The 72089-nt window shown below is 34.8% G+C and overlaps 5 protein-coding genes across 14 annotated transcripts in view; 3 read left to right on the top strand and 2 right to left on the bottom strand.

Moving 5' to 3' along the window:
• The window catches only part of LOC128854722 (RNA-binding protein squid), a 26385-nt gene extending 8852 nt beyond the window's left edge, over window positions 1–17533 (bottom strand). Inside the window, exons 1-5 of one of the 2 annotated variants that reach the window (XM_054089032.1) lie at window positions 17219–17533; window positions 9460–9500; window positions 9120–9394; window positions 8773–9007; window positions 5120–5242 (exon numbers count right to left, since the gene is read on the bottom strand). In XM_054089032.1, the coding sequence (XP_053945007.1) occupies window positions 5120–5242; window positions 8773–9007; window positions 9120–9394; window positions 9460–9500; window positions 17219–17364 (820 nt within the window). In that variant the 5' untranslated portion in view covers window positions 17365–17533. The remainder of the gene's footprint in view (window positions 1–5119; window positions 5243–8772; window positions 9008–9119; window positions 9395–9459; window positions 9501–17218) is intronic. The other variant, XM_054089033.1, reaches the window with a different exon arrangement.
• Window positions 17534–22029: 4496 nt separating this feature from the next.
• On the top strand, window positions 22030–32869 carry LOC128854721 (ras GTPase-activating protein-binding protein 1). The gene is made up of 4 exons (XM_054089031.1): window positions 22030–22576; window positions 29497–31388; window positions 31456–31703; window positions 31806–32869. Exons 2-4 carry the CDS (start codon window positions 29741–29743, stop codon window positions 32232–32234), a joined length of 2325 nt encoding a protein of 774 aa, XP_053945006.1. The 5' UTR covers window positions 22030–22576; window positions 29497–29740; the 3' UTR covers window positions 32235–32869.
• Window positions 32870–42410: 9541 nt separating this feature from the next.
• LOC128854720 (ribonucleoprotein RB97D-like) lies at window positions 42411–54253 on the bottom strand. 9 transcript variants are annotated; one of them, XR_008453635.1, is made up of 7 exons: window positions 54072–54253; window positions 53664–53908; window positions 53334–53578; window positions 52651–53262; window positions 51833–52075; window positions 48189–48432; window positions 42411–42785 (listed from the first exon to the last, which is right to left on the bottom strand). XR_008453635.1 is itself a non-coding variant. In XM_054089029.1 (5 exons), the coding sequence occupies exons 1-5, from the start codon at window positions 54117–54119 to the stop codon at window positions 42748–42750; spliced, it is 1188 nt and encodes a 395-aa protein (XP_053945004.1). In that variant the 5' UTR covers window positions 54120–54253; the 3' UTR covers window positions 42411–42747. The 9 variants fall into 9 exon arrangements, 3 of the variants coding, with proteins under 3 accessions (XP_053945004.1, XP_053945002.1, XP_053945005.1); XR_008453636.1 differs by lacking the exon at window positions 48189–48432; XR_008453638.1 differs by lacking the exons at window positions 42411–42785; window positions 48189–48432; window positions 51833–52075 and adding exons at window positions 46880–47168; window positions 47851–48034.
• Window positions 54254–55541: 1288 nt separating this feature from the next.
• LOC128854719 (heterogeneous nuclear ribonucleoprotein A1-like) lies at window positions 55542–60230 on the top strand. The gene is made up of 5 exons (XM_054089026.1): window positions 55542–55719; window positions 55873–56350; window positions 57801–58295; window positions 58602–58688; window positions 59093–60230. Exons 1-4 carry the CDS (start codon window positions 55663–55665, stop codon window positions 58685–58687), a joined length of 1116 nt encoding a protein of 371 aa, XP_053945001.1. The 5' UTR covers window positions 55542–55662; the 3' UTR covers window position 58688; window positions 59093–60230.
• Window positions 60231–66970: 6740 nt separating this feature from the next.
• Window positions 66971–70583, top strand: LOC128854717 (protein C12orf4 homolog). The gene is made up of 7 exons (XM_054089025.1): window positions 66971–67285; window positions 67346–67559; window positions 67617–67788; window positions 67840–68159; window positions 68228–68369; window positions 68427–68941; window positions 69008–70583. The coding sequence occupies exons 1-7, from the start codon at window positions 67108–67110 to the stop codon at window positions 69126–69128; spliced, it is 1662 nt and encodes a 553-aa protein (XP_053945000.1). The 5' UTR covers window positions 66971–67107; the 3' UTR covers window positions 69129–70583.
• The last annotated feature ends 1506 nt before the right edge of the window (window positions 70584–72089 follow it).

Raw genomic sequence — 72089 nt, 5'->3', positions numbered from 1 at the left:
TGCCATCAACACCGAAACGATTTTCGTATTTAAAATATAACTGCTTTGTTTTGTGGATTTCTGTGTTTTTAATGTCTCACCTCACCAAAAACGCATTTTCATTTACTTTAATAATTCACTTCATCTCTCGCTTTCTTCTTCTTTATCGTCGTCGTCGGCGTTCAAAAAATTATTCTTGTAGGAATGAATGTAAAAACTTCATACAGAACTCATGGGACTTTCAAAAATCGTATAAAATATTTTAAATCGTTATTATTTTGATAGTTTAGTTTTTAAGATAATTATGATTTAAAATTATTATTACTAGTGTAAAATTTTACGAGAAAAACAAAAACGCAAACGCAAATATTTTTTTATATATGTAATTACTTCTTTTCTACAAGTGTTGAAAATTTGTTTGTTTTAAGAATATATGAATAACTATTAAGTTAAAAACTAATTTCATACTCGCACGTTAATGTAATGCAAAAAATTGTAAGATTTCAATTCAAGGGACATTTTTCCACTACTAAATTAATACTAATTTAAGTTTAAAAATTATTATTAAAGAAATATGTATGTATGCCGTTGTAATTGTTTCATTGTTTTCAATTATTACTATGTGAATTAAGAAACCAAAATCAATAAAAAAAAACTGAGTGCTTGATTGAAGTGACTTATTAGGATGAAAAATAAGTAACTCTACATAAAGTTGAATTTCGATTCAGTTCAAGTATTTAGGCAAATTAATTAGACTTGATAGAAAATTAAAACTGGTTTGAATCCAAAAATTATAGCTCCACAGGAAAATACTTCGGGGTAAACTGTAAAACTCCTTAAATTTTAAGAGGATAATAATGCAGAGATGGAAGAGTACACTTTTATTAAAAAATATACAAAGGAATTGTGACAGTGGATCATTTTGTAAAACATAAATTTTGAAAACATCTGGTTCATAAATTCTTATGGAGGAAATAGTCTACACTAAATTCAATCTTTCCTTGTTGAACTTAAATTACTCAAAACAACATTACATTTAATTTCAATGCCAGTAAAATGTAAAAAATTTAAATTGCTTAAAAAAATATATTACGGCGAGTTTTTTCCAATACACAAATAAATAATCGTTTCTCTTTTGCCAGTAATGTTTTAGTTGTTTTATTTTTTATTGTTTTCGTCCTGTCATTGGTTAAACAGTTTGTCGCCGTTATTAAACGCTCACTGTTCAACGCAAAAGCCGAAAGTATATGTGTGCAATGTTAACGGGAGGAGCGAGCAGGAAACTGTATCTATTTAGTCGAGTCGTTGGTTTTTTGTTGTTTCAGTTATAGTATTCGGTATTTTTGTATCTGGTATTTTTTGGTAGGTTTGTGGTGTGAGGCGAAACATCAGAAAATTCGGTATTACAAAGTTATTTCATATACTAGAGTTTCTTTTCTCTTGATTGCTTCACAAAAATACATTTATATATAAATTATATATAAAGATTTCAATCAACACATTTAGTAAATGCTACAACAAAATTTAAGGTAATTTGTAAGTTAAGAAAATATCAATCAAATAATAATAAATACAAATAATTAAGAACTTAAAAACCAAAGCAGACACAAAAAGTTGAAGGCAAAAAAGCTATTTTGTTTTTCTTTTGGTTTGCTTCCGCTTTACGGCTAACCGACTGACTGACTAGCAGCAAAAAAACAAAAAAGAGAAATTCTCAACTTTTTGCGCAGCTGATTTTCTGCTTTCACAATTTAATTACAATTAGGCAAATATATATTATTTTTTAATAAAGGTAAAGGGGATATATAAATAACATAAGTCATAAGATATTTTTTTATATGTATGTATATATATGGTATTTGCAAAAGTTTTTTAACACTGAGAAACATGCAAATGTGTACGTTTTCTCTCGGTATTTTTACGTTACGAGTATAATAAATACAAGCTAAATTTTGGATAAAATTTATTTTAAAATATATATTAAAAAACGGTTATTAATATTAAAGTACTACACGGCTCCGAAACAAAACAAATTACGTCAAATACAATTTGTGAGTACTTTACGTGGAAAACGTAGACATTTTAATGGAAAAAAATACAAGTAAATATTCGCAAAAAAAATAACAAATTGTACATAACGCGAAATGAGAGCTGATGCAGGCAGGCAGACATTTAATGTATGTAGATGAAATTAGTTAAATTTCATTGTTTATTTTTTTCCATAGAGTGCATTTAATTGAATCCAGTTAAGCTTTGTGGAAAATAAGTTAAGGTACACACCGCCCCGACACCATCAACTCACATGCCTTTGTTTTGTTTCGATTTATGGCGCCATGACGCACCGTTTTGCAAATCAAAGGTATTAGATGTTTTGCAATCAAATGAAATAGTGTTTACCGAGCTAACGGTTTGTATAATAATTAGTTGCAGTAACTTAGTATAATTAATTTTTTTTTTGTCAAATATTGAAAAAGAAAAAATGTTTCAACGTTTTTGTTTGGGTTTGGTCGATTTATCATCTTTACATAAGCATTATAAATTCAAATGAATGTTACGTTAAGAGTTGTAGTTACGCTACGCTTAATGTCGTTGCTTTCCTATTCTGGGTTTGCACAAACAAAATTGACTTATAAAATTACATTTACATTAAAATTGACGAAGTGAGTGTATCTTTAAATTTTTTATTCTTTAAGTTTCAAGTAAAAATTTGTATTTGTTTCTTGTTCCAAAATGTGCTTTCATTAAAACACAATAAATTGTAACAACTTTTAGTTAGGTTTTATCGTCGCCATTGCGCGTTCAAATAAAATAAAACATGCAGCTATTCGATAATCAAATTAACAAAGAAATTGATTTTGTTTAGCAACAGTCGTTGTTTAATTTTAACAGAATTAGGTAATTTTAAAATTTCTTGTCGGTCTAAAACTAGGGCGGTATTTGTATTGAATTGCATTTCATAGGAAACTATTTGTCAAGACCGCAACAGCTCTGGCATATTTGTGTTTGAAAGTTCTGAAAAATTAGTCAACTACTTATTGTTGTCTGAAATCTAAATTTGGATGTGAAATATCTTGCATTAAAAACTCTGTTGGTATAGCAAATAAAAGAAATTATACTAATGGTTAGTATCATTTCGAATTGTGTACGCGATTGTTGTTCCGCTTCTGCAGGCTTTATGTTACTAACCTCGCAGTGAGATCACGAAAATGCATTTTTAATTAAAGAATAATAAACATATTCATTTTACAAAAAATGTAATCACATGCGTGAAGAAAAAGCGCCACGCGACACATACGCAGTCATCTATGCGTAGGGAAAGGCAGTTATTGCACAGCAACAAATCCTTGAGAGATTTATCGGATCTTTACGGCTCGAAATGCATTTCACTATAAGTTTTTCATTTATTTATTTCCGTTTCTACACGCTGTCCATATAAAAGCATATAGAACAGTGTGCAAATAAATGTATGCATATATATAACAATTATATATAGCATATACATATATATTCAATAAAAATATATTTACTTACATGTATGTGTATAGTTGCATACGAAAATATATGCGTCTCAAAAATATATATTCATCACTATCATCTAGGATATATGTAGTAGGCGGACAGGAACACAACATTACCGCACATTGTATCCGTTGTCGCGCACCCACCCGCAACTATACGCACCAGATGATAATAATTCGTTAAAATAATAACATATGTATATGTAACTACAATACAAAGAGAAGGCGTTTCGTTTTTTGTTTTTTCTTTGCCTTTACGTCTCTTTAGCTTGGTTTGACTTAAAGTCGAAAGAAAAGAGTAAGTTTATAACTATTTATACAATCTTTCACGTCTGTATGTCGTTGGGTAAAAGGTAAGCAGCTGCGAATAGCGCTACAGTATTATTAATCTTAACGCCGGCGGTACAAAATACCATACTATGGTTTGCATTGGCTAAGGCACATATGCATAATAGCGGCGCGCGCTTTACCGAGGGGCTATAAACAACAGCATTCAAGCTTATACATAGTATGTATGAGAACAGAGTTTGAAGCCTGCTCTCAAACACAATTTCAGTTGATATCATCTGAGGTTGCTACAGTCCCTCCCCTATTCTGCTTCTCTGGCATTTTTGGCACGTTTAGGTGACAGCTATCAATATGTTTTCTTATCTCTTCTTAGCTATTAAGGCAAAATAGGTGTTTATTTGCTTGCTGTTGGTATTTCCATTGATTTATTTGTGTTTCATGTGCTCGTAAATTATGACAGTAATTGCTTTCGGCTGAGCCAACAAACAATACTGCTTAAGGTTGTATACGGTTTCGCTCTGTATACATACTAACTCGTTTCTGTATATTTTTATATACACACACTTGGAGCACTTGATTTATTAAATACACTCTTCGTCAGTTTTATTTCTTCCCTTCACTTATTTAGGTGCAACTAGTCAAAAAAAAAATTGTGTGCTGATGTTGAACGCACAGTCAACAATTTTCTGTAAACGTTTTTTCTTCTTCGAATTCACTATTTTTTTCTTTTTTCAAATTTATAAACTAACAGTTTTAATGTAACAATAAAAAAAAAGTTCTTGTATCATAATATCTATCGATTCACAAATATACTTCGTAAAATAAAGGTGAATGTCAAACTCAGTGTATATAGTACATATATGTATATATTTGCAAATAACTATATTTATATATGTACTAAAATAATTATTAAAATTTCATCTTATTTCAATGGTTTTAAGACCATTACGAATAATTACTACAATTTTACGTTTTTGTTTTTGTTTTTCATCTTCGCAATTGAAAGTAAAATTTTACGTCACTAGTTACAGGGTGTTTGGAAAAGTAATGTGGTTGTAAATCACTTGCTGAATAATAATCTGATATATGCAAACTTGAAAATTAAGAGTTTTCAAAGCGAAATATCACATTCATAATTGATAATGCAATATCATACTTTATGTTGCATATATTCACCATTTTATTAATCAAGCAGCGATGAAATAGTTTTCTTATTGTTGGTTTTTCTTACTTATGTTGTTGATAGTTATTGGTATTTTTATGATGATAACCCGTTGGGTTATTATAACTATAATTTGAATTTGATTGTAAATTGCTATGTGTTTGGTATTTACCGTATCCATAGTCATAGCCATTGTAATAGCCGCCGCTGTAGTAGTCTCCATAACCAGCATCATAACCGCCGGCGTATCCGCCATATGGTGCATAACCGCCCTGACCAGGCCATTGTGGATAACCTAACAAATAAAATACATTTTATAATAAATTATATTTTTTAACAAATTTTTAAATACAACTCAATGCAATGAATACGAGGCAAATTCTTTCAAGCATAACTGCAACTAAGCAGCTTATTTAAGGCTACAACATAAGATTAATAAAACTTGGTGTGAAATAAGATTTTCGAATAGCGGTTATCAATCGGCAGACAATTTCAAACTTCTTATTGGATTATTTTGCCGTTTGAAGACGGCGTGTAATTAAAAAAGATATGCGTGGAATTTCATATGTATCTCACGGCAGTAGTGCCCAGCAACAATTTTCCTTTGCGAGTGAAGTGTTTGGGTTCGAATACTCCAAAGATTATGGCATTTTTAGGCGAAACGTCTTCGCAAAGAGTGTAAATAAATCTCCTTTATATTTTTTTGTATCAATATACATATATGTTGAAATTACTCTGATATGGGTTTCCCAATGAGATAGCGGATGAGCTAGCAAGAAGAGGTTCGACACTAGACATAGCAGAGGCGGTGGCAGTATCCACCCCAATGAATACATTAAAAGCATCCATTGCTTCACACTATCATGCTTTAGCCGAAAGAAGATGGAAGCAAATACCTACATGAATTACAACAAAAAACACATGGCCGTCATATAAAATACAAAGGACGAATGACCTGCTAGGATGTTCTCGGCCAAACATTTCACGCATCACTGCAACCCTTACAGGTCATTGGAAAGTAGGGGATCATGCAGCTAGACTCAATCTACCCTTCAATCCTGTCTGTAGAAGCTGTCAAGCGGAACGATCGAAGGAAAGTCTTTTCCACTAATTATGTGAATGTCCGGGACTAGCCAGGGCACGACTCCAATCCTTCGGTAAGCCTTTCCTACAGCAAATTAAGGAGATCTCAGAAATCGAGATGAAGGATTTGCTGCTATACTTGGACCTCACTAAATGGATCTGACTTGAGAAGAAAAAAAAAAAAAAAAAAAAATACAATACAAAAATACATCATCACACGAGATAGTGGTAGTAAAACGGTGCTGGTCACTAATTAGGAGCATTTCAGTGGAAATGTTCAACCACCTCAACAACAACAACAACATATACATATGTGTATTATTTTGTTTGAAAACACTTTTCTTACCAAAATTTCCCCAATTGCTTCTAAAGCGACGCTCATGAATTTGTTTTCTTCAATTTTCATACTGGCGTTTCTTCTCATTTAACAATCAATTTTGCTAGCCACATTTCACGTGAAATAAAACGCATGTAGCTGGCGAAATTTCACGGCTGTAAAGTTAGTACTAGTCTTTATGGGTGAAGTAAGTTTTGATACTTATTTGGCACCCGAAATTGATTTTGGCATTCTAAGACAATGGTCACAATATTTTACATATAAGTGGTAGCACCACATAATTTGACAATTCAATAAGGTGAGTGGGGAATGCTGCTGAAGTGACAGTCCTCGGCCGTATATAAATCCGGGTCGTTCCGGTTACGTTTAACCGACTGTCGTGGGACAGCATTCCCCGTATATGTATGGAGAAATTTATGCTGCTACAACAATTCAATAAGGTGTCAAATTTGCCTTTGACATTGCAAAAAGCAAAACAAAAGAGAACGAAATGGCTGAGGCAGCGGAAAATAAGTAAATTTTGTTTATTATAAATTTGAACTATTTTCTTTCCTGAAAATATTTGTGAATTACCGGAACGAAATTAAAATGGTACGTGCAATTTGTGAAATATAATCCATAAATTGTAAATGTAAAGAACATCACATCTGACGCACAAGCTCTGAAAAGGCCAAAACCCCCAGCAGAGTGGATAGAAGTGAATATTATATTTATTTGGTTACACTTTTTAAATAGATAAATAATAGAGAATGATTTTATCTAGGAGTAATCTTGGATAAGAAGCTGACTTGGGAGACACACGTTTCACTGAAGGTGAATCGCGCATCGAGGATTTTTTAGCAATGCCGCAGAGCCTTTGGTAAAACCTGGGATCTGAAACCTGATGTGGTCCTATGGGTATACACAGCACTTATCAGACCAATCATCACTTACGCTTCTGTGGTCCGGTGGCAACGGAGCATGTATCCACTGTTTTTGGCACCTTAAGACGATACCCACCGTTTCCTTTGGAAGGCAATTTAATGTCAGAGCAATCCAGAATGCACGCAGGGAGGTTTGACGGATATTTTCTTTACCGATGGGTCCAAAAATGAATTAGGGTCTGGAGCCGGATGGTACTTAAACGATAGTAATAAGTATCACTATGCTATGGCGGAAATGGCAACTGTTTTCCAAACGGAAGTTTTTGCCATCCTGAAAGTATCCGAATGGATAATCGAGAGGAGATGGAGCGGAAGACAGATTGGAGTTTTCAGTGAGTCAGGCTGCACTAAATGCCCTGGAGAACGCGAAGCAAACTTCAAAGATAGTTCAAGAATGTAAGAAGAAGCTTAATTCTCTCGCAAGACAAAACAGGCTTGTACTTATATGGGTTCAGAGACACTCCGGTGTTCAAGCAAACGAAATTGCTGATGAATTGGCCGACCGTGGATCAGCGGTTACCCCTCAAGGCCCAGAGCCAATAATCGGAATCAGTTCCACAGGAATCATGAATTGGATCAGCGATTATGTAGGGAATCTACATAAGAGCGATGGTCCGGTCTAGAACGCTGCAGAACTGCAAAGTGTTTTGCGACAAGTCCGAACAGAAAACTGTCAAACTTTCTACTAATACTTAGAAGGAAAGACGTTCGGTTGATGGTCGGTATCATTACAGGACTTAACCCATGGGGTCAGCATATGACCACCATTGGAATCATTGAGGACCCAGTGTGCCTGTCATGCTTGGAGGAGGCGGATAGCACTAAGCACTTTCTCTGTGAGTGTCCTGCCTTTGCTAAAGCACGGCTACGAGTTGTGGGTTCCAATGTCATGCGTATGAGTAATATTCGCTCTTTAAAACTGGAGGATATTTACAGATTTTCCAAAGAATCTGGAAAATTCTCACAGGCCTAACTATCTCTGTCTCTATTCTTTCCTATCTATTTCTCTGACACTTTTCTCCTTCCCTCCTTGACTATCTAACCCATTTCCAGAGCTTTGAATACAATGGGCTTTTTAGCCTGAGTGTTTTAGGAGCCACCAAATCTCCTGGTGCTCCTTGGCTCGACCTTTTCAAATTTCAATTTCATTATCAATGATTTTATTCTCTGAGCTACTGCATAAGAACATTGCCTTGCAAACTACTAAAAGGTCGTTTTCCCTCGGAAGTTTCTCAGCATGCACCTCCTTTCATTTTTTTCCTGTTTTATCTCGTACCAGGGTAAATTTTATTGCCACTTTAGAACAAACCTGATGAAAACAGAAGCTCTTAACTACATTATTCATACATAATATAACGTTTTAGCCTAGCTTCGATGAAAAATTAAACTACTCCAGACATCAAATGAAAATGTTTACTCTTTGCACAAAAAAAACATCTATTTCTAGCCATTATTTTATTGCTTAACTTTTCTTTAACTTACCTCCACGACCAAATCCACCACGTCCACCACGCATACCACCGCGACCGCCACGCATAGCAATCATTTGGTTATCTGGTTTTGGTGTTGCACGCTTTACATCCACTTCCTTGCCGGAAATTTTCTGTTTAGGTGTCTTTAACAATTCATTAACGACCTGCTCGGAGTCGAACGTGATGAAGCAAAAACCCTTACGTTGCGACTTTTGCTTATCGAATGGCAATTCAACATCTACAATCTAGTTTTTGAAATAGCAAAACAAGGAAAACCAAAAATATATTATTTTTTCTTAAACAAGTGAGTAGCCCCCAAAACAGTAATCTGGAACACATAATTTTTTGTCTACTTACATTGCCAAATTGACTGAAATATGTTTTGATCTCATCATCGCTGATTTCATTCGTAAGACCGCCAACAAAAATTTTGCCATGACGCGCCTTGGCCTTCTTGGGATCGACTTTCTTATTGTTGATAATGTGTTCACCGGCAGCGTGCACCTTGTCGATGGCTTCAGTATTGGTAAATACAATAAATGCAAATCCACGAGAACGTCCAGTTTGGGGATCTGTCTTAACATTTATGCTGTCAATTTCACCGTATGCTTCAAAATGTTCGCGCAGTTCCCCTATGAAAACAAGATGCATAAATAAGATATAAAATAACTTTAGATGGACAATAATTTGTACTTACTCTCCGACGTCTCCCAGCTGAGACCACCAACAAAAAGTTTTCTGTAACGACGAAAGAGAAATAATTAGTTTGTGTAGCAATTTGAGCTAAATAAATTTAACTAATATGTGTTGCGATAAAAAAAGTTTACTTTCAAAAAAAATTTTGAAAATTTAATTTTAATTTTATTTTTATTTTTAATGAAAATGGGTACTTAAATTTACTCTTTTAGATGCATAAACACTTCAAAAATACAACAAACTCACCAAATCTCTGCGAGTGAAGAGCAGAGAGCCATTAAATCTCTTTAGATGTGAATACAAGTTAAATTCTTTATTACAAATAAATGAATGGAGTCGAAAGATGCGATAGTCAATAAGTGAAACAATATTAAAGCTAAAATTCATAAAGCAAAAGTTTAAGATCTTTATGATGTATAATTCATTTAAACTACTTCTCATTTTAGGATCCAAAGAGCACGAAATCAATTTACAATGTAAAAGACCAAAACTGCAAAGACTGAATATTGTGCCCGGATCTACCCTTTGAAACCAACGACAAACGATAATTGAATACTACTTGTGTCAAGATTATGGTATGTTAAAAATATGGGAGAAAATTTTATAGTTTCACGTATTTGATAGTTCAAGTTAAATTCAATTCTTATTCCAGAAAAATTAATTTCTTTACTCTCGAGACTGGTGTAATATAAAATCAAGTTACGAATATACGAAATTTCGATATAAAACTTCAACCAGATGGTGTAGAAACTCGTTTAAATAAGCACTTCAAAAATATTAATAGTTCATGGTAATCCAATTTTTCAAGTTAAAGTTAATTTTGTCTATCTTGTATAGTTTTCTTCTGGTTTTAATTGATTTTTATTGATAAATACCATCGACAAGTGTCTCGTAAATGGTGACTCAATGCCAAGTTTGATGGTGCGATGTATCCATAGACCAGTATTATGCAGTAACCAGGTGCCACGGATGAGTTATACTATGAAGATGGTGTCTGAGTAAATTTCCACATCAAGCGCTCTAGAGTAACTCAATTTCCTGTTACTTAAATAGTGAGTGTCAACGAAATCTTACACAAATTGTCTCTTCAGTGTTGTATATAACCGCAGCGTCTTAATGTGGCGCTCTGCATTTATAGACCATATGGTATTTTCTCTGTGCTCACATTTTGGTTCTTCCACTGTTGATAGACTGCCAGTTGTAGGTGATGTGCCGATATTCCCATAAGCGTAGCTACAATTTGCTTGCTTTAGGATCATCACTCAATACCTGCCGGAGAGGAACAAGATTAGTTCACTCAAACACAACAGGAAAGCAATGATGTAAATAGGGTATTTTTATCCTATCGCAACAACCTTGCTACATTTTCTTTACGTTTACGTTACATCTACATTACGTGTACAGCATCGATGCCGCTTAAAAATCAGTATAAAGCAGTTAATTTTTAGTCCATTAGCGTAATCGTCTTTTTTTGAATTTTACGTACTTTATTTTGAGAATAATCCGATGGTTTTTTTATGGTTCACATTTAATTTTACGTTGAAGCTATAGATTTACATTGTGTTTTAAATTACAGTTAATCTTCCGGTATATTTAAAATCTTAAATTTACAAATTAGCTTAAAACAGTTAAACTTTACGATTAATTTCGCCCAAAAACTCGAATCAGTTTTGGCGACTGTTGATTGGATTCTGGCAAATACTATTCCTTAAAATAATGGTTTGAATTCAGAAATTGCAAGAGGTGTACTATGTAATTCGAATAAGTGAAGAAAACAAATTTTTTTGCTAAATTTTAAAAATCAATTTTATTTATCATTTTACACAATCTAACTAAATTTATTTGTTTAGAATATAAAAGGCATTATAAACTAATATTAACAAACCTGGTTTCATAAATTTTGTATTACAAAAAATTCATATTTGGAATATAATACATAAAAATCATTTAAAGCTTATACAATAGTTTGACACAATTAGGAAGAAGAAATCTTACAATATGAAGGATTTTAAACAATACTTTTAATAATTAACACCTATGATATTTTGCCAGAAATCCAACCTCTTTAATTCAAGTAGCAGGAAAAATACGTTTATTATTTATAAAATTAAGAACAATTTACAATTGAAGCGCATGAGAAAATCGATTAATCAAAACGAATCCAATTACTTCTCTCTGAGCGCATAATATTGTAGATGATTAAATCAAATGCGTAATAAGTAAATACCTGCCATGGTTCATTCATACAAATGCATCTAAAACAACCCATAAGAACAACCGCTTACATAGTTGTAATTTCTTTATAGAAAATTTGACGAAAGTGAAATTGAGAATATAGTACTAAATTCGACGAGGTCAGGGCAAACAAACCCACACCACAGATTTTAACCACTTTAAATAGTATAAACTAATATAAAATTTCTAATAATGTTCGTTCCCATGACAATCAGGTCTACGTTAACGGAACGACCTGCATTTATTTATGACCACTACAGCAGCATTGCCCAAACATTTATGGGTACCAAATATACACATAATTTTCAACAATGCCAAGGACAGCAACGTTCGAAATTTGTGTCAGTAGTCTCAAAGTTCCAAATTTAAATCATTAAATTTAGTAGAAAAATCAATGACAAAGAGGAAGCAATACAAACAAAAAAAAACTTTCCGCGGTCAACATTTGCTTGAAATAATCTTCAAACATTAAATTATATGGACTGTACTATCGATTTAAATAAAAAGTTCATGCATTTTTCTGAATTTTACGTGTTTTTTTGAAAAACTTTCCTATAGCTCTTATAGCTCACCCTTTATATATATATAATATCCGCGCATACCCTTTTTGGGTGTTTGGCCGAGCTCCTCCTCCTATTTGTGGTGGACGTCTTGATGTTGTTCCACAAATGGAGGGGCCTACAGTTTCAAGCCGACTCCAAACGGCAGATATTTTTATGAGCAGCTTTTTCTTGGCAGAAGTACACTCGAAGGTTTGCCATTGCCTGCCGAGGGGCGACCGCTATTAGAAAAATGTTTTTCTTATTTTAGTGTTTCACCGAGATTCGATTACCATTGATTGGTATCCAGCTTCCTCAATGAGTTGGAGCTAGATTCAGAAGATGCCAATCAACACGCCCCATATACAGCTGTGGACATGAAAATAGCCGTACCCTTAGAAAATTACTTTTATGGATTCGCCCTAATAAAATTGGAATGGAGTCCCTCTAGAAAATCAAATCGCAAAATTGCAATAACAATTAACAACTTTGAGAAATTGTTAAAGATTCCTTTCTTATTGGTGTTGTGAGCAATTATGGACTTAATGACCCGTCTTTGTGCTGCCGTAATAAAAAATGTGGGTATTAGTTACAAATTTGTATCTGAAAACTTTGACAATGCAATTTTTCTTCAATTTTTTTATAAACTTTGTCAGAAAGCGCTAGTTTTATAACCACTACCACTTAAATGTTAACCCTGAATTTCTATCTATTGTTATAAAGTTTTGATTTTCATTATAGAATTGATTCAGATATGTGTTCAGTTAAAAATAATAGAATAACATTTCTAAATAATAATAAAAACATTGTAAACACATCTTAGATTAATATAGTTTATTTTAATTTAAAATTGCGATTTTTTTTCGATTTTAGTCGTTATTCCAAAAGTATATGTATGTAGAGTAAAATTTTCAAGTCTTAAATCCATTTAAGCCACCTTAACTTAAGATAGGATTGCATAACATAATCCTTCCAGGCAATTTTCGCAACAACTCAAACATCCTACACGAGATAAAATAACCGGTTTGAGTTGAAAGCGCGTAACTAGACGCGACCTAGAAAAAAAGGCTTTTACTATTGTGTATGGACCGCTGAATGGTGCCTGGCAAATTACAGATAAGTATCAATCTGCTGGATACAGACATAAAACGGAGGCGCATCCCGTACAAAGGAATGTGATTTTTTGTTGTTGTTTCGATTATTTTAAATTTTAATATTCAAACCAATTGCAAATACGTGCAAAATAGACATGCAAATGTGGATTTTGTACTACTGTTATCACCTTTCATGATTCGCCTTGAATAAAACAAAACATTAAACTGCTGGATACACAAAACAAAACAAAATTGACCCAAACTGTCAGTAGATATAAAATAAAAAGTAGAAATATAATTTATTTTGGGTTGTAACACCAATTATTGTTTGAAATGGCCCATAACTTTTTTAAGAAGTCTCGAGTTACGTATGTTATAACAGGTTTATCCCCTGAGCATATCGTCATATAAGAGATATCCACTGGGCACTAGGGTCTTTCCAGTTGATTCTCTAGATATTGAAACAAAAATTTACTGAGGTCATCAAAGAAAAGATTAGCCCGAAAAGTATACGCCCGAAACCTTTGCACCTGCTTTTAGAGCGTGTAACAATACCAAATCGCTGAGCATACTTCGTCGGGCGAAAGTTGTATCAAGATTAAAACACTGCCAAGGCGAATCCATCAAAGGCGGTGGCTAATGTATCGACTAGACCACTTTTGAGGTCGGTCGATCTACAACTTTTTTTGCTAAACTGTATTCCTACCACATCTAAGCCACAACATTACCAATATTTTCAATAATTAATACCTGAAATTAATATTTTTAATGTGTTTTATTTGTTCCTGTAAACATGTACAACATGTATTTTTAATGTGTATGTAATAATCGATTCTCTTGTACGTCTAAATCACAAGAAATGATACAGTTCATTATGCGCTACTACTAAAATATTATTATTGCAGAAATGCGTTGCACCTTATCAATATATTTGAAATTTTGGTGTCATCTTTTCGCTTTTGATGTGAATTGTGTTTTGGTTGTTTAACTTCTACTAGATTCAATTGTCGTAGTCTATAGAATCTAACGGTAGACTCAGAAAACAGACTGTTTTGACCGGTGGTACCATAGGGAAAAAGGTTGTTAAAGTCACCAAGTGATGGGATGGTTAGTTTCATCTGGGGAGACCTTTACATGCCAAACATATGCTGTACATGTCTGGGTCAATTCTGGATAAGTAAGAGTTCAACCAGCTACAATATTCGGGAGGAAAAATCGCAAAGTTAAACCTCTGTTGCGACATGCAAACATCTCATGCGATATAATGCAAATGGATAATGCTTGTTACGTACCTCAAGCAATAATTCGCAGAGCTTATGATATGAGGTTTATGGCATGCAATGAGCTGCCATTTTGGTGTTTTGACAGCTATATATTTAATTTATACGAAATCTTTGTAGTGGCAGAGCTACATATATCAAAAGAGAAATTTAAAGTAGATAACATAGTTGGAGGTTTTTACGGAATTTTTCTTCGAATGAAAAGTAATGCGATAAAATGTCCAAGTAAAATATGCATATATTGTAATTTTTTCGCACGCCATTGAAATTGACAGTTCGCTTGTAATAACTGGGAAATTGTGAAAATTTATTTGAAATCCGCTGAAAAATGTTTAGCCAATTACTGCGACGAGCTAGCAGTTTTCATAAATTCTGAGTAGTCCGAACATGTTTGCCGAGTATATATGCACCTACACATGGTAGAAAAAGTCTGCGTTCACCCAGTGTTATAAAGTATTAAAATAATTTAACGTGTTTATCTTAAAACTCTCAGTTATTTCTTTTCACTTATTTCAAAGAAAATTATTCGTAGAGGGTATGTACAAACTTTTTTGGAGTTTGAGCTGCGTCGTGTTCAGATAACGGGATTGTAGTAGTTACTTAAATAGGCTGAGCAGAAAAAGTGTGCGTTCATTTCGAATAGTGACGATTATTTGCATGGCAATTACGTTAAATTTAATTTTAAATCATTCATGTAGTTGACGCGGTTAAGAACAAATCTAAAGAGGGGAAAATTGATATTAGAAATACATTTTTTGTTACTATGGACCAAAGGCGAAAAGAAATAGATATTGGTGAAAGGAAAATCATTGTAAGTTTGTGGCGAAATAGTAAGAGCTATCGTGAAATCGCGAAAATTGTTGGGAGGCAATACTCCTCGGTCCAAAGAGTGATAAACAACTTCAAGCAAACGAATTGTTTGGAATCTAAGCGTCGTTCTGGGCGTCCAAAAAAAACTGACGGAAAGAGAAGAACGCAACATAACTAGTCTTGTGAAGTCTAATTCACGAGTAACAGCAAGCCAAATTTCAAAAGACATAGAAGTAAAATACTAAAAGAAAGTACATCCAGATACAGTAAGAAGAATTCTAAAAAGAATCGGATTTCACGGCAGAGTGGCCCGAAAAAAATCCTTCATATCGCGAGTAAATCGACTTAAGCGGATGGCTTTCGCCAAGGAATACGTAAACCAGCCACCTGTGTTTTGGAATAGTGTGATTTTTTCAGATGAGAGCAAGTTTTCCATTTTTGGGATATCCAACTAGCTATTAATTTTAAAACATTTCTATGATCTAAGCCTTTTATTTTATTATTATTGAAGTGAACGCAAACTTTTTCCGTTTAGTTTGAATGGCCTTTTTAATTTTGTGATCTCATTTTAAATTTGATTTTGTTATTGGTAGCGAAATATGTGTGATAGTTACGTTTAAGTGAACTAAATAAAACTCATTAAAAAAAGTTTCTGAAATATTTATTGTTTTGAACTTTTTCTAATGCAAAGAATATTTGCATAGGTGAACGCAAACTTTTTCTACTATGTGTATGTACATATAAAAACGAATGAACAATAAAAAAAAATTCCAACTTAAGCTTTTTTTGAGTTCCGACACGGGTAACAAATAAATATATATAACTATTTTTTTTTTTACTCTTCAATGCGCTGCTTACCAGCATTTTATCAACCACTTGCTGCAATATTCTTGCTCAGTCATCGTTCGCCGGGACGTCTACAACAGTGACAGCTAAAAGTTCGCGATGCAACAAAGCGCGCCAACGCCGGTAATCGACGAAAATGGAGAATGGAAGAGAACCTTTGCCTTTGTTTTGGGCGGCCATTTTTAAATAACACGTTTGGAATAAATGAATTCAAGAAATATGCGCAAGTGGGATAAATAAGAGTAGAAAGCTGAAATAAAAAAAAAAAAAAAAAAAAAAGTGCGGGCGATAAGCGTGTTTCTACTGCTCATATGCGCAAAAAGAGCGCTACATAACCTCACTTATTTGGGAAATGAAATGTTAATGAAAAATGTGACTACGTAAAGAAGGGATGTACTCCATTGGGATACATACATTTACACATATATACAAAGATAGTTGTTTTTTGAGTATACTGGCGACGAGTATTAGTTGTTTTCGTAAAGTTAAATTAAAATTTCTATTCATTTAGAGTGCAGTATGGGAAAATTACACACCTCTGTTTAAAATACAGTTAGCACATTTATTGCAAATATATTAGGTTGGCACACATTGCGCTACCAGAAAATTTTTTTATGGAAAAGTACCCATAGAAATGCTGAAGCCTCAGCAAAGTACAGTCACACAAACGCGCAAAACAGGCAACAAGAAACATACACACGCACCCTCAAATAAACCAGACGATTCCATAAAATGTGGAGCGGCATAGAAATACTACCGGATTTCTGTCGTACCCTTTTCTGCTTTCTAATATCTATTTAAATGGCTAGACTAACGAATTTACGTAACACTATACATATATTTTTGAATATTCTGCCCACTACGTTAAACACGCTCCAAACATGAGATATGTATTTATATTTTTGAAAATTTCTGAAAATATATATATGTTTAAAGAAGCTCGACTGAAGACTTACCTGTCGTCATCCCGTGCATTTGATTGACCCTCAGCGTTTCCATTTGTACCATTGGTGCCGGTACTTTTCTCATTTTCGTTTGTGGTGACGTCTTTAGAGAAATCCTCACCATTCATCTCAACATCATTGTTCTTGGAGTCAGCCATTCTATATTTATAATAGCTATGTGGCGGGCGTATACAAAAATACTTTTAATGTAATATTTAAAATATTGCAACTTTTAAAGTTTATTTTTGAGAAATTAACACAAATTTGCAGACTCGTGGCGAGCCGTTCTGATTGCTGTAATGGCCGGAAGAGACAAATGCGAAAATTTGTTGTTCGTAGGACTTCGTGCTTGTGCTGAATATGGGAAATCACGTGCTGAATTACAACATCTAGTTGTCTCTGGTTTTGTCTCTTTCCAATACCCAATATTTCCATAATTCCTCCATCAGAATATAACATAAAAAATGACATACTCTTATGATGGAATTAGTCAACACATTATCGTTCAAGTTAGACAGTTTTGCTCAAATTACTCTATTTCGTAAGTCAATGGCTGATTTTCCGTCAGTGCACAATATTAACACACAGCTAAAAATGCAATTACCTTTCATACGACCGTCGTTAGTGTCATTTGTAACAAACTACTTGCTGTGACTTCGATTTGTTTGGATTTATATTTGAGTTAAGCGTAGATTTTACTAAATTTCCTAAATCCGTAAATTAAATAGATTTCTCTTTTGTGATTATATTTTACTTTCTTTCGCGATTTACACCGAATCATCGCAAAATTGGCCATTTACGTCAAGTCATTTGTCAATTTTGCTGTCCTCGGAAAATCAAATTAAGTGGCAAAGACAATGAGAAAATAGCGAATATATAATATTAATAATAAAGTATGAATATGTGTATATCTGTATTTTATAAATGACACTATGGATGCATTTCAATATCCGAACATTCTTAAAGCTAATGTTGGGCAAATATTACAACGGTTGGGCATATTGCGAATTATATCTCTATGGTTGCCAAAATATGGCGCAAACCCATTCTAACACCCCTCTACCTCTGGACCCAACCCGTCGAGACAGCTAATTTCCTGGGCCTACCGTTAGATGAGCTAGACGAAGACGACCGGTGATTATACTACACTGACAGGGCATAGTTATTGCTACAACAACAACAACAACGACAACTGCAAACACTTTCTAAATCATCTAATCTCAGTAAAATCGAACATGTTTGGAAGAAATTGTCCAGAAAACTAAAAACAAAGCCTTTCAGAACGCAAATTAGCTGAAGGAAGCTCTGTTACCGAGTGTTACAATATTTCTCTATTCTCGCTCATATAACATAAACTTTGAAAAATAAATCTAAATATTCAGATCACCCCCTAAAACTTACAAAACCACCCTTCCCCAACATTAACAAACTAAATAACATAACAAAATACTTAAATAGACATTATTAAGACATTAAAACACTGTTAAACTATCATGTTGCCCATTCTGCAATGGAATATAAACGGGTGTACTAACAACTATCACAAACTGAGATTTTCGAATACGCCGATCCCATCGAGATGCTAAAAAATTCTACCGTTAAAAATGTATAACTTTCGCTTAAATTTCTTCGCATAATTGGAGGTCTTCATCGCTAGCACTGTGAGTCGTAATGTATTTATAGAACATTTATTTTATTGTAAAAATAAATTAGAAATAAATAAATATATAATAAAAAATGTGATGTCTTTGTTATAGGTGGGAAATTACTCAAATTCGATACAATTTTTTAAAGATACTACATTTTGTTCTATCTCAAGCAAAACTCAGATTGTAATTGAATGAATTTTGAACCATTTTCAACTTTTCATGTAGCTATCAAAGTAGATATATTCAAATAATTCGAAGAGAAATTTACTTCGGGCGAAAGTCATAATAAGCAAGTCGAATTGAGGTGGCGCCTTCCGAAAACCGTTATTTTATTTTTCTCGAATTTGGCAAGGCATACGGCATTGTCCATAATAATACAAAACAAATAAGCAAAACAAACAAAGATAAGAGAAATTAGATGGTTTTAAAAATTTAGCTACATGTGACTTTTAAACTAAACAAACTAATGAAAGTGAAGTGCCGCGTATTAAATTGTGAAAGCACGAATTTTAAAAATACCTTCAAATTTAGTTATTCGCGTTCTTATGTTATGGCGCCATGGCAAGAACGTGTATGTTTATAATTTATTGCGTTTGGTAGCAAAAAAACTGCATTTGAAGGTTTTATACTCATTTATGCTTTCACAATGCAACACGCCACTTTGAGTATTCAATTCGCATTGACTTTCATCCACTATTCCTCTTCATAAATATATTAAGTAGTTTCGTTATCAAAAAAACCAAAATGTGGAGGAATGCGGCTTAAAATAATAAAAAAAAATAAATGAAAAATTTGGTAAGTGTTTGCACACATTGATATATGAAAGCCCTTTGTATAACCCATTCTGTCTTTGATTAAATTTACCCATATTGCCGCTTAAACTTATAGAATTGTAATGTATAAACTACTACTCATAAAAACTTTGACAGCTGTCTTACGAATATTTTAATGAATATTTAGATGAATATCCTTACTTTGCTTTCCTAACCCCATATCTATATCTCAAAAATTTCTATTTTGACTTTTTCCCGCTTTCTCAAGCTGCAACTTGCTGTCTTAAAATTGCATTTTCAAAATGACATCAAGCAAATCAATCGCCCGTTTATGTAACAATTCTCTATCAAGTTCTCGATTCAAATATTTGATGTCACAAAGACGTTAATCTCACTTGTTGTGTTTCTGTGACAGCTAATGTTAAGATAGTCCCGATTTACACGAGGAGACATCTGGAAGGGAGACACTGGAAATTCTCTTTTGATGTTTCATTCGCGTACACAAGGGCAAAAATGTTTCCGCGACATTTTGTCATTTAATACCTTAGCATCGTCTGGTTCGGATGTATTCTAGCAGGCGCTTACATGTAAAGCAGAGAGCGTTCGACAACAGTTTCTTAAATTACCCGATTTACACGAGGAGACATCTGGAAGGGAAACATTGTGTTCGGCGGCGAAGAACGGTCGGGGAAGAGAGAAGGGATTTTGTCTCCCGTACTTGGCGACTCCCGTACTCGGCGACACGCTTTGCTCTTCTTATTCGTATTTCTTATCTTAAAGCAATTTTTGACAGTTGCTTCATTCGTTTTCTTCTTTTGTGGAAGAAAGTTCTAAGTTATGTGTTGGTTTTCATACAAACGGAAGATAACAACGATGACAAACATCCGAACGCTGCTTGGGAAATACACGATTATTTTTGCTAGTAAATTAGGTATAATTTAAAATAGTTATGGGACATGTTTATGTTGATTTCTAATTTTTCCCTGCATTTCTAGATACTCAAGTTAATTTTAAGTTAATTATTTACATATGAAGTATTTTTAATTTAATTTTTTTTATTCAAGTATAAGAATTTATAAATATATTTCAATAAAAAAAACAACAAATTATTTATTATTTAACCAGTTTGCATTTTTCATTCATATATTTAAAAAACTGTTGTCGAACGCTCTCTGCTTTACATGTAAGCGCGTGCTAGAATACATCCGAACCAGACGATGCTAAAGTATTAAATGTCAAAATGTCGCGGAAACATTTTTGCCCTTGTGTACGCGAATGAAACACCAAAAGAGAATTTCCAGTGTCTCCCTTCCAGATGTCTCCTCGTGTAAATCGGGTCAATATATGAATGAAAAATGCAAACTGGTTAAATAATAAATAATTTGTTGTTTTTTTTATTGAAATATATTTATAAATTCTTATACTTGAATAAAAAAAATTAAATTAAAAATACTTCATATGTAAATAATTAACTTAAAATTAACTTGAGTATCTAGAAATGCAGGGAAAAATTAGAAATCAACATAAACATGTCCCATAACTATTTTAAGTTATACCTACTTTACTAGCAAAAATAATCGTGCATTTCCCAAGCAGCGTTCGGATGTTTGTCATCGTTGTTATCTTCCGTTTGATTGAAAACCAACACATAACTTAGAACTTTCTTCCACGAAAGAAGAAAACGAATGAAGCAACTGTCAAAAATTGCTTTAAGATAAGAAATACGAATAAGAAGAGCAAAGCGTGTCGCCGAGTACGGGAGACAAAATCGCTTCGCTCTTCCCCGACCGTCCTTCGCCCTTGAACAAAATGTTTCCCTTCCAGATGTCTCCTCGTGTAAATCGGGTCATAGCGATAACATGGAATTCAGCAAGACACATATATTTTAACAGTGAAATTCGCGATATCCACAACTAACATTTCTATTTTAACACAGGTTTTTTAATATAAGCTATAGAGGGTAGAAATGTGGCGTTAGTTTAATTGGAAATCAAAGATTAGTTAGTCCTGAAAAGCTGTCCCCAAGTAAAAGTAAATATTTTTATGTCTTCATCTGAAATTAACCATGGTGGTGATAATTTCAGCGTACATAGGTATTTGTTTTTGTTTTTTTTTTTGTTTCTTTTTATATGACAATCTCATAGAAAAAGAGCAATATAATCAATAAATTCAACAAATTTTTCATACTATTTCTTATGTCATGTTGTCGCTTCTTTTTTATTTTTACTACTAAAAGTTCTGTAAAAAGATGTGGCAGCTCTCTTTCATAGCTTCCAAGATGAGAGAAATGAAGATATGTATTTATAAATGTGCTGAATTATGTGTCAACCGGTTTTGCCTTTGTCTAAGAGAGATGACCATATATAATAGAAGGAACGCATTTTTCTCGAACTGAAGCAATAGAATGTAGAATGAGTACAACTTTATAACTCATTTCAATTCAACTCAACACTTGTTCAATTTCGAGCTGCATTAACAAATTAAAATAAATTTAAATATTAGTACTGTACAATTAAACAAATTGCAACTGTGATCAATCCAAAAGGAAATTGTAAGAAAGTACACTGAAGAGCGAATAGCCAAAATATTACAGGAAATTTTCGCAAGAGGTAGGCAGAAAACTTGAAGCCGAAACGACAGCATTGTAGCCAAAAGACGACGACGACGGTGTAGAAGAAGACGTTAACGAAGAAACGAGGGAACCGGAGAAACACCAAGAAAACGTTGGTGGAAATAATTTGATCAACAAAAGATATCGCAAATTTGTATCCATTTTCTGTTGACCCAACAGAAAGAGTGACTTAGACCTAATGTAAATTCGAGTAGATATCAACAGTATAATCCAACAACACCACGCGCTAAACTATAAAATATAAAAGCTGAAGCAATATTCCTGTGCATTACAAAACCAATAAACTAATCACGCCAGCTCGCTCATCTAAAAGAGGGTAAGTAATTTTGGGATCTAAATTTACATATGGCACTAGAAATACTACACGAAGACGGTTGTGGAAGTTAATAAGGTTACGCTAAATGTAAGCACCGACATGCTGATTTCATTGATGCTCCGGTTTTTTGTGCCCACTTGCTGCAAAATGTCCGGCGTATTTGCCTTACAAGGTAGACAGGACATCTTTAACCTCAAAATTGTAAAATGTACAAGTTAATTTTTAAATTTTTAATCAGCAGCGGTTTTATTATTTGCAATCATAAATAATTTTTCTGTAAATACTGCATTCAGGATTTTACTATGTGAATTAAGATGCAGTATCATCTTTTGTCTACGCATGACACCGCACGCTACCATGTGCCGAACGGTGTCGTCGGCACCGGTGATCAACGAGTGAAAAGCGAATTTTAACCATCCCTTTGTGAATAGTGCGAGAGACGCTTATCTTGTACTTTGTGCGTATTTTAGGACTTTTTAAATAATGTGCGATTTAATCAAAAAATAATAACAATCGTTAACATAGATCAAGTTTTATAATTTAAATAGCGCCAATGCAAAAATAAGATAATATAAATAATTTGTAGTACTCAATTGAACATATTTTCTTAGTAACTACAAGCTCAATACTATTGTGAAGAAAATTGAACTTGATTATCAAATAAACGAGTTAATTTCGTTTCGAGAAAGCCTTTAAATATTTATTTTTAAGGTGACAGTAATGTATCTATTTGGTTACTTTTTTCCCAAAAGATAAAATCAGCATCAAATTGAATATCATAAGTTCACTTAACTAACACTAGCAAATACATAGATTAGCGAGTTTCGATCCGCAAACCTCTAGGCGATTTGCGAATAAAAAAAGTTGCTTGTTGCATGTGCATTTAGCAGCACTTAATTGTTTCGTTGCGAAAATATATTTATGTATTTAAAAATTATAAAAACCTTGGTTAGAATTACTTTTTTATTCACAAAAATTTTAATTTGTGCAATATCCGATATATACTTGAAAGCACTGATCTAGCACACTCACTTTCGCAAGTCGATGTCAGATTGTAAACAATTATTCTTTCAAAAATAGAGAACACTTTCATTAAATTTATATCAGCTGAGCACAGATTTGAAAAGCAATACATGCAAACAAGAGACATTGTACAGATAGTAGCAGTAGAGCAGCTGAGTTGATTTTTTTTTATTTATTTAGTCCGTAAATTGCCAAATTTTAAATAAAGGCATTTAATTAATGGTAATACTTTGTAAGTGCTTTCAAGTAAATACCATTTTTGTCAGTTCTTTTCCATTGCAATATATGTATGTAACACTCGCTAAGTCATGGCGAATCGAAGACGGCTAAATTACTCTAAACCAGGTATGTCCAAAATTTTCTTATTGATAATACAATAATAATGGATATACTATACGTATGTTTGGATGTACAATTTCCATTGAAAACTAAGACAATATGTAAGAACTTGGGATGCTTCAACAGCCCTTTTAAAACTATAAAGTTTACTACCTGCTCCTACCTTAACAAAACAACATCTGCGTCTCTCTTGTAACACTAAAGTAAGACAATAGCAGGTACGACTGTTAGAATTGACGGTTAGAAAAATAATTTATGTAATTCAATTGAAATTTTATGTTTCTATGCCCACCTATACCCATCTGTGTAAAATAATTGTTGGTTAGTGAAGCCAGCAATAGTTCTAGAAAATTAAGGTAAACGAGTTTTACAAAATTAAAACACGCGTGCGACGAAAAAGTCATTAATCATGGTTCTATAGCGCTCTCCATTGACTGTAACATTACGGCCGGCTTCATTTTTAAAGAAATATGGACCAATGATTCCCTCTGCCCATAGAGCACACCAAACAGTGACTTTTTGAGGATGTAACGGCGTCTCAGCAATGGCTTGTGGATTATGTTCACTCCGAATGCGACAATTTTGCTTATTGACATACCAATTCAACCAAAAGTGAGCTTCATCGCTGAACAAAATTTTCTTGTGAAAATCGGGATCGGTGGCCATCTCGTTTTGGGCCCATTCACCGAACGTGCGACGAGCTTGATCAGGTGTAAGTCTATTCATTATGAAATGGCAAACCAAACTGAGCATAAATCAAGTAACAGCTGTCAAAAAGACCATCTACGAAAAAAATAGTGCCAACTTGAAAACCTAACCTCTAAAAAAAACACCCTTTACTAAGTGTTTATGCGTCGTTTAGAATTTCATTATAAATTAGGAGATATAATATATTTATTCGACATGTTTGCTTGAATTTCGCAATATAATTTAGATATTTTTAAGGCTATAATTTTTTTAATATTATCGATTGTGGGGTGGAAATGCATTGAATGGGATCGGTGTTATGGAATATATGGTTTCTTAGTGAGTTGAAGGGATAACATTCGGGCATAACGTGATTAATGGAGATCAGGGTGGAGTTTCAAAACTGACATGTTCTGGGGGTATTGCTGTCGATAAGGTGATTATGGGTTGATTTTGAATGGCCCAGACGTACTCGCGTGAGTTTAAAAAGGCCCATTCTAGAAAGTGAAAGGTTAGCGTGTTTTAGGAGGTTGGTTAACATTTTGCTCTTTGTACCAAGTTCAGCGTTTTTGCCAAATCTCAGATTTATATTGTTTTATGATTTTTTTCTTGGGAAATTCAGCTTATATCATTAACATTTAGATTAGTAGTTGTTAATACAGGAGCTATGGTGGCGTATTTAGCTGTGCTATCAGCAAATTCGTTACCCTTTATAAGGGCATGGCCCGGGGACCATATCAGTAAAATATTTGGGTATTTTGTTTCTAAAATACTACGAATAAAACTGGGATAGTAATCATTGTTTTAGATATTGGATATGGCATCGAGAGAGGAGAGTGAATCGGAGCAAATTGCAAATTTACCTTTTTTATTTCTAATTATATTAACAGCCGACATGACAGCAATTAATTCAGCAGAGTAGACTGTACTGTATGCAGCTAGGTTGGATACTATTAAGTTTTCATTTTCGGTAGTTACGCCAAATCCGATGTTGTTGTTGTTGTTGTAGCAGTATCTTCGCCCTGTCAGTGTAGTGTAATTACCGGTCGTCTTCGTCTAGCTCATCTAACGGTAGGCCCAGGAAACTAGCAGTTTCGACGGGTTGGGTCCAGAGGGAGAGAGGTGTTAGATGAGCGGGTTTGATGGGGCATGTGAAGAGGTGGTTAGTGTCGTGCGGGGTACCTTCACATGCTGGACATATGTTTAGTATGTCGGGGTCGATTCTGGATAGGTAGGAGTTTAACCTGCTACAATATCCAGAACGTAATTGTGCCAAGATTACGAGGGACTCTCGGGGAAGCTGGAGCTCTTCGTCTGCTATAGGTGGTGGTTGGACTCCGATAACGGCATTCGGGGGTCGGGAGCTTAGGAAGGTGGTAAGGGTCTCCCGATGAATGTCGTTAATAGCCTGTCTGTACACTGTCTGATCCTTGAGTGGTCTGTCCGTTTTGTCCTGGATCTCGTCCACGTAGTTGAGGAAGTGTCTCCTGATGTGCCTGGGAGGTGGCTCAGGCTCGAGCAGGTGTCTGCATGGGTGAGGCCTATGGTGACACCCAAGCAGAAACTGCTTGCCGAGCATTTTGTTGTGCTCCTTAACGGGGAGCATGTGCGCCTCGTCATGCAGGTGTTGGATAGGGGACATCAGGAGACATCCTGTCGCGGTCCTGATGGCAGTATTCTGGCAGGTCTGGAGCTTCGCTGAGAAGGAGAGCAAGCTGTCGAAGGTGACTCCCAAAATTCTGGGGTTATTTACCGTCGGTATTGGGGTGTCATCGACGTGCACCTGAAGTGGCAGCTTGACCTCCTTGTGTGCAAAAGCTTGTTCATATATTTTAGCTGGTGTTTCGAATTTTTTATACCTTCGGAGCTCAGTGTTAACTATTGCTTTCTGGAAACGCCATGGGGGGATGTGGGTTAGAATAGGTTTTAGTGGTAGATATGGAAGGTTAAGTTTTTTGGTGTTGAGGACTGCTCTACTAACTGCTGAGGGGACTCTTTTAGATGGCCTATTTTTTTTTGTAGGTTTGAGCAATTTTGAAGAGAGGGGCATCATAGCTGTCCATAAGCACTATTTAATTTATTTGTGATATAGTCCCTTTTCAAATCAAATTCAAATCAGTCTCACACAAATATTTGAAACTAACATTTTATATATATGTATATTAAGGAACTTTGTTTTTATATCACATTTGTTTATTATGGTTGACGAATTAGGTCAATTGAGTAAACGGTTCTTTACTATGGCTTCATCATGATTCTACATGATTTCGACATTTCTCTCTTTAGAACTACGACTAAAATGTCCACTCTGAACTCTTTACAATTCCTAATTTGAGTTTTTTTCATTTCAATTTGAAATTGTGAGCTAATTTTAAATAAAATGAAAATGATCAATAACAGCAATGAAAGGGACAATAAACTTGTGCGACTTTTTAACCCTCCTAATTGCCCAGTCAAGCGGCAGCGTTGGGCAAATCAGTGTGATTTTTGACTTACTTGAAGCTTGCAGTTTACTTTACCAAAATCTATTGAGCTATGAAGTTGCATACTTGAAATGTTTCCAGAAATAATAATAATAATAATAATTTGCCAAATTTTATCCAAAGTTTGAAACTTTTTGTAGAATGAAATTACAAAAGAAATAGTGCAAACTTATCAATGGGTGGATAAACGGTTGTTTGCATAAGTGGATGAGATTCCAGATTAAGTGGTTTAAATCATTGGTTAGAGTGAAAAAACGTTGGAATATTGATTTTGACAAAATATGTAGTGTAATTTCCTGTTTTATACTCATTCGTTTAAAAAATGCCGCAGGAGTTCAAGCATTCACTAATGAAAATTTCTACCAACGTTTTTGGACTTATCCAAAGACTATCATTTCAGCTGTGTTTCCTGAAATTTCAGGAAAATGTTTCTACAGCAAAAATGTTAATCACAAATGATGCACAATTTATATCACCAATATTTTAATTTCTAATTCATTTTGAAACGGTTTGAAATTAGAATCGCTTATTAAAAACGGTTGGGTACTATACAATTGTCAGCAAATTTTTCTGTACAACTTTGTTTTTTATTATAAATGCAACTAAATTAAATGAGATTTTTGTTGCTGACTGCATTTTTGCAATAAAAAAAAATGTTGTCCAGCAAGTAACAGTTTTAGGCAAATTAATATAATATATTTGATGTGTTAATAAAAATCATCTAAAGTGCTTTCACCATCAAAGTGATTATTTAATGTTTGTGAAGATTTTTTGTATTCAGGCTGATTTCTGATTTACGATTTCGTTTGGGAAGAAACCCCATAAGGCTCTTTCTTTTTATGTTGGCCGATCTGTTCTTTTCATTGCAACGGATTTATTCAACTCGTTTTAGAGCGGTTAAAAATGCATAAAAAATTCCCTGTATTTTTTTTGGGGAATGGTGCGCGATGGGCAAAATGAATTGTCAGGATGCTACGTCACCAAGATAATTAACAGCATTTTTTACAACTAATACGTATTCTTTATTGTCATGAAAACATTGCCAGTTGTAAACGCACAGAAAGGTTGTGAGAACCAAATTAAAAAAAAAACATTACTCTTATACCTTTTGTGCCCAAACTTTCGAAACAGCATGTTTTCTGGGCCAACCGTTAAGTGAGATTTACGACTACCTGTGGTTTCTACAAATAAACGATTATGCTCACAAATTTTTTTCGAGCAGTTTTAAATTCACGTTTACTTATAAAAGGTGTAATTATAAGCTAACACTTGATAAATAAAATAAGTGATGGAACTTTAGCTCTAAATGACAACATTGCTTACGATATATCCGCTTATGTCATTCGGCCACCTGTGTATGGTGCGGTATAGTGTTGAACCGCACTGGTAGTACCGCTTCTGTTTGAGAGTTCTCATATACCCTTATTGTACAGGGTCTTTCCAAAGACGCGCCTAAATGTTGTTTTCAAATAAAACATGTAAAAGTCTAGATTCTTTCAGTTCTCACTATATTTATTTAAAATACGACTCTTAACAATTTTATGTGACGTTGAAAAGGAACATTATCAAAATGTCCCCCGTTTGCACGTCTCCAGGTAAAATCCGCCAAACTATCGATTCATGAATGCCTAATTGTTGAGAACGTCGAGATATCGATCTAGAAGGTTGGTCAGCAACACTTTGAGCTACAGCTGCAATATTCTCAACAGGACGTCCAGTTTTTCTTCTGCCAGTCCTTCACTACCCTTGACAAAAACAGTTTCTTCAACTTTTTTAACCAACCTTTGAATTGTCGCCTTATCCGGACAAATGGTTCCACCAAAAAAATCACGAATCTTGCGATATGTTCTTGAAGATCGGCAATTTTGCATAATAAGTTTCACTATTTTTAACGTGTTGTTCTATCGTGTAAAATTTTATATCTGTCTACTTGGTAAATGTAAAAAACGACATAAAAAAGGTACTGTCTAAGAATTATTCACTACTGGCATCTGACTTTGGAAAGAACTTTTATTAGATGCCACTTATCGTAAGGGATTATAGCGCTATGTACTGAACAGCACCTATTTGCGCATCCCTTTAATTAGTAGAATAATTTATTATTTAACGAAGAACTGATGAATACAAAAATCTGTTTTTTTTGGAGTATGACAAAGCAATTTCCTTAATTAAGTTTTTTAAGATCTTTTTAGGACCTTTGTAATGTATTGATCGGCCATAATTTTAATTAAAAAACAACCAAACGGTATTAAACATACTCTGTACACACTGTTGTGTAAAGTAGCGCCTGAAAATAATGCAATTGAACTGTCTTAGTTTATCAAAATTTTTTTGTTAAAACGAAAAAGAAACTCGAAACTCAAAAATAATATTTGCTTTTTGTTTTAGCACAACCTGCTCAAACCCATAATTGAAATCGTCTACATCTGCTATAAACACCGCCGGTGATATTTAACGTTATCATCGAATCACAAAATCATAGTTTAAACATCGCACGCATATTCCCCCTCCCCTATTTCTTGTATTAACTGCTAAACGCCTAATTTCTTTGGCGCTGGTAGCATTTATTGAGTAATTGAACAGCGCAAATCCCGTAAATTGCAAGACAGCGAAAAATAAAAAGTAAAACGCAATGGTAATGGATGCAACTCAACCTCAGCAGCCATCTCCACAATCTGTTGGCCGCGAATTTGTGCGCCAATACTATACTCTACTGAATCGTGCACCAAATCATTTACATCGTTTTTATAACAACCATTCATCGTTTATACACGGCGAATCAACTTTGGTGGTGGGCCAGCGTAATATTCACAATCGCATTCAGCAATTAAACTTTCATGATTGCCATGCCAAGATAAGTCAGGTGGATGCTCAGGCAACGTTAGGTAATGGTGTTGTTGTTCAAGTGACAGGCGAATTGTCGAATGATGGCCAACCGATGCGTCGCTTTACGCAGACATTTGTGTTGGCTTCGCAATCGCCGAAGAAGTACTACGTTCACAACGACATCTTCCGTTATCAGGATCTATATTCGGATGAGGATAATGATGGAGAAGCACGTTCGGAGAACGACGAGGAACATGATCAGCAGCAGCAACCGGCTGTGGTTTCCGCTTCTACCGCTGCAAGTGAGCAACAAGTCGGAATACAGGTGGGTGCTGGTACAGGGGCTGTAACTATCGAACCGCAGCAACAGCAACCATCTCAAGCGCAAGTTGTGTCTACAGGTTCAGGTGTGTTGCCCCAGCAGCAACCAGGCGCACAGGCTGCAGGTGGTTCACCACAACAACAAACAATTTATTATTCGGTGCCGACTGCCGGAGGTCGTCCCGTGCCTTTATTGGCAGCCGCAGCCGCAGCCCCACCACAAGGAGCCGCCACCGTGCCATTGGCTGCACAATTCCCAGCTGCCGCATCCACGACCAGTATACCACCACAACAAGTTCAGCTAAATGGTGTTAGCCATGAGGATCTATTGTCTGCCGCGAATCAACAGCAGCAGCAGTCAGGAGCCGGACAACAACAACAACTGATCGCACCGGCTTCTTCCCCTGTAGTCCAGCAGTCTGCGGGAAGTGGTGTTAACATAGCCACCCCAGTGATTGGCGCTCAAGCTGGTCCTGCTGTCGGTGTCGCTACTGTGCCCGTTGCCACATCAGCTGCTGTTCCCCAAAGTGCAGCTGCAAATTTACCCGGCTTCCAACAATCTCTGCTGCAGCCGCATGTTTTACAACAACCAATGCCGCAACCATTACTAACACAGACACAGGTGTCGCAACAATCTGCTACAGTAGATTTGGAAGAGGGTGTCATTAACCCTAATTTGACCAGCGTTGCGGAATCGGTAACTCGCACGGGCTCGGCTGGTATATTAGCAGCAGCTGCAGATAACTCTAACGTCACTGAGGACTTTAAGACAATTAACGAACAGCAGCAGCAAGAGAAATATGAGGCCACTAAACAGCAACAGCAACTACAAAATGAGCCAAAGACGTATGCGAACCTATTTAAATCGACTTCTTCTTCGCCCAGTGGTTTTGTCACTGCAGCCATGCAACAGCAACAACAGCAGCAACCAAACAATAACGCCTTTCAGTCCGCGACCACGATTTCCACTACTACGTATTCACAGTCCAACTCAAATACGACTTCATCGCTTTCGGGATATAACAATCGTAGTAGTGACTCTTCCTCGTTGCGCATCGACAATAACACTGCAGGTTCGGTTACACAAGGTGGTCCATTACCCCAGCGCACTAATACATCCCGCATCAATAAAGGTATGCCAGAAATGAGTCGAATTGAAAAAAGAACAACATTTAGAATTAATTATTTAACTTTGATTAGACTATGAGCCGCGTCGCACCAGCAATGCCCAGCAACCTGACAACCAACAGCTGTTCCTTGGTAATATACCCCACCACGCTTCAGAGGAGGAGTTAAAGGCTTTGTTTAGTCGCTTTGGTCAAGTGCTTGAACTGCGAGTCATGTCCAAGGCGAATGGCAAGTTGCCACCCGGCGTGAGAAATCCACAAAATTTTGGCTTCATTACTTTTGAAGATCCAGAATCTGCTCACAATTGTTTAGCCCATTGCGTAAGTCCAAGAGCCGCAAACTTGTATTTTTTTATTTTAAGATGCGCTAGGCAATAAGTTAAAATCTTACTTATAAATTCAACTTTTATTATTTTCCTGCAGCCCCTATACTTTCCTGAAAACTCTCCGGATGGACAAAAACTTAATATAGAAGAGAAAAAATCACGTATGCAACGTCAAAACAACGAGATGCCACCACGGCAGTCGATGGGTGGTAGCAGTATTGGAGGAAACATAAACAATTCGCAACGCAACATGAGTGGTGGTCCTCCAACCCGATCGCTATCCAATTCAGCTGGTGGTGGAACAAGTGGTATGATGCGTAGCACTGGTAGCAGTGGTGCTAATAGTAACAGTATGTCGCGGGGTCAATCCAGCGGTGGAGGTCCACGCCTCGGTGGCGGCTTCAGTCGCAGTGAGAATCGGAGTGGTCCAACGAATGGTGGTGGCTCACAAGTGCGCGGTGGCAATCAAAACAGCGCACAATCATCTGGAGGCGGCGGCAGCAGCAACTACAGCACACGTCGCTAACCATTAATATTCTTTTATCACCCACAGCAGTCTTCGCGGTATAACACAGTAACGGCTGCAGTTGCGACAACACCAACAACAACAACAACACCACCAGTACAGAAACAACAGCAGTAATCTGGTTTGCGCGATGATTAAAGGAAGCAGTAAATTTTTATAATTTTTGTATTAGTAGAAATGTTTGAATTTGCTTGCGAAGTACCCGTAACGGAAAGCAGGAAATCAAACCAAGCCCAAATCTGAAAACCTCGACAAAAACAAGCAAATGGACACATGACACTACTGCTATTTATATGCAAAACTTAAATTATTATTGTTTGTTGATTTTGTCGTTTTCTGAAAAACTCTTTCCTTATACCAATTTATCTCTCAATTTTTTTTACTCATCAGTTTTCTCACATGACCATAGAACATTTTCTCTTGTAATACATAGCTCACAAAATTTAGTTTATTGATTTATATATTGAAGTAAATTTTTATTTTTTAATTTATACTAACTAAAGAACAGCAAAACAAAACATTCTCTCTCTCACAAATAAATAAAAACTTCATTATCATGTGTGTATTTTAGTTTTGATATTTTAATTATATAATAAAAAAAAAAGTCCCAATCATAGGGATAAACAAATCGTAGATTCAAATAATATAAACTAAAATTTAACGGATTTATAAAGAATCACCGTTATAAAGAAAAAACATTAAAAAATGAAAACATGCAATAAAAAGCAAAAGAAAGACTTGTAAAACCGAATAGAAGCGTTAAAATAATTTGAAAACTATAATGAAAAAAGTAATGTTCGTACGTTTAAAAATAAAATCTGAAAAAATCGAAAAATGCAACAAAAACCAGAAAAAAACCAAGGTCTGTAAAAACCCCGAAATCAAATTACTGAATATGAACGAGGGTGAAAACTGGGAAATGGTGGATATAGATTCAGCAAATTTATTATTAGTTTAAGGCAAAAGCTTCTTATGTGCTATAAAGTTGCTGTAAAAGAATATGTTGTTTCAAAGGTACTATTTTTCATTTTACTTAGATAATTTTCTTCCCTCTTTCGTAATAATTTTTAATATAATATCAAAATGCATTACTTGTTTGTTATTGAGTGTACGAATAATGTCAGAGAAGAGCTAAAAGTGAATACAGAGCCGATTATGTAATTCGTTAGTAGTAGATTATGCAGTTACATTGATCACATTTTCTGGTTTCGAAAGTAGGGTTTGTTCGAGGGACGTAAAAAAGCAGCAGTATTGCAACCCTGTTGCAAATGCTAGGCTCATTCTGTTTTGATGTTTGGTACTTATTTCGCATAGATAGATGAATGAGAATACGTAAATAAAAGTAATGGAGTTTCCTACAAATATTTTCCTTGGTAATTTCGATGCTGACGGTAATTTACTCTTGCAAATTACGAAGAAAAGAATGAAACAATCGTGTTTGCAAAATTTGTATGATGCCGATTAAAAAGGCTTTGCGATTGCTGACTTAAAATGCTACACTTTTACCAAAGTTGTTAAAATTTCACTTCAAACGTGGTACTTTAAAAAATCCTGTAACAGCGGTTGTGATTGCAACTCGAATAAGCCCGTACTCTTTGCGATTCGGCAAAAGGAAAAGAATATATTAAAATTTAATTGGAGCTAAAAAAAAGAAATTGATTGCTGATTTGCTTTTACCGAACAGGTATACACAACAAGCCTGATTTTTAGTCTTTACTCGACTCGAGAGAATTTCTTAGTTGGGCTCTAGGCTGGATGAATAATTCTACTATTTAATGTATGCAGAAACCTTTTTTATTAGTTTTGGATGACTTATTTTGCCAAAAAAAGCTTATTTTTTTAGATTCAAGAGTGCCAAATGCATTAGTTCCTTTTATTTCTAGACATTAAGAGATAAAAATTTTGAATATGCCCAACTTAATTATAAATAAATTAGCATGTCACATTAGTTGTGCATATATGGTATAATATTTTTGGTTTAAACTTAAAAGGGACTGATGCCTCTTTATTGCATTTTTGAATTCGCACTATCATTTTTAATTCGAGTATCCTAACTTTTACAAAATGTTAAGAATAAGTAATTATATTCTATATATGTATAACCTGCTTGCATTTTCTGCCGTGTAGAATAAAAAATACCTTTCACGCCATCCTCCCGAATATCCACCTTGGATTGATAGAATTGAAAAGGGTATATAAATAAGAACAAAACGTTGCTGTGGTTTTGACTCACACTTGAATAAATTGATAATCTGACGTGTTCTTTTTACATCCTCATTATTATTTTTTATTTAACTTTTTATACCATTTGACACTTATTTAATAAAAAAAATTAAAATCGTTAATATCACATCAGCATTTAAGCATAAAAAATATATTTTTTCAGGTCGTAAAAGTTGTAAGATCTTAACCATAGCATACCAACTTAATTATTTAAACTTATTTATACATAAATAATAAAAACAAAGCATCATTTATAACAAAAGAAGTACATATACATATATCCCGAAGAAATTGTTAAAAAATAAAATTTTTTAAATAAACCCGTTGTTTCATTTTTGCTCAACAAACACTAACCACTAAAACCAAAATTAAACACAGCATAGCATATTAAGGATGAATTTAAGAGTTTAGGCAATATAAAAAGTATATTTTTTGTACTCTTTTTCGTGCAGCTCACATATACATATATATATCTTCCAACATTTGATATCCACTTCTCGTAATGAAAATAAATTTTCCATAACTATAAAAAACTGACGTAAACGTTCATTTCTCTGTACCCTTTCAACTTGTTCATATGCATAAGACAAACAACAAAAAACTTACAAGTGCTAACAATAATTAGTAAATACTACAAAATTTGAATCGCACAAAACGAAAACTTCTCGTAAAAGTAATTATAAAAAATTATAAATGCAAAAAGAAAAAAGAAAAAAAGAAAATTAAACGGAACTAAAGTAGTAAACTGAAATACAAACATTACACATGCATCGTTTTATAACGTTTCAGTTATAAAGCGAAGTAACGTAAATACATATGTATGTATTTCTCAACGTGTATGGTAATGTATTTTTTAAAATAAGATTAATGAAAACTAATTAAAATTTAGAGCTTAGTGCTTAACACACATTGAAAAATTATAAGATAAATTTAGGAGAGTTTACGATTTAATAAGTATAAATACATAAACTAACGAAGAGTAAATACAAGAAAAAAGAAGTATAATAAAATTATAACTTTTAAGGTGCGTCTGATTAATATTTAAAAATATATGTTTGAATCTCAAAAACAAAGATAAATGATGTTTTATTAGTACCCATGGAAAAGGCGGCTTTGTAAGCAGCCTTTATCCGTTTGTCATATCGCTTCACATATTTACTTCAATAGTGTCATAATCCAAGAAACCAAAATGTTGAGAAAACCGGCTTCACAGTTTTCAATTCACAAAAGTCCCGGGCCTAACACATAGATGCCACTAGTTTTATAGCATTCACCTCCTTTTTAGTTAGGCCTAACCTTACAAAGGCAGCTGTTAAAATTTCACGATATTTTATTCATTAGTTCGTTAGTCATTGTGCAAAGAGTGACGCTACTTTTGTTATTTTCAAAACAATGGATCAAAAAGAATTTAGTGTTTTAATTTTACAGTGCTTCTCGATGGAGAAAAATACCGGGCTTGAAAAGTGTTATGGATACTCCGCTTCATCAGAAATAACAATAAAACGATGGTTTACATAAATTGATATTGATAAATTCCCTCGAAGTTTCAATTCTACCAAAATGAATTTAAAGGCGGTCTTATAATGACAGAACCGTTTCCTGAAGCTTGTTTTTGTAATACGTTCACTTATGATATTGCATATTGTATTATATATATATATATAATACACCCCAAAAAGGGTGTAAGTGCAGTTGAATGGGTTGGTGCATAACTACCATTCGGAATTCGGAGAGAACGGAGGTTCGAATCTTCGTGAAACACCAAAATGAAGAAACAGTTGTTTCTAATAGCGGTCGCTCCTCGGCAGGCAATGTCTTACTCCCGATATATATATATATAACTGGCACTTACACCCTTTTTGGGTGTTTGGCCGAGCTTCTGCTCCTATTTGTGACGTGCGAAGGGCAGATATTTTTTATAAGGAGCTTTTTCAAGGCAGACTTACTCTCGGCGGATATGTATTCTTCTCTTCTTAATTGGCGCGATAACCGCTTACGCGATTTTGGCCGAGTTTAACAAAGCGCGCCAGTCGTTTCTTTCTCGTGCTAACCGGCGCCAGTTGGGCACACCAAGTGAAGCCAAGTCCTTCTCCACCTGATCTTTCCAACGCAGAGGAGGCCTTCCTCTTCCTCTGCTACCACCAGCTGGTACCGCATCGAATACTTTCAAAGCCGGAGCGTTTGTATCCATTCGGACGACATGTCCCAGCCAACGTAGCCGCTGGATCTTTATTCGCTGCGCTATGTCTATGTCGTCGTAAAGCTCATACAGCTCATCATTCCTTCGTCTCCAAAAATCTTACGCAAAATCTTTCTCTCGAACACTCCAAGCGTCGCTTCATCGGATGTTGTCATCGTCCAAGCTTCTGCGCCATACGTTAGGACGGGCATGCTGAGAGCCTTGTAGAGTGTTAGTTTTGTTCGTCGAGAGAGGACTTTACTGCTCAGTTGCCTACTTAGTCCAAAGTAGCACTTGTTGGCAAGAGAAATTCTACGTTGGATTTCAAGGCTGACATTGTTATCGGTGTTAATGCTGGTTCCTAATAAACGAAGTATTTTACAACCTCGAAATTATAACTGTCTACAGTGACGTGGGTGCCGATACGCGAGTGCGTCGACTGTTTGTTTGAAGACAGGAGGTACTTCGTTTTGTCCTCGTTCACCACCAAACCCATTCGCTTTGTCTCTTTATCCAGTTTGGAGAAGGCAGAACTAACAGCACGGTGGTTAAGGCCGATGATATCGATATCATCGACATACGCCAACAATTGTACGCTCTTATAAAATATTGTGCCTGAGCGATTAAGTTCTACGGCTCGTACGATGCCCGCCAACATACGGCGGATGTATTACTTAAACTAAAAATAAGTTTTGGAATCGTAATCTAGTATTCCTTTTTTAATCCATTTCTATATACATAGTGTCGCCATTCGGACCCGACTTATCTTTCCTTCAGTTGTATTTACCAATAGATATTGTCATTCTCTATGTTTTTGAGCCGTATGTTGTGAGGTTTATAAAGTACTAGTCGAAGCGCCCACCTTATGACGTGATCAAACCGTTTTGAGAAAAATGTTCTACCAAAAAAATATTGAATAAGTATGTCACGTAAAAAATAGGACGTTATAGGTATAGCTATGTGTTTTCTAATTTTTCAATGCATACTTTCAGGCTATACATGTGCAATATATGGTAAGGAGCAAGACGACATTCTGGGTTTTAATGTGATAAAATGTGTAAAACCGTGATTTGTCGGTGTCCCCTGTGTTCTATCTGCACCGAAAGTATTCTAAGGGTTATCATCCCTGTAATATGGAATTTTGACAAGTGGCGCAAGCGCGGTAGATAGATTTACATACCTGCACTACGAAAAACAAATCGAATCTTTGGGGAAAATTATTGGAAAACATTTAAATTAATGCTCATCAGAGACAATAGAAAGAAGGTAAGACCTTCGGCTGCATGTGCCCGTGGGGCCAAACCATGAGGTGCGCGAAGTAACTCTCAGTGTGTCGAAAAGCTGTACGCAGGCGACAATTTAATAAAACCACAAACTGGGTGCAGAAAGGAATACACGACCATAAAACAATCTTCGAAAGCTTCTGTGATGATATTATCACCATCCCTATTGCGGCAAAGCTTTACAAATACCGGGCAAATGAGCGAGGCTGTTTTAATCCGATACAAAGCTGACTAATTACTTGTTTGCATAGCTCTCCGTCGGGCGACTCATGAACTCATTTGAGGTTAGTTTAGCCTCTCCACCCTAGCCAGCATGCATACAGATCTATGTACACCCCCTGTACCAGCTAACTGCAGCAAACAAGATAAAGTTCTCGGATTAGTATAGCCAAAGGGAAAAATATAAACTAAAAACACATATGTAAATGCATTTTACCAAACAAAACTTTTGGATTTACTGAGGGAATATGGCGGCCACTGTAACCGAATTGGATTTATACCGAAGATCTTTATGAATAAGAAACATTAAGCTCACTCGCAAGGGTCCTCTTTGATTTTGAAGGGTCCTGGTCAATGAGCGCTTCCTGAAGTTTTCTCGTGTTTTTTGAGTTTTGCAACATATTTTGCATCGCCGCCTGTTGCTTCCAATTCACGGAGAACTCCATTGCAACTCCGCTGTGAAAACTTTTATATTGCGCATGACGAGCATCCGAGCAACTTTTAACTGACTAAACGTGTGACGTAATCAGTGTTGCAGAATTTATGTAACAGAACGTGATGTTATCTCATAAAAAGTAACGCTGCCACAATTATTAGAGCTTGAGCACATTGTGTCTACATCTCGTCGGTAATTTTGAATTATGTATCATTATAATTTCCATCCATATGACAATCGGTTCTGCCTACTTGGATTTTCCCCGATCGAGGGCTAACGCCTTAGCGAAGAAACCTTGTTTGAATCGGTGAACCCTGTATCGTACAACTTACTATGGTTTTATTTGATTATCTCGAGGCATGAATTGCCATGCGATCATAAATGGCAATATTTATGGCTGGCGCTCATCAAAAACATTTCTGTTGTTTTGTGCTGTTACAGTAACGTTTGTTAAATAAATGTACTTGTACTAAATACTACATACATATGTATGTATATAAATATTTACGAGGAAAAAATTAGGAAATTATTTTGAAGTGAAACTATTTATGGAATGATGATTTCTTGATCGACAAATTTTTTCTACGGAGGAGAAACACGTCGCGATGTGGAGCGTGTGTCGTGATTGCTTAACGTATAAGAAAAAAGTGAGAAGAACAATCTTCCGCCATTGCCTTAATTGTATTCAGGTATCATAGCGATGAGTAATTGAATAATATTTAATTATTTTATAAAACATCTAGCAAGGTTAACTCCGCTCGTATGTATTTACGCCCCATCCATTTTGATGCGAAAAATAGCAGAGTACGGCTTTATTTCATTATTTTTTTGTTACTTACCTAAATATACCCTCCCTATAGATTATTGACCGAATGGTTGGTGCGTGACTGCGATTCGGAAGTGATTTATAATATTGACAAGAACGGAACAGACGTACAAAATAATAAGAATAGTATTGCAAATACAACTTTCAAACGAATGCATTCATAAATCTGTGGTACCCGGCTCTGTAGCCACTTTCCTACTACAACTACATAAAATGTCCGCAGTTAGATATTTTTGTTGATAACAAACTCCGACCTAAATGAATTTAATGGGGATTGATTTGACTAGAGCACCTTATGCCTCTTAAAGCGTCTCTGCCATAATCTTACTCACAAACTTGCTTTACTTTGGACTTGACCTATATACATATATATATATAATTGGCGCGTACACCCTTTTTGGGTGTTTGGCCGAGCTCCTCCTCCTATTTGTGGTGTGCGTCTTGATGTTGTTCCACAAATGGAGGGACCTACAGTTTCAAGCCGATTCCGAACGGCAGATATTTTTATGAGGAGCTTTTCCATGGCAGAAATACACTCGGAGGTTTGCCATTGCCTGCCGAGGGGCGACCGCTATTAGAAAAATGATTTTTTTTTTATTTATTAATTTTACTTTCACCGAGATTCGAACCAACGTTTTCTCTGTGAATTCCGAATGGTAAAAATCGTGCTTGGCGACTTCAACGCCAGGGTGGGCAAGGAGGGAATTTTTGGTCCCACAGTCGGAAAATTCAGCCTGCACAACTAAACATCCGGTAACGGACAGAGGCTGATCGACTTCGCCGGGGCCCGAAACATGGTAGGCTGCAGATTCCAGCATAAAAAGATACACCAAGCTACCTGGCTGTCTCCTGATCGAAAAACGCGAAACCAGATCGATCATGTTGTGATAGATGGAAGACACGCTTCTAGTGTATTAGATGTACGTACGATCCGAGGACCCAACATCAACTCGGATCATTACCTTGTTACAGCCAAACTGCGCACCCGCCTCTGTGCAGTAAAAAACGTACGTCTACCTACGCATAGAATGTTCGACATCGAAAAGCTGCAATGACAACAGACAGCCAGAAGATTCGCCACTCGACTCTCACTCCTGCTCTCGGAGAGCACTGCCCAACAAACCGGCATGCGCGAGCAATGGAGCAACATTTCTCGTTCCCTACGTACAACGCCCGAAAATTCTACCAGAAAGTTCGGCGGCTTACAGAAGGTTTTAAGACCGGGGCGTTTTCCTGTAAGAACAAAGACGGCTATCTGGTGACTGACGTACAGAGCAATCTTAAATTATGGAGGGAACACTTCTCGAGCCTGTTAAACAGTGACAGCTGCGCATGTCATAGAGAATGTGAAGATCCCGATACCCCAATCGTTGATGACGGAATTGTCGTTCCGTTACCCGACCATGACGAGGTGAGAATAGCAATATCACGGCTAAAGAACAACAAAGCCGCGGGCGCCGACGGACTGCCGGCTCAGCTATTCAAACATGGCGGCGAGGAGCCGGTAAGGTGCATGCATCAGCTCCTATGCAAAATATGGTCGGATGAAAGCATGCCTGCCGATTGGAATTTAAGTGTGCTCTGCCCAGTTCATAAGAAGGGCGATCCTGCAATTTGTGCCAATTACCGCGGGATTAGTCTTCTAAATATCGCCTATAAGGTTCTAGCGAGCGTACTGTGTGAAAGGCTGAAGCCCACCGTCAACTGATTGGACCTTATCAGTGTGGCTTCAGACCTCGAAAGTCTACCATCGACCAAATATTCACAATACGCCAAATCTTGGAAAAGACCCATGAAAGGAGAATCGACACACACCATCTTTTCGTCGACTTCAAAGCTGCATTCGACAGTACGGAAAGGAGTTACCTGTATGCCGCTATGACTGAATTTGGTATCCTCGCAAAACTAATACGGCTATGTAAGATGACGTTGCTCAACACCAGCAGCGCCGTCAGAATTGGGAAGGACCTCTCCGAGCCGTTTGATACCAAACGAGGTTTCAGACAGGGTAACTCGCTGTCGTGTGACTTCTTTAACCTGATGTTGGAGAGCATCGTACGAGCCGCAGAATTTAATCGCTCAGGCACAATATTTTATAAGAGCGTACAATTGTTGGCGTATGCCGATGATATCTATATCATCGGCCTTAACAACCGCGCTGTTAGTACTGCCTTCTCCAAATTGGATAAAGAGGCAAAGCGAATGGGTTTGGTGGTGAACGAGGACAAAACGAAGTACCTCCTGTCTTCAAACAAACAGTCGGCGCACTCGCGTATCGGCACCCACGTCACTGTAGACAGTTATAATTTCGAGGTTGTAAAAGACTTCGTTTATTTAGGAACCAGCATTAACACCGATAACAATGTCAGCCATGAAATCCAACGTAGAATCTCTCTTGCCAACAAGTGCTACTTTGGACTAAGTAGGCAACTGAGCAGTAAAGTCCTCTCTCGACGAACAAAACTAACACTCTACAAGACTCTCATCATGCCCGTCCTAACGTATGGCGCAGAAGCTTGGACGATGACAACATCCGATGAAGCGACGCTTGGAGTGTTCGAGAGAAAGATTCTGCGTAAGATTATTGGACTGGGTCATGTCGTCCGAATGGATACAAACGCTCCGGCTTTGAAAGTATTCGATGCGGTACCAGCTGGTGGTAGCAGAGGAAGAGGGAGGCCTCCTCTGCGTTGGAAAGATCAGGTGGAGAAGGACTTGGCTTCACTTGGTGTGTCCAATTGGCGCCGGTTAGCCCGAGAAAGAAACGACTGGTGCGCTTTGTTAAGCTCGGTCAAAATCGCGTAAGCGGTTATCGCGCCAATTAAGAAGAAGAAGAATCACGCACTAACCCATTCGGCTACGGCGGCCGCACTTGGATTGACCTGCTTTGGGAAAAGTTTTGAATGCTTAATATTAATAATAATACTGATAGTACATATTTTAAGTAAAGCTTTGCTGTAAAACCTAGTTACAATTTTTACTTCCACAAACACAAGAAAACACGGTATAGTTGTGCTGTAAGCATAATTATATGATTTATTTAATCAAATTTTTCACAACTGTATTTCTATTTTGTAAACCATCTTAGGTCAATTGATTAGATAGATGCCGCTGAAAGCCCAATGAAAATTACTCTCTACTTACCATATTCTCTGTTGGCTGTAACATATCACCGCTTTAACAAACCTCGTCGTAACGTACAACTTCGCAGAATTCATTCGAAAAGCCTTGATGCACCTTGATGGAAAATACACCCTTGCGTTCCAGGCAATCATTTAATAACGCAAATCCTCAATGACCCTTGCAGGCTACGTGCTTTCAGTCGAACAAGATTTTCCTACCGAAAACTACGATTGATGTGTTTCATTACTTGGCGTGTGGGACGCTTAAAGAGAAACATTAAAATAAATATGTTTATTGGTTTAAAAATTACGATGTAATGTAACATTTAAATTTGGAATAACATACAAGCTGCCTTGGTGAGCATAAATATGTATGTATATCCATAAAAATGAGTTGGATGGATTTCTACGTAACTAATATAAGGTGAAACCTCTATATGAAGGATGTCCTTATACCGAAAAACCCTGGTGGATGTTTTTCCCCCTCAAATAAAAGAAATACCGAGCATTCGTAATATGGAAAACATGCACAAAACCGCCAACAAAAAAAATTGTTTTTAAATCAGCGCGATTTTTAAGCAACCAAAATTCATATTTTTTTGTAATTTGCACAAAGTTTAAACCTGGATTTATATGGTTTTTATAAGAGAATGAACTATATTTTCATTTAAAAGAATTTAATTAAATGAGAAACAAATAAATGAAAAGAAGCACTGTACGCAGCAGCAAAGCTCATGCCCCTATATAAGGAATTATGAATGGATTCACAAATCTTTATTAAAAAATAAATAAAAATTTAGTGTTTTTTTTACACTTTTATTTAGCTGTATTTGGTTTTTGATGATATATGTACATATTTACCTATGAATATAACGAAATAATTGACTTGACCCTTGAACTTTGCCATATAGAGGTTTCACCGCAGGGAGATTCCTTAATGATTGAGTTACGTAAACGAAATAATTGACTTGACCCTTGAACTTTGCCATATAGAGGTTTCACCGCAGGGAGATTCCTTAATGATTGAGTTACGTATACCAAAATCGAATTTTCCAATTTCTCTAACATTTTTGCGTTTTAGCTTTTATTAAATTTAATTTAATTAAAAATATTTTACTTAAAAGTTTATCAAATCACAGTCACTTCCTTACAATGCATAACTTTATTGTGAAATCTCCCTGTCCCTGTTTTATTGTTAAATAGTAATGGTATTTTTCCAATAAAACATTTCTAATTAGATCGCCGTAATTTAGATGATCCATTAAGGCGGTTATACATACATATAAAAACACAAATGTAGATAATCACGATTTTTTAATAAAGTCTTGGTTATAGTAATTAATAGTATGTAATATATTTATAAATAAGAATGAAATCGATGTATAGCGTTACGTAGATGTAAATTTATATATGTATAATGTTCAACTACGCAATGATTTTACTATAAAGCATGATTGACTCAAATCAAGAGAATCTTCTTCACAATGAATGTACATATCGTCCCTTTAGTATAACAATAGCCTATGTGCTCATAGGCTATTATTTTTTTATTGAATTTTTGGATTCTCCATCGTCGATTTTATATGTGGTCAAAATTTTCTCAAATTCTAGTTCCACAAAGTGGGTCAAAACGTCAGTCAAAAAATAATAAATATTTACAGACATAACGAAATTTGAGTGAGAGCTACTTTCGGCAAAAAGTTTGAAATTCATTTTCTCAAAACATCAAAAAATTTATAGGCTATTTTAATACTAAGGGGACGATATATTCCAATTTTTATTTAATTCTTTTTACAACCGAGGAGAAGGAAAAACTATACACTACACCTATCTAATCGGCTCTTTTTAATTTATATATTTTTTACCGAGTTTTTAGTTACAGTTATTAGTTTATATGGAATCCGGCTAACTCTCTCGTTCACATGATTCCACTATATCCACGTCAACATTATGGGAAGATCCAGATTTCTATATGACCAAAGACTGGAGTGGAGTTGTCGTTCTTACAGTATAATAAAAAGAATACCAGCAATCTTTTTACTTCACTTTGTTCACATAACGGTTTTATGTAAGAGCATAAAGGACATCCAGATTGATATAAACATATAGATTTATATATACCAAAATGCTCGCAATGACGAAAGGAGTCGATTTAGCTTGTGCAAAAATTAGTACACTTCAATGAAACTCTTTGTTAAATGTGGCGAAATCGGCAAATAACCACGTAGACCACCCATATAAAGTTAATTTTCAAAAGCGAAACAAGGCTTTGGATATTGTATATCTGCACAAAATATTTGAAAACCTGAAAGACGTGATATTTATCCTATTGGAACTTTTGAGCAATTTTTAAACTATCTTAAAATTAACGACATAAAGAATGAACGAAAATATTCATAAACCTTATGAGGGAATTTGTAAGAGACAGGCTTCGGCGTCTAAATTCTGTTTAAAAACGAAAAGGATACCGAACGGATTTATTTTCAGAGTGTTCGAAATGTAATAATTGTGGCATTGTTACTTTTTATGAGATAACATCACGCTCTGTACTATAATGTCTGCAACAATAACAACGTCACGCCAGTAAAATGTTGACAATCTGAGGTTCATCACTGGCTAATCAAGCACAATATAAAACTTTTCACTGCGGAAGCGAAGTTTTTGGTCCTTATTTCCATATTTTGAAACAATGCGTTCGGCGAGAAATAATTTCTGCAATATTGCGGTAGCTAATTAGCCTAGTATCAGCAAAAAGTCATCAAAAAACTAATAGGAACACAATATTGGCTTATTGGTTGCGACGAACACACCTGTTTTTTTAATTACTTAAGGGGTAAGAATATGAAATTTGCATCTCTAAATTAGAAAATTTAGTATTTCAACCAAAGAGATGTGTAAACTTTTTCTTTTGTTCAGTAGTAAAAACACATAGTATAATAATAATAATAATATATGTAAATTTAACTGGAATGCACCAGCCTTAAATTTGTTCTCTCTTTTTCTCATGCGCGTAAGTGTAGGCATTCAAAGGAAGATGTTTGTAAAAAAATCTTACCGTTTTTCTTTAAAATAAATCCTCTTCTCACACCTTAGGTATAACGCACATTCTTGTATAAGTACCCACTTATATAACTTTCCTTAATAAATTATTTTAAAAAGTATACTAAACACGCCCTTTAATGGAAAGGAAATACCGCATCATAATTCAATAATAAAAGGTGTGCTCAGTAAGCAGCTTTCTCGTTCCCTCTTGACAAATCAGTTCCCTTAGCAAAACAGTGAGTTGTTAGTTTCAGAAATCTTTAATAAAAGTGGAAGAAAAGTAAACTTTGTAGAAAACACTTTTCATTTTTAAAAAGGATGTGCTTGCGAGCAATAACTCCCTCAAGAGGTTGTATCGGTTTGTCCACGACTATCAATGACATGGAATACATCCTGACATGCCGTTTAAGTCAGGACATGATAGAGTCCGAGATCGATACATTAATGGAGAATTTAAAAAACTGTATTTCTTTTGATGTGATTTTGAAGGAGCTCATGTTTTGCAAAGCGCTAGCATTTCATAAAGAGTTACAACAGAAATACTAATTAGATAGTCCCGACGCTATCGATAACATTCTAGGCTTCATTATAAGAAAGTTGGGATTGACGGAACTTGTTTGGGTGAATGAACGCCTGTTGCTTTGTGTTGGAACAAAGTATCATGTTCCTATACGCAACCTTGAAATCTTTGACGATGTCTCGTGTTACTAAAAGTATCGTTGATGTTCTCGCTACGCAACAACCAAGGCATCATTAAAAAAAGCAATATGCAATATATGTTCAACTACAAAGGAGAAAATGGCGTAAAACGAAGAAAGGTAAGTTTTAATTAATATGTTTTTATCATTATAAGATAATTTTATTTAATATTTAATTTTTAATATTCTAATAATATTCAAAGTAAATACAATGTTCCAAAACGTCAATGGGATTGCAATGCATAACTTTACAAAGTATCAATATTTTACTGATGCAATGTATAGATACTGTATTTATACAGTATGGATGCGATACTTTTACATTGTATACATACGTTTTGGAAGACGCCCGTGCCTTTTTCAAAACAGGAATGTAGTTAGTAGAGTAAGAATAATCGCGACTTAGATGTCAAAACTCCAAACTTGTGTGGGCACAGCGTAGTAAAGTAAGGTATAAATATGTTCCTAGTTTGTTTTTAGTCAACTAAATTTATGATGAATTCATTTCATCCATGAAATAATTCATTATGACCCTATTTTGCTTAGGTATGTACATAACAGCTTCATATTGGCGAAACTTCGCATTTTAAATTTAAAAAAAATTAATTCACAAAATATTTTCTTGAATTATGTAAAGCAATTTTTTATTTTAATATCAGGCTTGGAATTTTTCGCTAATAGTTTCTACTTGTCCCATATATTTATTTATATACGAAATACATATATTTATATTGTCCATAAAATATGCTACATACATTCAAAATTAATAAAAATTTTTTTTTACACCCTTCCAAGTTTCTTTCCATGTAAGTAAAAAAATACTTTCTTCACCTTAAATGCAACCTCTTGTATGCCTTGAAATGTCAGAAGTGAGCAAACCTTTAATAATTGAATCATGATACAGCACTAAAAAAAAGTAAAATTTATGAAGAAAGAATCCAAACATTTTTTTTTATAAATATACTCGATACTTTAGAATTAAGAATTCGAAAAACGAATTAAATGCTTAAAAACATTGGTCAAATAAAAACTGGAATTTTACCAAACCGGTTTTATAAATGAATGTGATTCATTTTAATAGTATGTAATTTTCCTTAAGAATGCATTGCCACATATAGATGCGTATATTAAAATTACAATAATTACTAAAACAAATCCGATTTTCAGATACTTTTAAATATTTTCATATTTACGACACTTTCATTGCAAAAGATGTTGAGCTTTAGCAAAAATGGTGCATGCATTACAAAGAGTTAATTTGCTGTTTCCACTTTCTCATAATAAATCGTTTTCGATAATTCTTAATTCTTCTAGTTATTCTTAATTTTTGAAAGCGTTCATTCGCGCCAAAAATTATCCATCACCCATAAATTTGGTGACAATTAATTTTGCGCGGGAGAAATTTTAGCCAGCAAAAATTATCTATCATAAGAACATATGATCTGAGAGCATATGGCAGAACTTTTGAGAAAAGAATATCCTTTTGGGTTTTTTTAGTGAAATTTATGGAATCGATTTGTTCACATCGAATCCACAATAAGGCCGAATTTTCTTTCTCTGAAAAGCTTGTTAAAATTTGTGCCATTACCAATCTCGAGCGCAGTTGAACAAAATGGTAAATTTTTACTTTCGGTAATTTCGGAACTAGCAAATCCATCTTTGTCAGGCCGTACAGAAAACAAAAATACTTCAAGGGCATTGTAAGGTTAGGGATAACCTCGTATAATCTCTTCTAGTAAAGCTCTCTTTATTGGTGGGATGAGAAAACGATCCTAAGAAATAAAACAAAAATAGGTTAGGATCGTTCCATTTACATAAATACATACATTTTACCACCGATACGTATGTATATATGTATGCACATAGGCGTATGGGCATAAACTTTACAATAAATATGTACACTTACTTACGCTTTATTTTACTTACTTAGTAGATCAAGTACGTACATACTTAGTCATATATATGTACATAGGTGTATATGCGATATGTTATAATGAATATACATATGTATGTAGTATATAGTAGCAAGATACAAAGCAATATATACACAACATAGATTTGGTAGTACGAGTATGTTATAGCGGCATATCAGTAGCAGTGCGAATAAAAGTATTGTAGAGAATATATTGTTTCAGTAACATACACACGCTAAGTTGTATACCTCAAATACCTGAAAGGACAAAAGTTAACGTAATGTTGCATCGATAATAAAATGTTAAAATATATTATATACACCCCAACACATTTATGGGTGTAATTGAAGATAAAAGAAATTTAAACGTAAACTAAGGCAAAAATCGCTACACATCGATGTAAAATATATTAAACAAAATATAATTTGTATAGACCCTCTGTTACTATACGAGTATTATATGCATATTCTACCTTATTATATTAGCAGTAAGGAACCCAAAGAATGAATGAAAACTTAGTGCGGTCTTTTTTAATGGACAATAATATCAAAAAACATAAACAAACGAATTAAATGGGTAAGAGTTGTATTTCACTTGACGTTATTCCATATACGTTACAGTGTCATATGTTTCGTTTAAGATCGTTTTCAAATTCAATGACACTGTTAAATACGTTTTCCTTGAACCTAAATTAGTATCAGTAGGATTTCTCAAAAAATATATGCATATTGTGAGAGGAAGTGCAGATTATACAAATTTTCACAAACCGAAATAATACAGGGTAACGATTATTAATCGAGGAATTGCTTTAATGTTAAAAACATAGGAACTATATATAACGATATCTGATAGAACACATTAAACTTTATTAGATTTCCAGAGCCTGCGCACTCGTGTCTCTTCGAAGAAACCGGAACAACACGGATTTATGCATATCTACAAAACAAAAAAAGCCCCGACTCACAGCAACTGGTTAATCTTAAAACCTACGACTATTTTCGTATATAGACAGGGAGCGGTCAAAATAATCTTCATATAGTCACACTGACATCTGAATGGGATATGCTTCTTTTCTTTCATTTTATAAAGGTAGCGGAACAAACAATATTTTAACATCTCCACGGAATCGAGTAAAAACTCTCTTGTTGTATTGGTAACCCCCAGGAAACGAGCGCAATTCCTAAATTTGCAACTCCAGCAGAACAAAATTTATATTTAAACACCGGAATTTTAACAAACTAATTTGATGAAATGGCAAATTAAAGTTCGTACTTTCAAAATATTACATCTTAATAACTGTACATAACTCAATGCCTCATGCTTCTTTTTTTAATAATTCATTGTAACATACATTGTTATACAAGTTCATAAGTAGAAATAAGAGGGCTGCAATACCAATATGTTATACGAATTTATATATCAATAATATCGTATACATAGTTGTTAGATATCCATACCTGTACTTAAAGAGAAAATAAGGAGTTAAGTAAAAAATGCAATAAAACTTATATACCATAGAAATGTATTGCATAGTATACTTTATTTGTAATTCAGCTTTTAATCGCAAGTATTATAAATGTATTTATACATATTACTACTAAATACAATATATATTGTAACACACTTATTTAATTATCATTATAGTAAAAAATGTTTGTTTTTATTTTTTGTTTGAAATTTTTTGTTTTTGTTTAATTTTGCAACGTTTAGAAACATTTAATAATTTTCAATATTTTAAGTTCTAATTCAAAAGAAAAAAACACACACTCAGCTGTTCTATGAGTTAAGTGCCACAAAATAGAAGGAAATTGGTGTTGTTTTAAGCAAAAAGTTTAATGTCATGGATGTTAAGCAAACAGTTCACTTCTCTTGTTTTATATATAAAGAAAAAACAAAAGCAAAATTAAATAAAACAAAATCCTTCAATTTTCAATTGCAAAGATAAATATAACAAATAGCAATAACCATTGCCGTTCTTTTTAGAGTTTCATGCTAGCTCTGAAGCGCTTTTGCAGCTGTGCCGATAATTTATATATGTTAAGCTTCTTATCATATTGATCAATGTCTGTATATGTGATTGAATGCTGGTGAGTTTCTTATTGCAGCAGGCATTTTTGATCCGTGTTTCGCTGGGAATCTAATTTGGTTTTTTCTTTGCACTGCGCTATTTCACATTTTTGTTTTGTTATTTGTTATGTCAAAATGTAAGCACGCTGGTAATGTGTATGGGCAAAACTTTATCCGATATTAAGAATCATCATCTAATTAAGTGATCTACTATATTATTGCTGTACGCTACATATTAATGTGTATATACCAGCATATGGATTATTTAAATTATAGTTTAAAAATACATAGATTCATACATATATTGAAACTATAAATATCGATATTCATCCTTAATGAAGTGCGTTTTTACGTTTTGTTCTTTGTATTGCTCTATGTAATGTACGTAGTGCATTTTATGTAAATCTTTCTTTCATGGGGTTGGATTTGGGTTGGTTTGAATTTTTTTACTTGTTTCTCTTAAAATAATTCTGGTTATTTATGTAGTAGTACTTTAATTTTATGTATAAGCATACATCTTAAATGCCTATATGGGAAATAAAGAAAGATATATTGTATAATTTATAGTAGTAGTAAATATTAATATTCATATGCATAAATAGATGTTTTAATTTTTGAAGGTCAAGGATTACAAGACATATAAAACAAATATGGAAATAATAATAAGCCAAATTACCAACAGGAACATAGTATATAATAATAACAAACAATAATTATTATGTTCAATAAACACGTTCACACAATTGTCTGCCTCAAAAGATGTATTCTATATTTAAACAACTCTATAAAACAAAAAATTAGTAGTAAACAATATTTTAGTTTCAATCCTGCCTCATTAAACTATTTTCGGACTGCAATATATATAACTCTGCTTTTAATCGAATATTTAAGTCTTATTATTGAAATGAGTTATTCAAAATATTTTTCGGAAACCTCCTGCAAACCTTTGCGCTCATCAATTTATTTAAAATATAGTACCGAAAGCATTGAGTTCAAGCAATAGCAAATACCTATTTCAGCTAAATCGTTCCCACGAAGGATGGGGAATGTTTATGCTGATACAACCACAAAACCACAACTAAATCAGGGCAAGTGGTTCCGAGTCATTCAATTAATGTTGTATTTGAACAGCAAGTTTGAGTTCATTTATTTCTGCGACTTAATTTAAAATTCGGAAGTGCACAAGTTCGAGTCTCCGTGCTTGAAACACCAAATGATAGAAAACGTTTTTTATAATTGCGGTTGCCCCTCGACAGGCAATGGCAAACCTCCGTGTATATATCTGCCATGAAAAAGCTTCTCATAAAAAACCATTTGCCGTTCGAAGACGGCTTAAAACTGTAGGTCCCTCCATTTGTGGAACAACATCAAGACGACCACCACAAATAGGAGTAGGAGATTAGCGAAACACCTAACAGAAGTGTACGCGCCAATTATTAATTTATTTAATTTAGAATTAGTTGTTTGTCATTTTTATAAGTTCACATGTAATACAGACATATATACACCTTAACGCACTTTAAAATCAACTAGCTTCCTACTAATGTGAGATAAGCAAATCGAATGTGAAAATACTACATAGCAACGTACCTGTGGCAACACGCATTCATATATAATTTTGAAGTATTTCCCCCTTCCGTTTTTTTAAGTCAATTTTCTTACTGAATAGCTTTATATTGTACATAATGGTTGGTTTAATCCGCTTTATTTCTATAGTCTAGTATAAGTGCTTTGTCTGTGTTTTATAAGCAGAGTTTACAGATGAACACATGCCCGCCGATTTCGACGTATTCAGGTAACCGGCAGAAGCGGCTGACCCTGTGAAGAACGTTTCTTTTTTTCAATATTTATAGAATTTATGACCGAGAAAATTTTGTCATAGATACACACAACTGATGGCACAAAAAATGCTAGTATTAGCATTCAACTGTTAATTAGTTTTAAAGGGAACTACTACTCCCTTGCAATTTTATACAGAAAATATGAATGAATTGAAATAGTGATAATTAAGTATATGCATATCCAAAACAAATAAGGAACTATGTTTTCTGGAATATTAATACTGCAATTAAAATACAAATATACAATATATGCTAAAACGGAAATACTGTCCATGTGTTATTCGTATAAGTATCAATTATGTGCAACATCCACATTGGAATACCACGAGGGATAAGTCGAATTGTTTATATTTCTCTTTGTGGGCAGTCAGAATTTTTATCAAAATATTGTTTACATTCAAACAGCTAGCTTATATTTCATACAAAAATATTACTTTTCTAGAGCCCGAAAATTAATATACTGAACTAAACTTCTTTAAAATGAGAATAAGGAAAGTAGGAAAAGGGCAGATGATCGTTTGAATTGGTTTGAAACATATATAAAAGTCTACAGCATTTATTGCTTACCATAACTAGGCGCTGACGACACACTATATGGGTTCATTCTGTTTCCTTGTAAGCTGCCTGCTTTTTGTGGGCCACCGTTGTATGATTGTTGGTAATCACCAAAATTTTGAGGAGCGGCTGGAGTTGGAGCAGCAGCAGCACCATTCCAACTATTTACGGCAGGTGCAGCTGCAGGTGCGGCAGCTGGTGGTGGGACAGGTGCAGCAGCGGGTGGGGCTGCTGCGTAACCATTTTGCGGCCAAGCTGCAGGTGCTGGATAAGCGGCAGGCGCACCCCAGCCAGGAGCACCACCGTTTTGAGGCGGAGCTGTATAAGCGCCATAGCCCGCGACAGGTGCAGCTGGAGGTGGTTGTTGGTATGCAGCTGGTGGCGCAGCTTGGGGATATCCTCCCCATCCATTGTATGCCGGTGGACCCATTTGTGGTGGATATCCATAAGCTGGCTGTTGGGCATAGGGCGTGGCAGGTTGTTGGTAGCCATTTGCTGGCGGTGCTCCGCCTGGGGGAACGCCTGCCTGTTGTGCCTGCGTGGCGCGTTTCTTAGCCAACTCTTGTTTGTAAACTGATTTTTTCACATCTACCAGAACATATTTAATTGTGTGATTTTTGTGCACTAAAAACAAAAATGCCACAAATGTATTAATACTTAAACAAAATATATGCAACTGTAGAACAAAAACTTACACACTGCTTTGTCCACTGCATCATAGTCATCAAACTCTACAAATGCAAAGCCCCGTTTGCGACCAGTTGTTTTATCCGTTAGAATTTTAACTCCAACTACATTACCGAATTGTGAAAAGTGTTCGGTTAAAGTCTGTTCATCGTGATTTTCTTTTAAGCCGCCAACAAAGATTTTTTTTACTGTAGTACTAGCTTCTGGCTTTCCAAGTTCAGGCTTGGGCAAAGCACGCTTTGAATCTACCTGCCTGTGAATTTTTAGTAGAAAAGAAGGAAAAATTTAATGACTCATGTTATAAATATGCGTAAAATATCTATATGCAAAGAACTCACTTTCCGTCAATTACATGTGGTCGTGCGGCTTGTGCGCGATCAACCATATACGTGTCAGAGTATGTAATAAATCCAAATCCCCGGGAACGCTTTGTTGCTGGATCACGCATTACTATCGCGTCAACTACATCGCCCCATTGCTTATAGAAAGCGCGAAGTGACTCTTCGGTTGTTACTGCCGACAGGCCGCCAATGAACATTTTGCGAAGGTGATCAATTTCCACTTCTCCTCCATTCTGATGTTCCTAAATTGCCCAGAATTAAGATATTACCGATTAATAATTAGGCACCAAATTAAAGTTCGTTTATGCCATTTTCATTTTATTTCTTTAAAACAAATAAAAGTTCCTCTTCCTAAAATCGATATTGCAAAACATGGATGAAATTTATTACTTTAATATTATTTACCTCTAGCTTAATACCCGCTGGATAAATATTTTCTGGTGCTTTGATCATTTTGGTGCAAAAGTTAATGTCTTTAATTAAATTAACCAGGTATTTTTCCTCTTGATAAATAAAAACGCTTACCGCTAATTTCACAAAAACGAACTATTAAAAGGCGAGCACTGGTTTAGAATGAAATAAAATGGTGGGTCGTGAGCGTTCATCAAATGTGTATGTATTCAAAATATTTCTTGGTGCTACCAAACGCTTTGAATTCATTCTTAAATTTGAAGACTTTTGCTAATATGTAGATTACATTTTGGATAGTTTTTTTTTTATTAGTATTCAAATAATAATGGATTGACTCCAAGAAAGTCGATTGTACGTTACATCTTTCAGCTATTTTGTTTTATTAAAATGGTGGTCGGAAAGTGTCAAGATATTTAATAACTCACGACTAATGCTTATGAAATGACAAAATATCTACTGTTAGTGCAAGGCTTTCTAAAGATGTTATCCCATCGGACAGTAGGAATAATTTTTGGAAACAGCGCTAAAAAAAATTGTTTGCGGTATCTTATATTGCCTTCTCGTAAATTTAAATTATTAGGATAAAACAATCAATATAGGTGGCCCAAACGCATATAAATACGAGCTGTGGGCGTGCACACGGCAGACTGACCCAAATCTACACTTTCCATAGATAATGTTAAAAAACTCTGACGTGAATATCAGGTGGAGAACGCGAAATTCACTGGCAAAACATATCTAACTTACTCAATTTCCCGCCATCACTGTCTAAACATTATCTGTCTTCTCATAGTTTGGCAAAACAATATTCATTTTACCGCGTCGTTTACATGCGCTCAAACAGGGGTCCGATTTGCTTTTTGCCATTTTGAAAATTCCCAAGGTGCCCGCAAGAGGAAACAGGACAAAATAAAATAGAAATTTGTCAAATATGGCAACATATTTGGTAGCAGGTACATAATATACACCTGAGGTTCTCATTCCCATATGACCTCCTTCGATTTGTGTAGAAAAATTTAGAAACTTTAAAAATGTCGGTAAATCAATCTATTCGTTGATGTTATGCGCTAAAAGTGTTAAATAGTATAATGAAATTAGAAGAAACACCTCGTTTTGAAATTTGTCTTTAGTTTGCGGTATCTTATATTGCCTTCTCGTAAATTTAAATTATTAGGATAAAACAATCAGAAGATTTCTTATAAATTAAAATAACATTTAACTTTTAAAACTCGCAGCTCATTGCATGTGATAAAGCAAATGCCATAAGTTCTGCTATTTATCGCATGAGTTGTGTGACGAGCAGTTTTCACTTGTATTGTATCGGATGCGATGATTTGCATGCGATCAGCTTCCATACGTCGAGACATAGGGTTACTTTATGGTGGGTTCACACCACAGTAAACACAAGTTCAATTTCGCGTTTTGTGGAAAGGCAACTCTGTTTATTTGATTCTTTAGCTTTCGTGTGCCGCAAACGGAAGTTCATTCGGATTTTTCGTTTTGAGTTGTTCAATCGTACACGGTTGCGCTTATATAATTAAATAAACTTATTATTGCAAATATTGATATAAATAGATTAAAATAAATGGTGAAAATGAGTAATCAAAAAGATAATTCCAATCAAAATGGAGATTATAATGATGTGAGTAAAATATTTATAGTAATTGTAAATTTCTAGAAGGCGACGGTATTCGTCCGCCATTTTGTTTCCAGAATGTAGCATGAAAAATATCGATTTCCAAACCACTAATAATTTTTTTTATTTTTTTTTTATTATTTTTTTATTATTTTATAGGAGGAAATCAATGAGCCTGAATGTTTGAGAAAATTATTTATAGGTGGGCTAGATTATCGCACAACTGATGATGGCTTGAAATCTCATTTTGAGAAATGGGGTAAAATAGTTGATGTAGTGGTAATGAAAGATCCACGGACTAAGCGATCACGTGGTTTTGGATTCATTACTTATTCTCGGTCTACCATGGTTGATGATGCTCAAAATGCTCGCCCTCACAAAATTGATGGGCGCGTGGTAGAACCAAAACGTGCTGTGCCACGTCAAGATATTGATAATCCACATGCGGGTGCTACGGTTAAAAAATTATTTGTTGGTGGACTAAAGGACGAACACGATGATCAATGTCTTCGTGATTATTTTGGACAATATGGAAAAATTACAGATGTAAATATTGTTATTGATAAAGAGACTGGCAAAAAGCGCGGATTTGCTTTTATTGAGTACGATGACTATGACCCAGTTGATAAAATTGTGTGTAAGTATATTAAAAATGTATACTAACTTCTGTAATGTGTATGTATACTTGTTTTTTTTGGTTACGGTGTACAGTCCCAGCTCCGCATATGTATTTTTAATAACATGATGCGGCGTTTCATGACTGTGAGACTAAGTCCAGACATATATTATATATTAGTTGATTTGTTTTTCATTTAATAATGAATCGATGAAAATGTATATGTCACAAGTAATATATTAGTGATAATAGTTCTGTTCACGTCCGTTTCCAGTATAAGTAAATTTCTGAGATGTTTAGATCATTCACTTTTAAAGAAGAAATTTTGAAAAAAGAGTTTATCTTTCAAAATTGCCGACTTTTATGGTGCACCAATTAAAGAAATAAAAAAAAAAAAGAATTTCAAATTGTGGTTTATGCCAAGTATAGTTCCATAGTTGGTTTTTATTTAATCTTTTCAAGCTTCAATTCCTAATTGAGTGAGAGCATATTTGTAAACAGTTGGTTTTTGTTTTAACTGCCGAATTGGTAGGACTTTACCTAAAAAAAAAAATCACTTCAGGAATTTTGTTTCATTTGACAGTTATCAAGAAATCACTTTCTCAGCACTAAAGTTTTGATAATTTTCAATGGTCAATTTCATTGAAATTGCCAATCGAGACAGCAAATTGGATGAAATTGGTAATTCATTTTATGAAATGTTTTAAGTCATATTGCAAGCATTGTCATTTTGCATGTTTGACAGCTCACATAGGCAGCATCTTTGATAATTTTAAAAAAGGATTTGCCCAGAATTTCGGTGTCCTTTCCTCTTCATCGTATAAATCAAACAATACTTTCAAGAGCACGGGTACAACGTACTTGGCTTACTTTACATTTTTAAAATGACGATAATATAACAAGGGTATTCCCACTCTTTCTCAATATCTCGGCTCTCAATTATTCATTTTATAACAACTGCCAAATTTAATTGAATGCGTGTAAAAAAAGAAAACCATTCAGTAACTGTCGATAGTCGAAATTACCTGACAGTCTCCAATACTAACAAAAACGTACGTGAACAAGAATTAAACACAGTTCCCTGACACAGCTGCTACAACTATTTTAGCTATGTTTGGTTTGCTGATAGAACAAAACTGTGAGATAAATAAAAGCGTTGACTTACGCTATGTTATGCGAATGTATTATTATTTCAAATTCTGTGTAACACGCAGTCTCGTTACAAAAATTTAACATATTGTTATTATTTACACAGTTTTCTGACAACTGGCCTGGCTTTTCTTTGTCTAGCTAGTTTATAAAATATAACTGTAAGATAAATCTTAGCGTCGGCTTACGCTATGTTATGCGAATGTATTATTATTCAAATTCTGTGTAACACGCAGCCTCGTTACAAAAAAATAAATTAAATTTTGATCACTTAAGCAATTTCTAAACTTTTGTCTGATAAACTTGTGTATACCATTTTCAGTGCAAAAAACTCACAATATTAAGGGCAAAGCACTCGACGTGAAGAAGGCCCTACCCAAGCAGGATATGAACCGTCAACAAGGGGGTGGCAGCGGCGGTGGCGGTGGTCGTGGTGGCAACATGGGTCGCGGTGGGAATATGGGTGGAGGAATGATGGGAAACCAAAATAGTTGGGGTGGCAACAGCAGAGGCAATGATAATTGGGGTGGAAATAATGGCTTTGGTGGAGGTTTCAATAATGGGGGTGGTGGAGGTAGTGGTTGGAACAGCAACAATGTTGGTCCATGGGATAATGGCAATAATGGAGGTAACTGGAATAATGGTCCTGGAAACTTCGGTGGTCAGGGCAACAGTGGGCCTGCTAACAATGGCAACTGGGGTAACGATTTCGGTGATGGCTATCAGCAGGGTTACAGCGGTGGCCCTCAACGCGGAAACTATGGAGGCAATAATCGCATGCAGCCCTATACCCAAGGGAATTTCGGCAACAAAATGGGTATGTACACATAAAACATTTAGCACTAACATCTGTACACAGTTCCAGCTCCGTATAAACCACTTTCATGATTTCATACGGCGTTACGAGGCTGTAAAATTAAAACTTGCTAATATAATATATATGTTAACTTATGTCCCTCGGGTTTCATAGGTTGATGAAAATGTATTTGCAACAAAAATTGAAATCAAGTGACTGACTTAGATATAAATACTGTAAAGCAATTGATTATTTGATAGGGAAATGTACTCATATATAAGTATGTGACCATTAAATTCCTGCTATTTTGCGGTTCTTGCATTTTAGGTAATCAAGGCGGTAGTTTTGGTAATCAGGGTAACTTTGGTGGTCCAAATGCAATGGGCGGCGGGGGCGGCAACAGGAGATACTGAGGTGAGCTTTGTTATATAAACCAGGTCAATATAGAATTTCCAAACGATTTTTTCTAACATTTTTACTAACATGTTTTACGTTCAGACCTAATTTCTAGGCTTAAGTTTTAACTATGATTTGTAGATAGAAGTTATTTAAATTTTTGGCAAACTAGTGTTTTGACAGACGAAATCTTGAAGGACTCATCGCATTTGAATTGTGATAGATTTTATATACAATATTTTCTTAGCAACAAGCGTAGATTATTCCTCTTTTAATTTCATTTCTTCTTAATTGGTTAGTTCGGATGAGTGGTGCAATTTAATATAAAATTTTATTTTCACTAATCTATAATAATAGAACTAAAAGATTCAAAATAATTTTTGAATACCAATAAATGATTTCTTATTTACAAACATTTATAGGTCGTAAAATTGAGCCAGGTCACATTCGAACTCAGATTCAAGCAAGCAATCCAAAAGTTACAGATAAGAAAACTTAAACAGCCACGAAAGCAGCAGAATTACAGTTTCAGTTCAAAATAAAAAGTCAGAAAAATTAAAGCAGAAAGTGATGAGAGATTCCCAGGAACTATTTGAAGAGCAGGTGGTCAAGAGGAAGAGAAAGGATGTGGCGATGATGAAAATATAAGCAACAGTTACAATATGCATACTTATACACAGATACTAAGAAGTTAATCATGTGTAGGCATTTTACCACGTCAGCAAAATAAGTACCTATCGTACGTAGTTTTAAAGGTGAAAATTTTAAAGAGGATTGCAAAAAGACGAGTATTAAATATTTTAACAAAAATTTAAAACAACCCCCACACACATTTGAACCAAACAGATATTTTGATGAAGAGGATGAACAAAATAGAAAGTGAAATCATAACAGGAAAAATACAACTTTAAAATTAAATAGTACTTCACACTTTCCTGGATTGAACTGTAGCAGAAAGTATTTTTGACAAAAAAAAAAAAGAAAAACGGCTTTAGCGGACATATTTTTTTTTTTTCTTTCAAAATGTTTCAGTCCTGTGCGGTAAAATTTAAAAATATTTGTGAAGTGTTAAAATATGATGAATCAAATCCTTGAAATCATGTCATGCGCATATGTCCCTCGATTCTCATCAAGTGGTTTAATGTTTTAGATTTTCTGTAAAATAATTCTAATAAGTTTTTAGAATAAGTTTAGTTTTATTGTATTTATTGTCAAATATCTGTCAATCCCGTAAGGTTGGATTTGATGTCAGAATGTCTATAAGGAAAATTGTCTTACAAATCAACCAGTTGGAATTTTAAAAATAGATTATGAGCAGTCACAGTAACCAAAAACAAAAAAATATCAATGATGGACAGGATGTTGGAATTTCATTTCTAACCCTTGAGATTTAGTTAATTTTTATCATTAAAAATTTACCTGATACTGATAATCTATGTCTTAAACACTTCAATTAAGTTTTCACTGGAATCATTTTTTTTTACTAAAGAATACAATCTTTCATAATTGTAAATTTATACATATAGATAAATATATACTTTACACATTTCAAAGTAGATACATATGGTGTAGCATTTTGTTGAGATGCAGATGCAAATAAAGTGGTTTAGGGAGTAATCGGGTTAAATTTAAGTTGGTTCTCTTTAAGGAGTTCCCTATTTTGTAGACGAAGAGCCTTTTGAATTTGTGAGTTAGATGGTGAAGATACGCCTTGTCGAGACCTGTGTAGTATTAAATGACGAATGTTTTTTTTTTAAATACTTAATCAGTTCTAATGTTTGCAGCAAAGTAATTTAAAAAAATTTTTGTTGCAAGATCGCTGCCAAGAGCTGTGAGTGCACATTTGCAGTTAACTCTCTGCCAGAGAAAAATAAGCTAGAGATTGGAGTAACGGATGGATGCTTCACATTTTATCAAAGCGCAAATGCAGCGAACCACTGGGGTACGGTAAGTCTTAAGATTTATTGCAGGTTACAGTTGAGCTGCTCATGGTAAAGCATACTTGTCTTGCGCTTATTTAAATTTGTACGTGTTTTCATACATTTCATTTTATCTTTTTTTAAAATAAACTAAAAAAAAAAAAGAATTGCATTTTATTAATGACTGGTGGGTGAATTCCTTGATTTGAAAGAGTGATTTAGGTGGGTCCAATGGAGCGTAGGGGTATTGTCAGAGCGCGCAAAATTTTGCGGCTTTTTTTTTTTTGTAAATTGTGAAACGAGCGTAGGTGTGAAGTATTTTTAGATCCTTAACTTTGGCATCCTATACAGATGGCGGCGTTTATCGAGTATTTGTACAATGTATTTGTACAATGATTAAGGGGGTGCCGATGATCCGATTAACTACTAGGCTTAATTCTCATAATTTAAGCGGATTAGGAGAATTTTCGATGGGGAACATTGCCGAAAAACGATTGTTAATATCTATTGTGAATGAAAAATTATTAACCTTTTAAAGACAACAAGGCAAGGCGCGTTCATTAAAGGCATAGATAATATTTAAGGTGTGGGCACGAGACCAACAACAATGTTTTGTACGTTTCATTGTCAAAGCGCAGTATTGGGGAAAATGGAAAACAAAGAATAAATTCGCCTTGTTTCATTCGGAGATGACAGCCACATGGACACGCGAAAGAAAAAAAAAAACAAATCAAATGATTTACCGATACAACAACAAGAAATACTGTATGTAATCAAGGCGAATTGAGTACCTACGGTGGCGCCATAAGAAAAAAGTTACTTTATTTTTCGCGATTTTGACAAGTCTGACGTCAGCTTCCTTCCCAATACAAAACAAACTAACTAAACAAACAAAAGTAGGAGAAAGTAAAGGTTTTGTGAAAACTCAGTAAAAGGTTTGATAATATTGTGATTTGTGAGATTAAAACGAAACAAATTAATGCAAACGAAGTGCCAGGCATTAAATCTTAAAGCACAAATGAATCTAAAGCCCCCAAATGCAGTTTTTTTGCGTTTATATGCGGAAGACGCCGTGACAAGAAAGATGTGTATGTACGTATAACTTCCTGTGTTTGGCTGTTTCCATTGCTTTCGCCTACTCTTCTTCTTAACAAACAAGAGATTCCCGTTCCTTTTGCTTGTTTATTGATGGGCACTTACGACACGGCGGCCACTTATTGCGGTCGCCGTAGCCGAACGCTTGGTGCGTGACTACCATTCGGAATTCACAAAGAGAATGTAGGTTCGAATCTCGGTGAAACACAAAATTTAAAAAAACATTTTTCTAATGGCGGTCGCCCCTCGGCAGGCAATGGCAAACCTCCGAGTGTATTTCTGCCATGAAAAATCTCTTCATAAAAATATCTGCCGTTCAGAGTCGGCTTGAAACTTTAGGCCCCTCCATTTGTGGAACAACATCAAGACGCACACCACAAATAGGAGGAGGAGCTCGGCCAAACACCAAAAAAGGGTGTACGCGCCAATTCCATATATAGGTATGTATATATACTTATGACACCGCGGGCTCGGGATGGTGTGAGAGCTTGGTCTTTTTGCTTCAGCGTATTGGCTTTGCGTATTGGGGTTGCTATGTCGCATTAACATTTTTGTGGTAACATTAAAAACGATAAAATATCGACACATAAAATACTTACAAAACAATATTTTTGACTAGGAAAATTTATATAAGAAATATCTTCTATATACATACATATATAAAATTCAAATTATGTATGTATCTATAGATCGACTTGCGTCCTAAACGCATAAACCAATCGTAACCAAATTTGAAACACGAACTGGATACCTTACCGGGATGGTCATAGGCTAAAAAATATTTTGATATATATGGGGGGCGTGGCACCTCCTATACAAGTGGAATTTTTAACAGTCCGTATTTCTGGAAGTATTTACGTTAGACTACTGAAATTTGGTAAGGGGTTATATGACATTAATCCTTACCACATCCAGAAAAACTGCGTATAACTAAAAAGGGGGCGTGGCACCTCCCATACAAATGGAATTTTTAACAGTCCGTATTTCTGGAAGTATTTACGTTAGACTACTGAAATTTGGTAAGGGGTTATATGCCATTAATCCTTACCACATCCACAAAAACTGCGTATAACTAAAAAGGGGGCGTGGCACCTCCCATACAAATGGAATTTTTAACAGTCCGTATTTCTGGAAGTATTTACGTTAGACTACTGAAATTTGAAAAGGGGTTATATGACATTAATCCTTACCACATCCAGAAAAACTGCGCATAACGAAAAAGGGGGCGTGGCACCTCCCATACAAATGGAATTTTTAAGGGAAAGGTACTAAATTCTGCTTTTCAAAATTCTTTTGGATGAAAATTCTGTAAAAATCAAAAAAAAAATTCTGTCCAGCCTAAATTCTTTTGGTTCAATATTCTGTATTTAAAATTCTGTATGATCAAAATGATGGAGAACTGAAATTCTGTATATTAAAATTCTGGAATCAAAATTATTTTCGATCAAAATGCTGTAAAAATATCACCTAATAAGCAGATAACCTGATAAGCACGCTTACCTGAATAGCACATTTATTTTATGAATAATGGAATCCTGATTTTATAGAAACAATGGTATATATACATACGTCAATTAAAGATAAATTCAAAAATTCATTCAAACCAAAAGTTATTACATTATAATGGAGAAACATTTATTATATTGTATTATTAAATTTTTAGCAATTCGCTTTAGAAAGTCTTTTTTTGTTATTCTTTTAATTCTGTTGTTTGCTTCTACAGCCTTCTTCGTTTGACTAATTTTGTGACCATTTTGAATTTTAGCTAGTTGTGCTTTCGCACAACCCAGCTCGCCTTTTAGATCATTAATTAGTTTGTACAACCCTGAGTTTCGTTTCCCAACAATAACTTTTAGCCGTCGATGCCAAGCCTCAATACTGTTTTGCGTTCTGGGGAAAGCGATATTGGACTCATCGTGCACTGACCAAAATTTTGGTGGGTATTTTGGTATACAATGAAAGAATGGGAATTGATTAAAACAGTTAGGTATTTGAACGAAGTATACAGAAAATATTGCAATTATTCTACAATATTTTTTAGCACGGTTGCTCGAATTTCATTCACATTGTTTCTGAATCTATAAATACATACAAACATATGTACATTTGCTTTATGTAAATCTGTTTTGATAATATAGGAAACCATATGGGTCAAGACAAGTCATGTATTGGCAGTATTTTGTTTTGCAAAACTCTATATTGAAAAATCGGAAGAGCATATGGATAAATAAAAAAAGTGCGCACTTTTTTATTTTTCCATATGCTCTTCCGATTTTTCAATACAGAATTTTGCAATGCAGAATTTTGACAATACATAATTTTGATTTACAAAATTTAAAATTACAGTGTTCCGCAATACAGAATTTTAACATTACAGAATTTTGCATTACAGATTTTTGAATACAGAATATTGAATACAGAATTTGAAATACAGAATTTTGAACCAAAATCATATTGTACCCAACCCAATTTTTAACAGTCCGTATTTCTGGAAGTATTTACGTTAGACTACTGAAATTTGATAAGGGGTTATATGACATTAATCCTTACCACATCCAGAAAAACTGCGTATAACGAAAAAGGGGGCGTGTCACCTCCCATACAAATGGAATTTTTAACAGTCCGTATTTCTGGAGGTATTTACGTTAGACTACTGAAATTTGGTAAGGGGTTATATGACATTAATCCATACTACATCCAGAAAAACTGCGTATAACTAAAAAGGGGGCGTGTTACCTCCCATACAACTGGAATTTTTAACAGTCCGTATTTCTGGAAGTATTTACGTTAGACTACTGAAATTTGGTAAGTGGTTATATGACATTAATCCTTACCACATCCAGAAAAACTGCGTATAACGAAAAAGGGGGCGTGTCACCTCACATACAAATGGAATTTTTTATAGTCCATATCTCTGGAAGTATTTAGGCTAAACCAATGATATTTGGGAAGGAGTTATATGAGGTTAATCCCTAACACTTCCAAGAAAACTGAGAAAAACGAAAATATGGGCTTGGCACCTCCCATATAAATGCAATTTTTCACTGTCCATATCTCCGGAACTATTTGGGCTAGACAACTGAAATTTGGTTAGAGATTATATAAGGTTAATACCTAACACCTGCATGAAAACTGGTGATAGCTGGAAATGGGGCGTGACACCTCCTATACAAATGGGATTTTTCATACTGCATATCACTGGACGCATTTATGGTAGAATACCAAAAATTGCTTGCCAGCATTTAGGTTCCAGTAAACGATAATCACTAGGAAATTACATTATCTGAAGCTGGACTGTCATGCCTTCCTTCGCAGCTACGCAGCTTATTGGCAATAATATTGCCAACCTGCTCGCCATCAGATCCAAAAGCACTATGGGAAAATCACAAAGATAACTTTAGTAAAGACTACATGAGAGCAGCACGAGCTGCAAACGATAATGCAAACCTGAACTGCTCTTTGCAAATTTACAACCAAGCGCCAATCGACATAGAAAATATATGTATTTCAATTAATAGCAAATCCTTGGAGCATTTGGGATTACCTTCTTCCGTTCGAGACAGAATCGATTTGGCCGACAAAGATATCTCCCGGAAAATGAATTAAGGTATCGAGGCTCTTCATACTTTGAAAAGCAAAAGCAAACCTCTATTGGTTACGGATCAAAAAGTCGCATACGAAACTATTCAAGGAATGATTATTGAAAATAAGGGAGGATTGATTTTTTTGGATATGCCTGGAGGAACCGGCAAAACATTTCTGCTTAATTTGATATTGGCTGATGTAAGAGAAAAGAAAGAAATCGCTGTGGCAGTTGCTTCTTCAGGAATAGCGGCTACCCAGCTCAATCAGCTTTTAAGTTACCACTGTCTATGCAAATATCTGACACACCGATGTGCAATATAAGCAAAAACTCAGGTCAAGGTAGGGTTCTAAAGCCATGTAAGCTAATCGTGTGGGATGGGTGCACAATGGCCCATAAAAAGTCGCTAGAAGCTTTAGACCGATCTCTGAGAGACTTGAGAGGTAATGATCAACCCATGGGTGGTGCCTTACTCTTACTGGCAGGGGATTTTCGACAAATTCTTCCAGTTATTCCGAAAGGAACCGCCGCAGATGAAGTGAATGCCTGTTTAAAATCGTCATACCTATGGGACTGAACGTAGTCTTGAAAAATTGACTCTTTCTACAAATATGAGAGCACAATTGGGAGGAGATGCTTCAGAAGAAGTTTTTTCTGAACAATTACTTACAATAGGCAATGGAAAAATACCAATTTCTTTACCACCAAATTTAATTTCTTTTCCTCCAGGTTTGTCAACTTATGTTATCAGTCGATGCTTTCATAGAAAGGGTATTTCCAAATATTTCAGCCAATCACACAAACTATAGATGGCTTCGTGAAAGGGCCATTTTGGCACCTAAGAATGACGATGTAAATGTCATTAATTCCAAAATTCAAGAAATACTACCAGGAATTGTCACAACTTATCATTCCATTGACACAGTCGTCGAAGAATTCCAGGCAGTTCATTATCCCGTTGAGTTTGTTAACTCCTTGGACCCATCAGGAATTCCTCCTCATCGACTGATGCTTAAAAAGGGGGCCATGATAATTATGCTGCGTTATTTGGATCCTCCACGTTTATGCAATGGCACAAGGCTAATCATCACGAAACTTTTACCGATTGTTATAGAAGCTATGGTTTTATCAGGAAATTTTGAAAACCACAAAGTTTTCATACCAAGAATTCCAATGATACCGACGGATATACCTTTCAATTTTAAACGCCTCCAATTTCCTATTAGACTGGCTTTCGCAATGTTCATAAATGAAGCTCAGGGACAATCATTAGCTGTAGCAGGAGTCAATCTAACCAACTCATGTTTTACCCATGGCTAATTATATGTAGCCTGCTCCAGAGTTGGCGCACCGAAAAACCTTTTTATTTATACTCAAAATAATATAACAAAAAATGTCATATATCCGATCGTTTTAAATAATACCTAAACTGACTTAAAAAAGTTAAAGTTGTTTTATTTACTTTGCATACTTTTTGAAGAAATGTGGGGTGAAACCCACGGGTATAAGCTAGTTTTTAATATATTTCTTAGCTATATTAATGCTTTTTTATGAGAAATAACTGCATTTTTACACCATTTTTAGACTTTTTGATACGTTTTTCTATGAAATTTAATAATTTTTTATGCAACCATGTTGGATAAGAGAGTGAATTGGTGATCTCAGCTGTGTGCATTTTTTGACAACCAGCTAAGAGTGTTTTTATTTATGGATCTGTACAAGGATTAACGTTGTCTGATATCAGCTGATTATTTATGCTATTTTTTGTGGGTGTTGTTTTGTTGTTAAACAATTTTCATCTTTGTGAGCTATTGTGTATTTGCTTTATCAAATAAGTAAAATGGATAAAAACACAGTCGAGTTTGTATATAAATATAAAAATTATGAGGGAAGGGACAGTGCAGCGAGCATTGAGATCGAGCTGCCTTTCGAGGGTGAGCAGGCATCTTTGGACGAGTTAGTTACACGGATATTAAGTGGCATGGATCCAATGCAACGTTACTTGGACGAGAATATACGTAATATATTGCGTATAATTGTAATTGATTTTTTTTATTTGACTTCTTATATTTACTTAGCACTGAAGTTGGCCCTGCGTGAGTTTATACAAGTGGAGAATCAAAAATTTCTGGACAAATTCGCAGAAGGACTATTGGAACAAGCACACAATAGTGAGCTCGATTTAGAAGCGGTTATAAGAAAAACTGAGCGGCATTATAAAGACGAGATAATACAATTTGCTGATCGCATTGGTCCAAGCGATGAGGATATATTTGCACAGAGTTTTCATCGGTGAGAATGTTTAGAGTAAATAATATTTATCCGATCAATACAATGACATATTCAAAGGCTGGTACATTCATCTTCACTAGAAGATATACTAAAGCGTGAAAGAGCATACGCGAAAGTTGTATCGGATATAAACAAACAAATGGATCAGGAGGTAGAGACGTTGAACTCCACACAACAACAGGAGATGGATTTGAAAATCAAACAGCTGGATATCACAACTACATCAGAAGTAAGAATGGCTATTTTAAATTGCTACCAAATACTATATTCAATTTTGTAGGATATCAATAATCTGCTGGCGCAACAATATAGCACCCAAAATTATATACGCCAACGTTATGAGTCGGAATTACAAGCCAAGCGTGGGCATCAGCGTAATGAGTACCGTGATTGGATTACCAGCCAAGTAGGCAGAATATTTGAAGCCTCTCCGGTGGCTACACCCTTGGGAAATCGATCATCTATGTTTATATCACAGCAACCTTCAATGGAGGAAAGTTTTACAATACACTTGGGATCTCAACTTAAACATATGCACAACATACGTATACTAAGTGCGGATGTTACAGATCTCTGCAGTCCTCTGCATGTGGACGAGAGGTAGATAATATTTTAGTAGTGCGATTAAGGCCAGGTTTGCTATATAAATATTAAACACATTTTTTTAGTTTAAATGGACTAAATATGGCATTGGGCCTGTATTCAAGTTCCTTATGTGGTGTAGTTGTACTAACGCCATCTATACAAGCACAGGCTAATAAGAGTATTATAAAGAATGCCAACATGTCAACCGAGTTTCACTTTGAGCAGGTAAAAATAAAACGACTAATTATGCTATTATTATAGGTACTTACATAATTTTTATAGATAGGCGATCAGTTGGAGAAAATTGAAAAACACATCTGCATGCTCAACATTAATGACTCCAATACTCCAAGTATTCACAGCAGTAACAGCACAGGCAATGGTAGTAGCAATGCTGATATATTATTGCCTAAAAATCCTATCGGCGGTAGTGGCAGTGGCAGCGCTGGTGGTTCACCTACTAGAATGCCAACTGCGAAACTAAAGACTGGCGACTTTTTTATTACCAAACACTCGAATCTTTCGCAATCTCATGTTATTTTTCATTTAATATCGGATGAACCTATTAATAGTCCGAGTGAGATTAACTCTCGTCATCCGGTTATACTAGGATTGCGTAACATTTTAAAGACAGCCAGCCGGCATGATGTTACTACACTCACAATACCAGCGTTGTTGCGGCATGAAATGTCTGAGGATATGACGGTGCAATGGTGTATGCGACGTGCAGAGTTGGTTTTTAAATGCGCCAAAGGATTCATGATTGAATCGGCATCATGGGGTGGTGCGGAATTGAGGTAGAATTTGTAACTACAAACTTTTAGTTGATAACAGAATTAGTACATTCTCGCTTATATTTACAGCACTTTACAATTGCTCCTACCACATGATATCTCTGAAGAGCTGTTTACCACATTAGCGGGCATGGTACCAAATGTATTTCGGGTAGCCAATCCTAAAATTCTTGTAGATAGAAATAAGTGAAACGAAAAAGCGTGAAGTTAAGGTGATTTTTGTTCGTAAATAATAGTCGAACTATATTTTATTGATTATTATGCACGATATTATTATATATTCTACATTTGAAATGAGACTCGAAACGCTAAATGCGGACGTAACATCCTTAATTCATTACGCTAAAATTAAACTATAACGAAATGTAAGGCGTGTATCGCATAAAATGATAATCGGGTGGTAGTGTTCTTGTATTACTAAACTACATAAAAACAAATGTTCCACTTTTTATATTATTCGTATATTAATCATAAATATGTTTGTATTTACGCTTTATTTAATCAAACTCGAAAAATTTGAATGTACAGAGTTCTGTTTATATAATTTTTGTATTTAATTTCAAAATTGCTGTACTAACAATTCAAAAACGTTGTACACTTTACACATAGAATTGTAAAATTTCCTGTATTTATTACGCCACAAATCCCACAATGCAATTAAATTCTTAATCCGAACTACTTAAAAGTTTGACTCGATTTGAAATCAGTTGTATAAGATGCATTATCCTTTGTATTTAACGCATTTAACTTTTTTATATCATATTTAACCTTTGTAAATAGGTATTAAATATACAATGCAATTCAACGTTTTCAATACGTAACATCGTCGCAGTGTTTTTTTGCAAGTTTTGCATTTTTTTCTAATTTTTTTCTCATTTCTTTGAAGTTTTATGTTAACAATATCTAATTTGCGTAACGTTTTCAATTCATTCCAACTTCTTGCAACCTACATAGTTTCTGTATGCATGCATGCATGTGTGCTCTATAATTGCGTTAATATTCATTTGTATGTATGTAAATACTTTTATAAGTATGCATGTACGTTGTGTATGAGGGGTGCCTACGCTAGTAATACTTATCATCGGAAAATATCAGTTTTTAGAGTTTTCAACATTCGTAAGAAAAATAGAAAATTAAATAAAAATTGTTATATATGTATATGTAGGTATGTACGACTATTTTGTTCGTGTGTTTTGCCTTATTATACTGGCTATTGTATTTTGCAGTTGCATATATTTGTTTGTTTCAGAAAATGTGTTACTCGAAAAATAGTTTCGTCTTTTATGTTTAATATACGCGTCTACGTATTTATGTAAGTATGTATAGCATTTATTATATAATTAATAATCTCCAGTAAAAGGAACGAAGTCGTATAGAAAAGTATCAAAAGCTAGGGGGGCAAATGTAGTAAATCTTAGCGACCGCCGATGGAGAATTTCTACTGTTGTTGCAAAGAAACAAAAGTGATCACAAAAGAATTTTTTTGAATTGAAAATTTGCTTTATGTTGCTCGGTGAAATTGCTACATTTAATAAATAAAATGATTGTTAAAAACATAATAAAGCTGCGTTGAGCATTTGTTTTTATGGGAAATAATTAGAGATCGACCGAACTTCGACCATTAATTTCTGCTACAAAGGTTCGGTTCGGTTTCAGTCGGCCTCGTGTGAAAATGGTCGAGCAATTCTTAACTTCTTTGGTATAAAAAAAAAACTACAAACATTTAGTTTTTTTAAACATTTTTGCATAAAAAAACTGTGCAAACTTTTAGTTTTTTTTTACATTTTTGCATATGGGCATCATAGTCAAGCCATTGAGTCACTCATTATGACAATGGTCGTTCTTTAAAAGGAACATATCGCCTAAATTCGTGTTTTTTTTGGTGGAAATAATCGTCCGAATAGAGCGACAATTCAGGGGTTGGTGAAAAAATTTCAAAAAACTGGCTCTGTCGAAGATAGAAAAAAGGACTGGCATACAAAAAACTGAACGCTCTGTTGAAAATATTGCTGCTGTATCACAAAATGTTGCTGAACAATCTTCAACATCGATATCTCGACGTTCTCAACAGCTAGGCATTCATGAATCGAATTTTTGGTGGATTTTACATGTATACGTGGTCATGGTGGAAATTTAAATGATGCCATTTTTCACATATAACTGTTAAGAGCCGCATTTTGAACAAAAATAGTGAAACCTGAAAGAGTCTTCATTTTTATATGTTTTATTTTAAAACAACATGTAGGCGTGTCTTTTGAAAGGCTCTTTATTTTGCTCAGCTGCTTTCAATCAGATAAAATTTGTTCACCCGATAATATTTAACCGCGATTGTCAGCAAATAGCAATCGCACGAAGTGGTGGAAAAATGTTCGCTGAAAACTATGAAGTGAGGGAAAAAGCCTTTTGTGGCCGAATTTGTATTCAGTGTTACAGTGATATCTTGCTTAGTGTTATGGAACGTGCGCTGGTGCTCCATAATTAAGTCACGTCATATTTTTACAATATTCGCAATATTTTTGACGGAAAATTTTTTTAGTTCAACTTCTGTAGAAATATAGTTCATTCATTGTCTAATAAGTCTACAAGTGAATGTATACAGAAGCATAAAGTTGTATGAAGTGAATTAAAAAATCTTTTATTTCAGAGCTAAATTTTATGTTGAATAAGATTTCTGAATAAATTTTTAATGACACGCTATTAGTTATAAGCTATAACGGTAAATTGATAAAGTGTGAAGTGAATAACTTCTGAAAAAACCCGATTTTCAGTTGAAATAATGAGTTATTGAAAACATGTGTTATTTACAGGTCCTTTTTCTTCTATTAATGTTTCACCTTGAATACTGTCATGTTCCAAACAGATGTTGTGTATAATACATCCACATATAATTACTTCAACGATTAAGTCCAAGTCTATATTTTCCTTGAAATGAAGTAATCACCTCAATCTTATTTTAAGTTTTCTGTATACATTTTTCACAATTCTTGTGGAAGAATATAACGAACAGAAGTTTTATATCAGTACTGCCAACACACATAAAAATGATCCGGATCGTTCCCGTGGGAATTGATCGTGATACTGAGCTGGATAACCCAAGGAAACACCCTAAGGTTAATCGATTAACCGAGTTATTCGAGTGTGACAGCAGTCG

Source organism: Anastrepha ludens, chromosome 2 (genome assembly GCF_028408465.1).
Source record: "Anastrepha ludens isolate Willacy chromosome 2, idAnaLude1.1, whole genome shotgun sequence".
Lineage (NCBI taxonomy): Eukaryota > Metazoa > Arthropoda > Insecta > Diptera > Tephritidae > Anastrepha > Anastrepha ludens.
The sequence above is the reverse complement of the archived record's forward strand: the minus strand, read 5'-3'. Positions and strand labels throughout refer to the sequence as shown.

What these genes read in the sequence shown, in the direction of transcription:
- LOC128854721 (XM_054089031.1), top strand. Translation starts at nt 29,741, where the DNA reads ATGGTAATGGATGCAACTCAACCTCAGCAGCCATCTCCACAATCTGTT. An exon ending in TACATCCCGCATCAATAAAG is followed by an intron (nt 31,389 to 31,455) that starts GTATGCCAGAAA and finishes AACTTTGATTAG; the next exon opens with ACTATGAGCCGCGTCGCACC. An exon ending in ACAATTGTTTAGCCCATTGC is followed by an intron (nt 31,704 to 31,805) that starts GTAAGTCCAAGA and finishes ATTTTCCTGCAG; the next exon opens with CCCCTATACTTTCCTGAAAA.
- LOC128854717 (XM_054089025.1), top strand. Translation starts at nt 67,108, where the DNA reads ATGGATAAAAACACAGTCGAGTTTGTATATAAATATAAAAATTATGAG. An exon ending in TTTGCACAGAGTTTTCATCG is followed by an intron (nt 67,560 to 67,616) that starts GTGAGAATGTTT and finishes ACATATTCAAAG; the next exon opens with GCTGGTACATTCATCTTCAC. An exon ending in CCGAGTTTCACTTTGAGCAG is followed by an intron (nt 68,370 to 68,426) that starts GTAAAAATAAAA and finishes TAATTTTTATAG; the next exon opens with ATAGGCGATCAGTTGGAGAA.
- LOC128854720 (XM_054089027.1), bottom strand. Translation starts at nt 54,119, where the DNA reads ATGATCAAAGCACCAGAAAATATTTATCCAGCGGGTATTAAGCTAGAG. An exon ending in CCACATGTAATTGACGGAAA is followed by an intron (nt 53,579 to 53,663) that starts GTGAGTTCTTTG and finishes AAAAATTCACAG; the next exon opens with GCAGGTAGATTCAAAGCGTG. An exon ending in TGCAGTGGACAAAGCAGTGT is followed by an intron (nt 53,263 to 53,333) that starts GTAAGTTTTTGT and finishes TTTTGTTTTTAG; the next exon opens with TGCACAAAAATCACACAATT.
- LOC128854719 (XM_054089026.1), top strand. Translation starts at nt 55,663, where the DNA reads ATGGTGAAAATGAGTAATCAAAAAGATAATTCCAATCAAAATGGAGAT. An exon ending in AAAATGGAGATTATAATGAT is followed by an intron (nt 55,720 to 55,872) that starts GTGAGTAAAATA and finishes ATTATTTTATAG; the next exon opens with GAGGAAATCAATGAGCCTGA. An exon ending in CCCAGTTGATAAAATTGTGT is followed by an intron (nt 56,351 to 57,800) that starts GTAAGTATATTA and finishes TACCATTTTCAG; the next exon opens with TGCAAAAAACTCACAATATT.